The sequence below is a fragment of the Eleginops maclovinus genome, chromosome 9 (genome assembly GCF_036324505.1).
Source record: "Eleginops maclovinus isolate JMC-PN-2008 ecotype Puerto Natales chromosome 9, JC_Emac_rtc_rv5, whole genome shotgun sequence".
Classification (NCBI taxonomy): Eukaryota; Metazoa; Chordata; class Actinopteri; order Perciformes; family Eleginopidae; genus Eleginops; species Eleginops maclovinus.
This window is the reverse complement of record NC_086357.1, coordinates 2,331,322-2,403,410: the sequence shown is the minus strand read 5'-3', so window position 1 is coordinate 2,403,410 and position 72,089 is coordinate 2,331,322. Positions and strand designations below refer to the sequence as shown.

Genomic DNA, 72,089 nt, shown 5'->3' with positions numbered 1-72,089 from the left:
AGCTTCACCTAGCTTTTTCAAACCTAACCAAGTTAATTTCTTCCGGAGCTTCAAATTGAACAACATTTTCTGAAATAACTCACAACTATTTACCCAATACATTCCCCAGTGACTGCTACATTACCCAAGAAAGTTGCAATATTTTATCTTCCCTTCCGCTACTGGCCTCATCAACAATGCCTGGGACCCCCACTGACACTGACCCTCACCTACATCATAGACTGTATGCATTACATTAATGCAACACAATGTAAACAATATCTTGTTTTTCATCATAATACTGCACATCCCTGAATTCTGCATATTGAAAATGCACATATTTCATTCCAATCTGAATTTAATTTCTGCAGGTAGCCTATACCCATATTTCAATGTAAATATTTCTAGATTTGTAATGTTATTATAGTCATTGTAGCGTCCCCGACTGAATGATAGTTTAACTCTTGAACTGATGGTAACTGTTCACCCTTGCTTGCATACAAATTGTTTCCAACGTAAGAGCTATACAAGAAGAAATAAAATACAACAATCCCCCATATCCCTCAAAAACAAAAACAAAATCATACGATCATAGCTCCCATCGACAATACATCATGAAACATTAGCTCTTTCAACTGAACATACATATATATACACAATACTGCTCTGTAACTAAATCAGCGGAACACATCACTGTCGGCTAATAGGCTAATAGCAGTTTCGCTATTCAAAGCATGAACACAAAACTCCGCTAAAACCACGAAACAACAAAGCATAACATCACTCAACATATCAAATAGACTTGGAACAAACCTTGAGCCTTTATCAGCCAGGTGCTAAAAACCCAATTTAACGATTTATTAAATATTCATTGTAGCATTGTTCGTTGTCATTACACGTGTCACTTTCACGGTTTTCTTGTCCGATGGCTTCTGGTAGAAGTTCTTTCAAAATAAAAGTCCGGATCTTATACAACCAAAATAAAGGTTCAAAAATAAACTCCAAGGGTTATTTACAGTTATCTTATAATAGTTTTTTTTATTTTTATCACATTCCCAATTTTAGTTTTATTTGTTATAATTAAGTCAAATTCCACATATGTGTAAACGCACTTGGCAATAAACCTGTTTCTGATTCTGATTTCTGATTCTTATTGCGGAGCTGTGCCATCAAAGCACCAGCATGTCTTGCTTCTAACAGCCAGTGTCCCCACAGCGGCCTCTGTTTGCTGAACTTGGTCAGCTATGTCTCTATGGCAATAAAGTAGTACTGAATAAGAACAAAACACTGTGAAATGTATCCTTATAAAAGGACTGCGTTTATCCAGTCTGCTGGCCATAAACACAGATTCAAACAGAGCATTTTTTTATATGAGGATGCTATTTTTAATGCCCGAAACGTAACAAGTTTTGCAATACTGGCTAAGAGATGTCAATGACGCAGTTGGATCAAAGAAGAATGACAAATATTGCCAGATTACTCGAGTAAATGTAACATTATACTAAATAAACGTCCATCGAAAATGTCCCTTTTAGAAAATGGGCATTAGAATAAGACATGCTTTAAGTCGAGGGGCAAACTCACTTTCAAATTCTGTGCTAAATGAAGCATTTTCTATGTTTTCTGGGACAGTGATTTTTCTACAACAGCAGAAGGCTCGCTTTGGTGTCCTAATCTCATTCTGCCCACATCATGGCCATGTTTGTCCAAAAAAGCCTCTGCTTTGGAGCTGACCTGATTGGAAGGTAATAAAAATCTAAGTCGAACAAAGGAGAGGAATAAGCTACATTCAAGCACGCGCGCACGCGCGCGCGCGCACACACACACAGACACACACACACACACACACACACACACACACACACACAGAAAATAGCACCTTTATCATCCCTGTTTCATTTAGAGTTGATTGCTGTCGGATTATAATGCAATCACCACGCTGTGTGAGCCGTAACTATGGGAACTGGTTTTAACTGTTTATCTTGCCAGAGATCTTAATTTAAGTTTGAACACTCTGGATCACTTAGATGTGAGAGACACGGGAAATTGACAAAGAGGGGACAACAAAGGGAAGGGAGGGAACGGGAGCTGTGGAAGAAAATGGAAAAACAGACACTTTCTTGTTCTTTCTCTTGTATTTCATATGCAATTTAATTTGTCTCTCAGAGGGAAAATCAATTTATGATGACAATCCACGGGGCAGTAATGAAAGCAGCCCAGTTCCTTTGCCATGGGAAAGTTTCTGCAGGAGAATGCCACTAATCTCGGCGAAATGAATCATTCACACTTTATTTGGACATCTGTGTTAACCCACCCCCCCTCCCTCTACTCTCCTTCTCCCGACTTTCATTCATTTGTGACAGTTTTATTACAAGTTGTGCAGGTGGCTGGAGGCTCAGGAGCTAAAAAGAATGTGGCATGGAGATGGTCCAAACTCTGGAGGACTTGTTGAGTTTATAATGATGTTACCTCAGTGTGCTGTCACTATAGGACACTCCTGACTCAATAGGACAAACTGGACAAAACAAGTTCTTATGCTTTTACAGTATGGCCCCCACTACTCCACTCACCAAAGACGTTTGACTTTTAGGTGTGAACAAATCCAGATTAAAGGCTCTGGGCTACGACTTTATGTAAGCCTGGGCTAACTCCATCCTAAATACAGGAAATTGCACACGCTGCCACAATATCCACTGTGTAGTTTGGGACTCACAGCAAGCGGCTAAAACACCTTTTTGGCATTCCAAGTATTTCCACTAAACTTCCTCAAAAGGCCCTTTATTTTTCAATCTGTTAGAAAAGTTAAACAAGCATTTATTTGATTTGTCTTTTTCAAGACTAAGATACACTTTTATGGTGTAATTCTGACCCTGAAGCAACTCTAGTGATTTTTTTAAATTAATTTTTTTGTAGTTACAAAGGTTCAAATGAACGTGTGGAGTAGAAAAGTGATGGCTTGTTGGGGCCCATAATGTTGAACATAAAGGGTATGTTTTAGTGTCAGCAACAGGATACAAATATGCTCTATAAATCACCTGTTCTATGATCTTCTAAAACAGAAACTAAAAGGGAGAAATGTTTGGTTTCAGGATGGCGCCCCTAGTCTATTTCAACAGAATACTGTGAAGTGTCCGTGTACGTTGAGGAAGGCAGTGACACTGAGCCAGATACATGACATGACCTAACTTAGCTTTTAAGTCTCCTTCTCACATTCAAAACAGCTCAGCTTGTTGGTCGAGCTACAGCAGTTGGGTGAGAGGCTGCTGTTCTATTGTCTTCAATAACATGACCGAACACAACACGCCCCTCCACTAAGCTAAGATAGAATAGAATAAAATATATCTTTATTGTCATCATACAAAGTACAACAACATTTAATTGGCAACTCTCACTGCAATAATAAAAATAGACACAAATAAATAAATAAAAGTGGTAAAAGCAGAGGTAGTAGCATCACAATGCAACAAAAATAAAATTCAATCTCAAGGTGCATAATACTGATAGCACCTTCGATATTTCCCTACTCTTTTTGTTCCTTTAGCAATAACAGCTCATTTAAAAAAACAAATATATAGTAATGGATATGACTTATAGTGATTCAGTTACTCTTTACAGAGGCAGTTCTTGAAGTGTGTAATATAGGTTATGTGCATGTAAATGGTCTGCAAAGGCTAAATTCCCCCTCCCGCAACCCTGTGCCTGAGTCCATTGGACTCCTTTGTTTACTTAGTGAACATGGTGACATCACTTTGCAATACCCACGCTACTATTGGATAGCGCTCCAACACATTGTATGTGATAGGCTAAGGGGCGGGACATCTCTAATCATTCAACCAATCATAACAAACCGGCCAGCTAACCAATCAGAGCAGACTGGGCTCTGGTTTCAGACAGAGGGTGAAAAGAGGTGCTGCAGCACAGGCAGTATGAGAAAAATAAAGAGCTTTTGAACATTAAAGCATGGAGACATGTCCCAGGAGAGACTCTACACACTGATATACACCTGTAATGAGCATCATTAGTCCTCTTCAACTTCCAGGGGTTTGGTGAATCCTGCATATGGGAAATAGGTGAGTTCCCCTCAGTATATTTAACCATACATAAATCATAAATGTGATTAAAGGATTTTTTTTTTGTCTTTCTTTAGCCACTGTATAACCAGCTTTGACAAATAAGTTAAACGTTATTTCTGCATGCTGTATCTCATAGCATTGCCTGCTGCTGCTTTATTAAAACTCAACATTTGAGCCTGAATTGGATGTGATCATGGGTGTAAACTCAGAGCGCGTCTGTAATTCAGAACGTCCTGCTGCCTCTTGAGCCTGCTGCTGGGTGGGTCCCTTGAGCTCAAGTCTAAAGAATTTCTGAAAAATTAATTATCAACAACCATTTTAAGAAAAACTAGAAATGAAATATCTAAATGAAAGATACGAATGGCAAATCTTACATTTCTGTAAACAAAATGACTTTAAATTCCCTTCCGCTTGCCCGCTCCACTTCCTCTTACTGACGCACTGTATTTCACCAGAACACAGATTGACTGAATTGTAAGCTGAAGTGTGAAATGGAAATAATGGCGAGGTCAGTGATCAATAGGAAGTTAATTAATGAGGAGTATGCGATGTGGTGAAGTATGGATTTCCGAATGCTTATGATTGTGTTCCAATCATTGAAATGTCACCAGCATTACATTTGAATCCTCTACCTACCTTTAATTTACCTTCAGTTCATACCCTGATAAAGGAAAACCATTTTCATTTTCCCTTTAACTCCAGCCTGAAAATACATTTTTGAAGAAAATAAGGAACTTTAAACGTGATGATAACAGGTTGTATTTAGCCCATGATTGATCAATAAATCCCAACTGATGAAGACACATATTTTAAAATATGTGATTCAACTACTTAGATATCATTTTTAATTCCCCACATTTAAAAAGGTTTAATCCAGATGATAGAAGGGCCAGCAAGAGCTTCAGGTTTTGATAAATGCTTCAAAATATAAAATGAAGTGAGCCTCAGCAGTCATATCCAGAGCATGTGTTATTAAAGCTGTGTGTTTAAACAGCAGAGAGGAAGTTAATGAATTCCTTATGTGCTGTGTTTAAGATGTGCACACACCCAGCATAATGAGTATCCATTGTCATTGACCCATGCAGCAGTCACTCCGGGTGTATTTTTTGGTTATTGTATGAAGAGCATAGCTGCAGTATTGTTCATGCTTCCAAAGTTTGCGTGAGAAAAAGTTGTGCTGTGAAACGAGAACAAGGATAAAAAATTAAGTTCTGATTACAATTACGGGACGTGACACTTAGCTGATTTCAAATCAGCGAGGCCAAATTTCACAAAGCCTGTCAATGTGGCAGCAAGCTCGCCAGATCCCTCCCCAATCAAAAGTTTGCTCTATATAATTTTACGCAATCAGATTTCTCCACAGTCATCCAGTGCAATCAGGTAATCAGAGGGGAGCATTAACAAGACAAATGGGGTTTAAAAAGTGGGTGCACTCTGTTTGCAGGAACTTCCTATGGAGAAGCCCCCTCCCCTGTTTGATTACTCCTATCACCCTCATACAGCGCAACATCCCCGCTAAATAGCTTTCTGCCACAGTGCAGGCAGTATGCTCCGTCGTGATTGACTTTACATGTAAAACGCCACAGGTAAATTGTTACTCTTAAGGCTATTTACTGTATGTCAAGTGATTATGTGCTCCAACAGGTCCTCTGAATGACTCGTATTGGGTATGGCCTTTTGCACACCTTTCATTAAAGGTGAAATTCTCTGATCCAAATTGCCAGGGACTATTTATACCCGAATGCATTTTCACCCCATGTAGATGTAGCGTGTGTGTGACTGGCAGGCTTGGGGAATAATGGATTACATGTTGCGGGATAACGTAATCAGGCTAAAAGGATAACACTGTATTCCCTTACAGTTACATTAATAAAAGACCCAATCAGATGACATTATTAGCAGGGTTACAATGTAAGTAAAAACCTAAAAAGCGCATCTAGTGTTTGTTGTAAAGGATCAGATGTTCTCTCTCCTCTGTCAGCTGTTCTGATCTGTAGGCTAAAGGCGTATTTATGGTTCAAAGTCAACATAACGCAACGACCAAGCAGACGCGTGGAAACAGCCGTGAACATTTATTGTTCAGGGGGCGCATTCTTTTTTGTAAAGACTGACCAAGATTCTTTTGATGTCTATCGTTGTCGCTCGTTGTATTTGTTTAAACAGACGTTCTTCTGCTTGGTCCATTCTAGCTTTTTTTTTAATGGCGGTCTTTGTGGATTGTAGGAATTGAAAACCGCGGAAAAGCGAAATGACGTTTGTCGTTTTAGCGGACCAATCACAGCCCTTACGGCTGCGTCGCCACGACGCAAGGGTACAATTTTTGGGAGGTGCACGCAACGACGCAAGGAGGGCCCGCAACGATGCAACGGGTCCGTAAGGTACCTTGCGTTACGTCGATGTTGAACCATATATCGGCCTTTACACTTTCAGAGTGAATCTAGACGCCTACTGCCTGAATCTGCTTTATGGTTTCACTTTCTTTGGTTCATTTGTTCTGTTTATAATTCAGCAGATGAGCCTATGTGTTCATAAAATAGTGTGTATGAGCTAGAAGGCCGATATATGGTTCAACGTCAACGTAACGCAAGGTACCTTATGGACCCGTTGCATCGTTGAAGGCCCTCGCGTCGTTACTGGTTACTGATCACATATATATATATATATATATATATTATACAGGTCATAACCTAACCCATGCCAACCCTGGTGATTTGTGCCGACTGTCAGAGTCGGCACCAGAGCAGATCTACTGGAGGGGCATTGGGTCATTGGGGGGGGGGGGGGGGGACTGTTGGACTTAGACTGTTGTCGGTCTTCAAGACAAAACCGAGGTAATTGTTTTTGGAACAAAGGAGGAACGACAAAAAGTCAGTGCTGACCTTGAGTCAGCAATGTTCAAAACAACATCTAACACCAGAAACCTCGGTGTAGTCCTGGACTCTGACCTGAACTTCAACAGTCACATTAAAACAGTTACTAAGTCCGCCTACTATCACCTGAAGAACATCTCTAGAATTAAAGGACTAATGTCACAGCAGGACCTAGAAAAACCTGTCCATGCTTTTATCTTCAGTAGACTGGACTACTGTAAAGGTGTCTTTACAGGTCTCACTAAGAAATCCATTAGAAAGCTGCAGCTGATTCAGAACGCTGCGGCTCGAGGCCTCACTAACACTAAGAGAGTGGATCACATCACTCCAGTTCTGAAGTTTTTACACTGAGGGAGTGGATCACATCACTCCAGTTCTGAGGTCTTTACACAGAGAGTGGATCACATCACTCCAGTTCTGAGGTCTTTACACTGAGAGAGTGGATCACATCACTCCAGTTCTGAGGTCTTTACACTGAGAGAGTGGATCACATCACTCCAGTTCGGAGGTCTTTACACTGAGAGAGTGGATAACATCACTCCAGTTCGGAGGTCTTTACACTGAGAGAGTGGATCACATCACTCCAGTTCTGAAGTCTTTACACTAAGAGAGTGTATCACATCACTCCAGTTCTGAGGTCTTTACTCTGAGAGAGTGGATCACATCACTCCAGTTCTGAAGTCTTTACACTAAGAGAGTGTATCACATCACTCCAGTTCTGAGGTCTTTACACTGAGAGAGTGGATCACATCACTCCAGTTCTGAGGTCTTTACACTGAGAGAGTGGATAACATCACTCCAGTTCTGAGGTCTTTACACTGAGAGAGTGGATCACATCACTCCAGTTCTGAGGTCTTTACTCTGGCTTCCTGTCTGTCAGAGAACTGATTTCAAATTTCTGCTGCTGGTTTATAAAGCATTGAATGGTTTAGGCCCAAAATACATTTCTGATCTCCTGCTACATTCTGAATCATCCAGAACTCTCAGGTCTTCTGGGACAGGTCAGCTTTCTGTCCCCAGAATTAGAACTAAACAAGGAGAAGCAGCGTTCAGTTATTATGCTCCAAATATCTGGAACAAACTCCCAGAGCCCTGCAGGTACGCTGCAACTCATACTACTTTCAAATCCAGGCTGAAAACATTTCTGTTTGCCGCTGCTTTTAATTGAACTGTTCTGATCTAACAATGCACGGTAACTTTTATTCTGCACTGTGACTTTTATTCATGTTTTTTATACCTGTTGTGTTTATTTCATTATCTTTGCTCTTAAATGACTGTTTTTAAATGCCTTTTTATAATGTGTTTTTACTGCAATATTTTTTAACACTCTTAATGTCTTTCAAGTTTGTAAAGCACTTTGAATTGCCTTGTGTTGAAAGGTGATATATAAATAAACTTGCCTTGCCTTGCCTTCTTGTGTACTGCATAATTCTGAAATCATGTTAAAACAAGGATTGTTTTTTCCCCAAATCCATGAGTTCAGGTGTAAATTCCTTAAGGTCAAAGTAATTCATTAAAAGTAATTGTTATTTAGCTAGTTCTTACTTACTAAACCATATTGTATCTTTAAGATTAGATAATGCCTAAGATTCAATTTCACTTGTTTCGAATAAAAAAAAATACTTGATGTGACTCCTGATGTGTATATTAGTTGCCATTAAACATAGTATTAAAAAATAGCAAGTGAATGTTATAGTCCTTCAGATGGCTGTTATCAATTGTTTCAGGCGCGTCTATTTGAGCTGGTTTGAAGCTACTCTACCTCCCACTGGGCTTAGAAGGCCATTATCTTCTGTTGTTTAGCAGGAGGAAAAAAGGAAATCTGGTCGTATATTAAAAACAACGACAAAGTCCATGTTGGGAAGAGGTCGACTTGGATGTATTTCGCAAACAAACGTTAACTTTCACCAGTCAGGCTGCTGTTTGAAACCAAAAGCCAAGATTTTTATTATGTGTGACCTATGTACGTAAATGGACTCGCGTAGCGTACGTATCGTAGACGATGTAGATAGGGAACTTACTCTAATGCACATAACACAACTTAAAGGGGTCATATTGTGCTTATTGTCAGATTCAAATCAGTATGTAGTGTCTCTCCTGGGACATGTCTCCATGCTTTAATGTTCAAAAAGCTCGTTATTTTTCTCATACTGCCTGTGCTGCAGCACCTCTTTTCACCCTCTGTCTGAAACCAGAGCCCAGTCTGCTCTGATTGGTTAGCTGGCCGGCTCTGTTGTGATTGGTTGAACGCTAAGAGATGTCCCCCCCTTAGCGTACCATGGTCAATGTGTGAGCGCTAGCCAATAGAAGCGCCAGTGTTATGTGAGTTCACTATTTGCAGACCATTTATATTCACAAAATCATAACACATTACAGGAAAGGAAAAACCCGAACAAGCTAAATAGTTACAAGCACATAAGAACAAACATATCCAAATAACTTATGTTGTCTAAACCCTTATCACGTTATTTGTTTCAGTTCACAACTAGGACCTAAGTATGGGGATGTTTTACTTAGCTTTTTTGCCCTGTCTGAAGCATGATCACATTTGAGACAGTGAATATTATATGTTATTCTGTGAGCTTTAAAGGTGCTAGTGGATGTAATTTGTTGCTTTGGGACAAAGTGGGGCTAGCCTCTTCCCATTTGTCAAATTTCTGTTCAAAGGTAAGCTAACAGACAGCAGCTTAATATTTACTTTACATGATGGGTACAATCCTCTCCATTAACTCTGCACATGAAAGCAGATAAGCATATTTCCCATAATGAGTCCATCAACCAAAAAAATACATAAGTAATACAGCTGGCTTCATTCTATTGGACTGTGAGATATATTAAAGATCAAGTCATTCCCAGAAGTATAATTATAAACGACAACATATGGTTATATATTTATACTGTTCAACACCACATAGGAATTTGAGTTTTTTCTTCTCCCCAGTTATAATGATATATTTCTTGGTAATCTAACAGCTTGACCTCTTCACACAGTCCTTCGAGCAGACTTCCTTGGCTCTGCAATAATTAGTGAAGACGTTGTGAGGATGACAAAAGACAACAGGAAAATGAAATAGACCCTCTCTCTGGCCCTCAGGGTTTTTTTGCAGCAATTCTAATTAAGTCCATCCAGAAACAGAGGAGCTGGATTGGGGCAGTTTCTCATCAGGGTCCCTCCATGAGCCTCTTTTGTCATGAACACACAGCCAATTACAAAGCTTCACAATAGAGGACGTCTTAGACCCTCCACAAAGAACAGACACCATGGAGATCGTACAATATCCATGAGTGACTTGGAGTAAAAGCACCCTCACCCTGAGAAGTGAAACTTTTTTTTGGTAGACAAATTGCAGGTTCAATTCTCTGCTACACGTATCATAATATGTTTCCATGGGAACGCTACAGATCCAGCAATAGAGTGGTTTTCTGAATATGTGTGTCCCACTAATTAAAATGAAATATATTTCTGTGTAAAATAAATCTGATCAGCTCCCACTCTACGTCGAGACAAGCCAGAGATAACCTCACTTGTTTATCATCTTTGCATATTAGTGTTGGCGGATAATATGAGAGGCTGTGTAATCTCCGAGTTTGCCAGACCTTAGATTATGGAGCTGTCTCTCATTTTATTCATTGTGCACAGAGGGTAATTACCCAGGGATAAGTGTTCCTCTATCAGGGTCCAGTCGCAGCGCGTCGAATGCAATCTCCTCAGACACGGGTCCCGTCCCAGGCTATTTGGGCGCCACAGTGTGGGAAGAGGCTGCTGCAGGGTGGCGGCTGAGCTTTGTGGTTGCCTGCGTTCGGATGAGGCTTCCTGACAGTCACGGCCAGGTGGGCCAATCTTTCAATCAGACACCCTATTTACCATCGCAAAGCTCTACTGCCCTGCCTCATTTTAAGCTTGTGATGAAAAGCAGATAACAGTCTACATTCACCCTTCCACCTCTTTCCTCAGATGGAGGGAAAATATCCTCTGGGGGGCCCGTCTCGGACTATTATTTTTTGTGTCACATCAAAAGCAAATGTTCCGCTGAATGTGTAGGAAATCAAACAACGTGTCAGAGAGTGCAATTAGTCCCAGAGAGGTTTGTATTTTCTGTGTGATTTCTGATGAGGATAAGTGAGGCAAGATTAATGCTTCTAAGGAAAATCAATGTTTGGAGAAAAAACATCTTTTGTGTTGTGAATTTGTATCTGAAATGTGTTACACACGGACATAGATGTAAAGCACAAAAACAATATCTCCCTGTCTAAAGAAAAGAAGAAAAAGAGAAGTATGATTAGGATAATAACAAAAAGCTATGACTAAAAATAAAAAGGCAAAAATGTTAAATAACATTGTTCAAAATAGGTGAGCCAAATATCCATGTAATAGATACAGTATAAAGGCATTTCAGAGAATGTGCAAGAGGGAGGGGTAATGTCTGACTTAAAAATCATATTTTGGGCTATTTAAATTACAAGTAATTAACTGAATGATGCTAAATATGGACTTATCATTCATAATTTTGAGTATAAACCTATTTGTCTTTTTTTAATATGCATAACTGATGCTACCTTTTGCAGAATCAGAACATATGTCTAGCATTTTAGACCAGTCCTTTAGTTTGAGAATCACAGCATGAGTGGATTACATGGTTGGGAGTGGATTGACCAATCAGTCATTGTGATTCAGTGTGGCAGATGAGTCTTCTCCGAGCCAAGTCCAAAGAATCCTTTGTTTAAGCAAACGTCCTCAAAGATCCTTTGCTGCAGCTGTGATGATAGCGTTGTTATGTTGTCGAAGATGACACACAGCTGATTGTGTGAAGAACCAAAAACATATTAGCAAGTCGTAATGCAGACGAAAGCTCATTTGGACAGTTTATAATAACTCTCACCGCCAGAGGGGGAGACAAAGGTCCACATCTGTCTGTCTGTTTGTCTGTCTGTCTGTCTCTGTCAATCAGGCTAGCTAACGTTCGCTATCTATCTACCTAGTAAGGTTCGCCCAATTCGTGGCTGAGTAATTTTTGAACACCCTCTGGTTAGACATGCAGTGTGGCCCTGTGTCGACGGGTTAGGGCAAGGGAGTGAGAGTAATTATAAAAACATTGTTGACAACATTGTGTTTTTTTAACCCGGCGCTCTTAGAAAGCCAGCAGCTCCTCACAGCTCCAAACATCGCCGTATCTCAAATCTCACACAAACATTTTTTGGATAAAGTACATATTGGTTATCCACATATACTTTCAAAAATGAAAAACATTCAACGTAATAACATTTCCTTTAAAAGTTTAAAGTTTTTATGGCAAGTAAAGCTGGCGACACTGAGTAATAACAACTAAGATTCAACCGGAAGTGCAAAGACATTATACAGCATTGTGGAAGATCCCTCAGGTAGGGAAGCATAAGGTGAAAATGAGAAGCTGACCAGGGACTGCAGATGGAAACAGTTCTATAGCTAAATCTGGAAAAAATCATCTCTTCTCTGTTCAAGATTAAAGTAATTCTTTGTATGGTCCTTGTTTATAAAATACATACTTATAATGTGCTATTAGGTACAAATATATGGAAAGTTATAAAAATAATAAGGAGGAAACAGTCTGGGAACCTAAAAATAGACAGGGACACGTGTTTGTATTAACAGTATGGTTTAAAAAAGGACACTGTTAAGTAAAAAGTACTTTTATTGTGACCAGATATTCAAAGTCAAACGTTCAGTAGTATTATCAATAATGTTTACCATGACATCTTTTCTTACAGAAGAGAGATTTGCATATATATTTTAAATACTACAATCCCAGTTCAGTCTGAACTCATTTATTTAAAACCCAGCCCTGCTTGTAGGCCTACTCTAAACCTAGACTTTATGTCTCCCACGTCACAGTCCCAGGAGGAACTACGACACTTAATGAAAAGCATTGAGTACAAGCTTTTGATTATAGAAAATAAACATCTTACCTCAGCATACCACATGGAGCCACCTCGTAGGTCAAACAGCTTCTCCTCCAAAAACACTTCACGTGAAACTGCAGCACATACTTTCAGTGTCCCGTTTAACCCTTTACATGAACAACATTAACATGGTCAACATCCTTACGGGAAATATCAAGACATGTTGTCTCCGGTGTCCAAGTGTATGTAAGTCACTTTGAATCAAAGCTAAATGACATGTATCGTAATGTTTAGCATGTTGGAAAGTATCAAACTAAAGTATGTCATAAATACTGATTTTAAAAAGTAATAGTGTTGTAGTCAAGACCACTTTAACCAAGACTTGGTTAAGATAATGATAAAGACTTGAGTGTACCAAGACCAAGACTTTAAGAGGGCGAGACCAAGTGAAGACCAAGACAAGGCAGAGTGAGACCGAGTCAAGAACAAACCAAGGTAGGGCAGCACTATACAACACACTTACAATAAAATGTGGCAGATACCATACTCCATTTGGTCTCATATTGCTTAATTATTTAATATGCAAATATTTTATATAATTGTAAGTGAATTTATACGATCTCCATTCTATGCTCTGTCGCCCAAGTGAGGGAGCGGTGAGGAGCTAACGTTATGAACGATATTCAAGCTAACCTTGATGCATTACAAGCCATGAGCATGTTACAAGCATACAGAAATACAGCTATATGTGGCTTGTCTGGCACTGTTTATCCAACACTAAAAGGTACCTTAAAAATATTTTTTCATCATATGCCTTTTTCCCTCAATCTTCTAAATGTAACACATTACATTAGCTACATTAGATTCTCCAAATTAGGCTAGACTTTTGTATCAGTGAGTCATAGTTTGTACACCTTAGAGGTGGCTAAATGACGTTAGCAAGTAACTGACGCTAGTTCTGAGACATAACCTTAACAGCACGTAATTTTGGAAGTTATATATGTAGCGTTATGGCACTAAATATGGTTTATTTATATTTATCATTTTAGTTAATAATATTAGCCTAATATCTTTTTGTGAGGTGGAAGAGATTTCTGAAAAGTTTTTTTTAAATGGAACAGACCGAGCTAAAGTGAGACAGCTAGCAATAGCTAGCTTTGTCAGTGTGAATGCACTGTCACTTACCTCTCCTTGTGTTTTCTTTCCAAGTGCGGAAAAGTTGGACGTGGTCCCAGCTGTCTCTGTGAGGGTCACATTACAGTATTTACACACTGCCGAAGAGTATAATTATATTAAGTTCAACAATTGCGTTTCAAAGATAGTCCTTGAGTTTGTTGATGCAGCACCAACACACAGCACTACTTTGGATGCTAATGGCCTTTATATCATTTGTTTTCAAATGTGAATCAGGACACCACTTTCCAGTTACTCCCCATGCAGCTTCAGGGTTTTGACTCCGATGATCCCACGTGTCCCCGAGGTCAGACACAGCCAGGGAGACTGTCCCTGTAGCTGCTGATGTTTTACCTTTATCTATCATGGGGAAGCTTTTGCTGAGTGTGCATGTTTTTTTCCAGCTCTTGTAACCACAGACATCTAGATTTTGGCCTTTGAGCAGCATTAGAGAAACAAATTACAGCAAAAGTGGTTGTTTTTGGAGGTGGACCCATTACTCATTCAGACCTTCCCAGCTGGTGTAGTGAGTCCAACAGATACAAACCTCCTTCTACCACTTTTAGGCTACTGCTGTCTTGGTAAAAGTTCCCTTAACTCATGCAAAACCATATTTGTATGTTTCAAAATGTACTGAATAAGAGCAATAAGATAATAGTATTATTGTTTTCATTGCATCTTGTAGTAAATTATCCACCCAGCATGTTGCTATCTCCCCTGCTGATTCCATGAAGTCCAACCAGATCCTGACTAGCTTCGGTATCCCTCTTGCCAAAAACATACACTCCTTCTCACAGACAAGAGAGTAACAGCACCAAACCATTTCCTGGTGTCACATGTTTCAACTCTGCGAGGCTGAAAACAATTCTTTCTTTCATTATATTGAAACCTGAGCTGCCAGATAATCTCATAAATATGTGTTGTATTTCTTTTTCTGCCCTCACGCTGGTGGGGAGAAAGAGGCAGGCCTTTGTTTTGAGCTTCCTGGCTCACAGGAAGTGATTGCAGTGGGACAGTGAGGGACACTCATCTCTCGGGCAGAGGGGAATGCTGGAAGACGTATCCCTTTTTGATCAAGGCCTGCTGACGGATTCCCCGGAGAAAGGCAAATGGGGATCATACCGAGGCCTGATGACAAGAGGCCAATTTTGATGTCCCTTTTCTCTCATTGCGGTGCTTCTCTTTCAAGCCCAAATCTGAGGTTGAGCAGCCTGGGAAAATGGCCTTTATCCCACCTTCCTCATCAGAGCTGACAGGACAACTGAGAGCTAAATTGAATTTAGATGAATGTTGAGACTTAATTCTTGTGTCTAAATTCTAGTTGCAATGAAAAGGCTCCTGATTGCTTTAAAGATATACTCTTCACCAACAAAACATTAAAGGGGCCCTATTATTCTCATTTTCAGGTTGACATTAGTTTATTGTGTCGCTACTGGGACATGTCTCCATGCTTTAATGTTCCAAATGGTCTTTATTTTTCTCCTACTGCCTGTGCTGCAGCACCTCTTTTCACCCTCTGTCTGAAACCAGAGCCCAGTCTGCTCTGATTGGTTAGCTGGTCGGCTCTGTTGTTATCTATCAACCGCTTAGAGATATCGCTTCCCTTAGACTTTCACGTACAATGTATTTGAGCGCTAGCCAATAGTAGCGTGGATGTTATAAAATGATGTCACCATGTTCACTAAGTAAACAAAGGAGTCCCATCTAGTTTTATCAGTATTACACACATTGACATTGAATTTTATGTTGTTGCATTGTGATGCTACTACCTCTGCTTTTACAACTTTTATTTTTTTTTAAATTTGTGTTATATGTGTTTGAGGGCTAGCCAACAGAAGCGCAAGTGTTACATAGTGATGTCACTATGTTACACTCTGGAGGGAACACAGGGATTTTAGCCTTTACATACCATTTACATGCACAACCTGCAAGCCTATAGAACACACTACAGGGAAGGCAAAACCCCGAAAAGCTCAATAGAGCCTCTTTGATTTAGAGTATTTTAGCTGTGGTCTTTAGTCTTTATCACTGGGTTTGATTATCAGTGAAGATGGACACCCTGCCCACAAAAAGCAAATTGAAAATGAGAAAATTCGGGTCAAGAAATTCCATAAAAGAGGGGACAGAAAGCAGTGAAGTGAAAGCTGGCTGCATGCAAAAACAAGGGGCACGGATTTGTTTCATCCCAGATTGTTTAATTGAAAAATGTTGACCCATGTGAGAAACATTATATCCCTGCTACATCAGGCTCCATATTCAGCGTAACTATAACCTCAAAGGCCACATGCTCTCCAGTGTTTATAATGCATTAGTGGAACAAACTCCACACTGTACTCTCTTTACAGATCCCACCTGGCCATGTATTAGTTGCAGATGTGGCTCTCTAATTCATAATGAACTAATAATGGTTTTGTTAGTGCAGGATTGTTTTCCTTTCCACCCCTCGCACACACATAGATGGGAGATAATCTGTTCTGGAGGTGTGGTGGTGCAGGAGACAATATTGCGCCCTGCATGAACCACAGACTCAGGAATGTGCTTTTGCAAGATAGCAGGCTTTGAATTCTCCTAATGTGACTCCCTCATCCTGAATTGAATGGATTTATATCATTAAATAACAGCTTTTTTCTTTGGGGAGAAAGAATATAATTACTTATTGTTAAATGGGCAAAAAAATCCATGTGTGCGCTCTCCAACCTGCAGAGGAGAAACGGCAGAAGTTCAGCACCTTGTCTAATTGAATGTCTATTTGCGGCAAATGAAACCACATGACACAGAGCGGCAAATGAATGACTCCATGGTTTGATCATGCACTGATATGGAGGAGAGCTCAAGGACTAGACATACAGAAGAACAAAAGCAAGGATGTGAGGGTGACTAACTTCACATCAGATAATTATCAGCCTGAGCTAGCTTTAATGTCAGACAGGCTTGCAACATAAAAACATCCCTGAGTCATAGCGGCCTTTAATTAAAGTCATATTGTGTAAATTAAATGATTGCACTTTGATATTGAATTCAGTGCAGCATACTCATTTTATCTTAAAGAGGCCCTGGTATGGCCCCTTCCCTGTAGTGTGTTCTATAGGTTTTAGTGCATGTACCGGTAAATGGTCTGCAAAGGCTAAAATCCCTGTGTTCCCCCAGAGGGAGTGTCTCTCCCTTACACTCCCCCTCCTGCCTGAAGCGCCTCCATTGGGCTCTTTTGTTTACTTCCTTAACACTGTGACATCACTACCTAACACTCATGCTTATATTGTATATTGAGTTAAGCGTTTAACCAATCAGAGCAGACTGGACTTAAACCATACCATACTGCACATTCTATATTTATTCTATTTAATATTCCACACCTTTAACACTTATTGTACATAAAATATCCTGATTATATTTTGTTTTTGTTTATATTTTGTGTACACTTTTAGTCCAAAATGTATATCTTTTACTTTCTATGTTCATATCCTTCTGTTTTTATGTGCATGTTCAAAATAGAAATTAAATCTTGAAGCAAAAAAGTGTATGCTGGACTGGAGCGAGGAGTCAAAGCCAGCAAAAAGTGCAAGAGAATCTGCTTCAGCAAATAAATGATGCGGACATGAAGTATGTGACTTACATGACAAATATTGGCAGATTGAAAAAGTCCTCATCGTTCCACACAGATCTGATGTAGCTTTCCTCACATCAATAATGATACAAACTGTAATGTCTTTTTTCCCTTGGATGTTTAAATGTTTTTTTCACCATTTGAGCTTCAACTGGCACGCTCTTCTATCTCCCTCATCTTATCGTCATCTTGTGCAATATAGTAATGGTTTTTCAACTGGATATTTTTGCCTCCTATACAACCAGTGGCAGTCAATGGAAACTTGGAAAGGCTTATGCTCTTCTTTTGCCAACTCTCTCAAAATTTGGTGAAAATATGCAAAACGTTAAGATGGAAACATGGCTATTGACTTTACAACCCCAGAAAAAATGAAGAGACCACTCCAATTTGTTCTTAAATCTTTACCTCTACATGTATGTCAGCCATTCCAGTGTCTGTTGAATTCCAACACAGAGAAATGTTGTCAGTAGTAAAAATCTTTTAACTCAAAGACATACCTATACATAATAAAACAAGAGAAAATGATAATGCTGAAGTTTGTCTCTTAATTTTTTCCACGGCTGTATTTACAACTCAACATTGGTGGTGGTTTTTGAAACAGTGGGTTGTAGTTTCACACAAACACAGGTTTCTGGGTTAATGCAAGCTGAAGGGACAGTTGTAAATATTACATTTATTGTGGTTAACTGGCTAACTGCTGCTGACTTTGTCTTTTTTCATACTACGGCACGAGACTTCACAATAACTAAGGCCATGAGGGGTTGCCGCCTGACAATACCCGTACATATGGATCATAATAATCTGCTCGCACGGTTGACCTGTAGGTCTGTGAAGTTCCACTCGACTGACCTCCCTTGCACAGATTCAGTCGCTAAACCCTCAAACAAATCATCAACTCATGTCTATTTCATATCATGAAATACCTTCAACAAGTAAATCCCTCCTTCTGTACATGCTGCCAAATGTAAGATCAGCCTATAACTATAAATCTGCTTATGATTTTAAAACACCACAGACATTGGCATATTGAGCAGCTTATTTTTAGGATTTATCTGTATGGATTGGATTCTGGTCAAATCAAGACGTTAGGAAGCCAAAGGTTTTGAATTGATTAAGCTTCAACACAGAACACTCTCATGTGCTGGAGAGCTGTGCTCGACTCAGAAATAGTGAAATATTGGAAATCACTTCTCCTGTAGAGGTATCACTTAGAGCCAGGTGCTATAGAAACCTCTCAGATTGCCATTATTCCGCAGTGCACACTGAGCCTACAAGCACAGCGCTGTTCACACAGAATAAGTGCACTCTGACGAAGAGAGACCTTAATGTCCCGAGGAGAGTGTCATCCTGCTTTCAGTTAAAAGCTTGTTGATGACGTGCGAAGAACAAAGCTTCAACACGGGTGGCGAGAAGTATCAAATGAAAAAGTCTTCCTGCTCGAGATTTCACCTCGCTGCTTTGATATCTGACCTGTGAGGAAGGAGGGGATGAAGCTGCACGCTCGCTGTTATTGCAGTGTGTGTGTGTATAGTAGAGTCTCATTAGGGAATTTCATGCGATAGATTTTGCAGTACTGAAAACAGGGATGATAAAGAAAATGAAAGACGGAGGGAGCACAGGAGGAAATCCAGAGGAAGAGGGGACTGGGATATTGTAATTAGTTGCACCTGTTTCCTTTAACCCGGCTCCAGTTTCCCTCTACAAACGCATGCAGATTACCCATCAAAGCCCTCGTCGCTGCCTCTGCTCAATGGATCCTTTGTTGCCAGTTGTCTGGGAGGCGGCCCACAAAAAGTCTGTAACACAAGCAGGCCGCACTTTTCTGGAACTTACAGTACAGGAAGGCCTGCGCCGGCCACAACAACACTGGGGAGTGTGTGTAGACACAGAGTCTGCATCACCACGCTCTGCATGTCAGACACTGACGGCACTTTGGTTCTGGATGTAACCACAACAATTTCAACACAAACCCGCCGGTTTAGCGGTAAGACGAACCGGCTCTGCAACACAAGCAACTCTTCATGAGAATACTATGATATAGAATATTGCACCCTCAAAGACACATTTCTCAAGAGTATACCTGAAAAAGATGTAATAAAAGTCTTTGCAACATAGTCAAAACATGCAAACTTGCTACATTATGTTTTAAACTCGACTGATCCGCTGTGGCTTTTGCTATGAAGCTCAAAAAATGTTAAACCCACATAAATTGTGGGGATTCAAAAGTTTCCAAACCTACCAAATATGTCAAGCTGAGAATCTATTTATATTTGATGGGACTGATGGAGCCATACAAAGTCTTTAGTTTGAATATTTCCCTCAGTGTAAACATCATTACTTCAATGAAGAGTTGGACCAGATGATGAGGATTAAGAATGATACTGTCGGACAGTCTTGCATTCTGAATATATAAATACATAATATAAAATGGGGAAAACTGCATGTTGAAGACACCGATGAATAAAACTAAAATAAGTTGTAAGAACAAATATAAAGTTCCTGTTTTTCCTCTATTACTTATCATTAAAGTTATTAAATGGATGACATTAAAACTTTAAAATAATGATCCCTTCATGTATCCCTTTCACTAACCTTTTCTAAAAGTGAAACACTTTTAGCTACAGGTTTTCTAGGTATTTTATGTGTTGAAGCAAAACGTCTTACTTCTACTGGGAAACTGTGTTGATCATTTGCTTATTTCCCTGAAATGCATACAGTATGTTTCCTATGACGGTGTCAAAAATGTAAAACTAATCATTTCAACATTTTACAGAGAGAATGAATTGTTATAACAAGATCTTTTACCATAATAAATAAAAAATATATTTTCATAGTATTACATCTTCTGACATGGCAGCAATACACTAGCTTTTACATTTTTAAGATCAATAAAGTTTTATATTTTGAACCCTGTAAAAATCACCGGCAGAGTACAGCAGTGGCTCAGTCAGTAGGGGCTTGGACTGGGAATCGTAGGGTCGCCGGTTCAAGTCCCCGAATAGACTTGAAATATGGAAAGTGGACTGCTACTTGGAGAGGTCCCAGTTCACCTCCTAGGCCCTGCTGTGGTGCCCTTGAGCAAGGCACCGGACACCTCCAATCCCCCCTCCCCATTGCTCCCCGGGCGCTGCACGATAGCTGCCCACTGCTCCTAGAACTAGGATGGGTTAAATGCAGAGAACCAATTTCACTGTGTGTGCTCTGCTGTGTGCATGCATGTGACTAATAAAGAGGGTTTCATCCTCCGATTCTATCTATCTATCTATCTGATGATCTGCTGATAATGACGCTGACAGCTGCTGCAGAAACAGAATCTCAGTCCTACGCACTGAGCTCTATGACTGATGGCCTCCTTAATCCATATCATGTATGGATTGCCCATGTTTCAATTTGTAGTTTATCTGGATCCAGCAGCGTTCCTATTCCCTCCATATGGTCAGCTCATAATTGAAAACACTTAGAGCGGTGACATTTTGGTCACCGTGTTCCTGATCCTGGAACAGCCAGTTCTCTGCACAGCTGCTGCAGACTAATAGCATCCATTTGAAGAAAGTGTCCTTGATTAGGTTATTATCAAGATCATTTAGCGCTTCAATAAGAGAAGTACTGGGGGGAGTGACAGCAGTGTGGCGGTACAGTGCTATTCTCCGTCATTCAATTGGACTCTGATAGGTTCACATGCTCACCTCACGGAACGCATCTGACAATGAGGCTGCCGTGGAGGCAGGGGGTAAAGGGGGGGAGAACGCTCTGCATTCAAGCGCTAATTAGAAAAATTAGATCTATGAAAGGCAGCAAGTGATCTAGGCCTTCAACCTACGTCTGTGTACCGCTGTAGCAGCACAAAGAGGAGGCAACAATAAGCACTGAGGACGAGGAGGGGGGGATAAATAATTTAATCCATTATCTACTCTGCAAAGCTCATCAGCACTGCTACACAATGGCCACGATTGAATTGCTGATTGCATTTCTCTCCTACCCTCCAGGAGAAAATGCCCATGCTCCACTCTGCGCCTGCCAGCACCACCAAGAGCAAAGAAAGATGGAGAGAGAGTCTCCCACCAAGGTCAAACTACAATTCAGCAATCTAATTAAGAGTATCACACCGGTTCCTGAGCGGGGTCAGCCTCCCCGTTGTGCCTGCAGCCTCATATTGTCCATTATGTATTACATCATGTACTTCTACATGTAAATCATGGATGTGAGGCTGTGATCTCCACGTCCGTGTATCTAATTGATAAGAGTGTATCTATAAAAGGAGTCTGACCGGCAGGATGTATGCGCAGATTACTGCTCAGGTAAAGTGCTATCTGTGATTTACAGGGTGTACAAATACCTAGACTACAGAAATGGTTGCCAATGACTCCTAGAACAACACAAATGAGGGGAGTCCCAGCAACATGTGGTTTACGGGGACTTCTAACTGAAAGCAAACTACGTGGTTAGTTTTCAGAAAATCACAGTTTGGGAAAAGCTACATACATATAAGTGCATTACATAAGTTAACTTAGACACATAAGTTGGATAAAATTCCACTTCACAGACAGCAGCCTCCTTGGTAAAGCAATGTTTGTCATTCATCCATCACAAGCTCAAGGACGCTCTATAAGTCTCGGACTTGGTCGCTTGGTAGCCTACCACTTTACAATAAGACTACCCCTATAAAGGATCCATAAAGGGTTATAATTAGGTTATTAATTATTACTTTATCAATCATTGAGAACCATTTATAAACCAGTTCTATCATAGTTTTCATACATCAACACAGGCTCACTATTTGGCAAGATGACTAAGCCTTATATCGGCTACTTAGCTTACTTCTTCTTCTTCATCAGCCAGCATCCTTGGTATCTGTTGTTCACTGAGTTGATTCTCCCTCTATTTATCTCTTGGCTTATTAATGATTTATAAAGTGTTCACAACCTAATTAATAAATGAATTACAAACTATTCGTAAACCTTTTATAAGGGTAGTTTTATTGTAAAGTGGTACCGGTCGCTTTTTGCACAAGTAACTCCACCCACTAGAGGTCGTCGTGCCTACGGGTTGAAATAGTTGCTTGAGCTGAAAATCCATACTTTTCTTTGGGTGGCCTGGTGATTTGTGATGTCGCACTTTTTGCGGGTATGTCCAACACTTTGGTTTAAACTTTATAACAACTATTTGACGCCAAGATATTTTGTACACACACTCATGGTCCCCAGAGGAGGAAATATGAAAAGATTCCTCTAGCTCCCCCATAAGGTCACCATTATGTCTCTACAGCTTTTAAATGACTTTGAACCCACAGGTTAACTGTGGTTACCTTTTTTTTTTATCTTGTTGGACGGAATATTTGTTTGTTTGAAGAGGCTTTGTGGTTTCGCCATTTTTTATTTTTCAAATATCTTTTAGAGAAATGTAGCTCTTATATAAAATGTGAATATACTACATTGTGCCAAAGTAAATCCTCAACAAACTGCTAGCATGGCTAAGTTGAGTGTTGTCTAAAATGGCACATGTGAGCAACGATCAGCGCTGTAAGCTAGCTAGCATTTTAGTTATTTTTTGTTCGCAGTACTGACAGCTTAATGAACCAAATAAACATTGTGATGGCAACAACAGACTAGTGGAACTCAATAAAAAACAAACCATGCGTTACTTACATTTGTATTGTGCTGTGTTCACTGGACCGCAACCGCTAATGAAAACCTTCCCTTACGCTACGTAGCCCTGATGGCGGCCATTAAGGGGAGAAGATCCAACGTTCCAAACTTCCCTTTTAACAGTCATGAGCACACATAGTGCACTGCATTTTCCATACTTGTCAGAGTGAATGCATCAATAAGAACAGAGGAACACACAGCGGGACAGAGCAGTACTCCTGCTTAACTTAACTTTTCACATCATCAAATGTCCATGTGTAACAGGGCAATAATCCATTAATGGATGAATCTGGCAATGCTTTATGAGGATGATTGCTTCAATAACCCCCCCCCCCACCCCACACACACACACACACACACACACACACACACACACACACACACACACACACACACACACACACACATCAACTGCAATCCATCATGTGCATCAGGCTCCAGTGAAAAAGGAATATCAGGATCACTTACTTGGCCCAGTGCCTCTGACATGCTGGCTTAATTCTACCTTCCATTTCAGTGTGGCGCATTTACATAAAACACAGAGAAGTAGTACACATAATGGTCCCCTTTGGCTAAGCGCTTTAAGGTCCTGTACACAGTCCCAGTGAGGGGCAGTCAAGCTGCCTCTGCTCTGCTCTGTTAGTTTTATGGAGCAGTATTGAAACCACTTTGAGGTCAGCTAGCTGCAGAAACTGTGCTGGGTCTCCTATGGTCTGCTGAGAAAGGGTCCAAAACGGATCCAGAGGGCCATTTCTAGCATTCCAGCCAACTTTCATTGACAAAAAGAGGTCATTACTCTGTGCACAGCTTCAGCAATAACAGGATCAAACGCTCCGTCAGGGAGGTAAGGGAGAGATTTTACTTGCGTTCGGCCTGCTGCTGCCAATGTTCAAGCCCTTTTTCAAAGGTGCTTCTACAGGAAGAGGATTACTGAAAAAGAAAAGCCCAAAATGTGCCTTTTCTCAACATCCTGCTATATGTGTACTCCATTTGCACAAAGTGAATTAATTTGAGTGCTGTCATTATGCAAGTACAGCACAAATTGTCCAACACCAAGTGAAACTATTTATAGCTATCACAAGGCCCGAGAGCCAAGTGTGCCTAATGGTGTCATTTGTAATGTTAATGGTAATGCACTATTAGTTTGTTCCATTTGGCTTTGCACAGGTGCATTAATGGGGGCTTGGTGAACCGTTTCACTCCATCCAAGTTCCTATGTGGAGCCTTTCTGAAGGACCACGGCTCCCTCTGGTGGCTCACAGCAGAACAGCGAGGCACAAACCACTTCAAACACGAGCCAGAGTCAAGTTTAGGAGAGAGGCATGTTTATGTTGCTGAGAGGAAAAGACAAAGACTTTGTGGCATGGAGAAAATTCAAGTGGTCTTATTGTGTCGGAAAAGACCTAGAGTCCTTAAAAAATGGAAGTGCGGCAACGCAACAACAAACAGTTCCCACAAATGTCAAACAACAACAAACAGTTCCCACAAATGTCAAACAACAACAAAGCAGGACAGATTTTTGAAAAATCGTGTTCCTAATTAACCTTCAAGCTCATCAGCCACAATCAATATAGAGTGCAGCCTTTTTTTCTAAGTGAGATGAAGTAATTATCAGACTGTATTCATCTCGTTAATGAAACTATGTTCCAATATGCCTGCAGCTAAACTGTTAATTGAGTTCTATTTTCTGAGACGGGCGGCCTCTCCTTGTGTCCATGGCCACAAAGCGTCAAATGTGGGTTGGGGCCTTTGTGCTGGTCTCTTTGTAGACACAGGAACAGGCTGTGGACTGGTGGAGCATGCGAGAGCTCCCCCCCCCCCACTCCCCCCAGACACTCTCCCTCCCTCCTGTCTGTTCTCCCATCAGAGAGTGGGTAATACCGCTGACTTCAGCAGATCATCTCGTCCCAGTCTGTTATTTCACGGTTTCAGTGGTTAAGTACTCCCTGTTGAGTAAGATATAGCGAGGCAATTATTCTGTAATTATGGAGCCAAAAGACGAGGAGTTCTGGGCCTGTAAGTCACTGCGAGACCCAGAGAGTAAAAACAGTTCTGATGTCCACATATTGAATTTAATTAAATGTATTAGGTCAACAGATTTGACATGACTGTATTAGGGTTAGTTAAAAGCAATTATTAAGTTGGAATAAAAAATATTAGGTTCAACTTAATAGTATTGCTTTAAACTAGCCTGATACAGTTATGGGAAATTGGTTGACGCAATACATTTAATTAAAGTCAACATTTCAGGTTTTTTTTTGTGTGGGAGGCATCAGTGCCCCTGTGTGGTGCTGTATGACATCACATATTGTCCTGATATAATCAACTTTAAAATAATAAAAGGTAATTAATACTTAATTCAGCCTCCACTGAAACATAAATCAAAAAACTCACTGTCTAATATTAACAGACAATGAAACCTCATCCCAGGGAGTTCTTCTCCACTATGTATTTTCTGAAAGGACATATTTTAACAGACACCTTACATTACAGTGTATTTATCATATAGTCGATAGGCAGAAAATTGTTCTCTTTTAATACTTTTTCAATTTTTCTGATAAATGTACATTTTCCCTGTTCTAAGTTCCACTGAAGGCAGATCCTACCATTATCACACAGTGATATTTACATTACGTTTGTCAGGAGCATTACGGAAGAACTGCAGGACCACTTTTCATGAATCTTGGTGGAAATGTGGACCAAGAGAGAACACATTCACATTTTAGAGTGACTCAATATCACGGGGCAGATACATGCATTATTCATAGAAACAACCTTGGTCCTCGCTATTCAAGTGTTCTCTAGTTGTTATCATTTTAAACTTAATACCTTTGGGTTGAAGATGTTGGTCAGACAAAACCTGCAGTTTGAAGAAGTCATCTTCACCGTCTGGGCAACAGCGCTACGCCTTCACACACTCCAAACACTGATTGACGGGGGAATATAATCATGAGAAACACTTTGTCCCAGCCCCATCTTCGAGTCAGAAAACCATGGACATTTAACTGGTTTATCACGGAGTTCCATTATGGGAAATGTAGGATCCAGAGCATAGCCTACTTTACATACATCTCAAGATATTTTATTGTAACAAGATCAGAAGCCCTCCATGGATGAGAGAGTGTTTTAAAATAACAAATACAGCCGCGGAAAAAATTGAGACCACTCCAAATGTTTCTGAAATCTTTATCTCTACATGTATTACAGCCATTCCAGTGTCAGTTGAATTCCAACACAGAGGAAAAATTGCCAGTACTTAATAGGATACAATAAAAAAAAGCATTTAACTAAAAAGACGTACCTATGTAAAATAAAACAAGAGAAACTGATAATGCTGAAGTGGTCTCTTATTTTTTTCTGGGGCTGTATGTTAAAGTGAGTAAGTACCACCTGCTGAACCAGTGGTGTAATGTGTTGAAGTTTATTTATTCAAGTACTGTACTTAAGTACGATTATGGTGTACTTGTACTTTACTTCAGTATTTTTCAACTTTGGAAGCCAAAATTGTACTTTTTACTCCATTACATACTACAAAACTAGTGACTAGTTACTTTACTGAAAGTTGCACATTTACCGGCTGTTATGAACACACCAATGCATCAACAATAATAATCCAGTAATATAATATACATAATTCTGAGTTGTACGCACAATTAGTACTTTTGGTACTTTATGTACATTTTGATTACTTAAGAACGATTTTAAATGCATGACTTTTACTGAGTATTTTTACACTGTAGTAGTTCTAATTCTTCTTCCATCTCTGTGATTAACAGAAAAGATGGAAGGTTTCCGTGTGATAAACCTTTAAAGGAATCCAAACATATTTCCATTATGACTGAATTAGTTTCATGTAAATGTGTCGTGCTGAAACGTAGATCATCAGGACAGCTTCTATAACTGATCACTATCAGGTCCTGCCATACCCGGGTTTGGAGTTGGAAAAGTGATTAGCGCTGAGCAGACATCTGAACATGGACTCACTGGAACAGAAGCTCCAACATCAGTTGCTATAGAACTGCACTATGGGTAAGGAATCATTGTAATGCTTGATCATCTTCATGTAGGGTTTATTTGTGCTGTTATGACTTTAATAATCTGCTACATTCAACTACCACATTTGTATTCATGTTAACCTTTGCAAACACCATGCATTAATGCAGAAAACTCATTTTTAGCTTTGATTAACAAAACTACCACAAGTGACAGTTTTTTAGAAACCCAACAAAAAAAGGATTATTTTCTATGTTCCGAATGCTGCAGAAAAATAGTTTTCTATAGTCTCAGATAAGTTTTGTTTTTGAACACATAATACTACAGCAAAAGTTGAGTAATACTGTAATTTGAAAGAAGGCAAAAACCTTTCCCTTCTAAAATTCCGGTAAAAAATAAAAAAATAAAGACAAATTAAAAACTCATTGCTAAAGACAGCCAAACAAATAAAACATGTTACTTCCTACTCCGTATCATCATGAGCCACCAAATACACATTGGATCACAATGTGTTAAAAGCAAACAGCAGGAACAAAAGAGTCAGGATTGTGCGGTTCAGTTTATGTTTAGATTGTAAATGGAATGTGACACGTTAAGGAACTGCGGTTCATATGAATTCACAACAAAAGAGAAAACATGATTGGGGATTTCATAGAAAATTATTGTAAAAAAACATTGTAATAAAGGCACTATCAGCTTGACCCCTACCCTGTAAACCCTGCACTCAAATCATCCTAAGGCTGTCTCCTCATCATGACCCGTCTCCTGCTCCTCATAGAGACATCACTACCTGTGATGAAAGACTGATATGATGTGTTCAACATATTGAGAACACCTCAGAGGAATAAAGAGAACTACTCGTCACGCACCAAAGGATGCAATGGTCCATCTTATTCTGCACCATTTGGTCCAAGAACATGTTTCCTGCATGTTAATATATACAACAGCAGCTGGGGTTCTTTTATTAATTACGGTTTTAAGAACCTGAGTACCAGGATGTTATATCCAGATCTAAATTCTTTCTCAAAGCAGTCAGAAAAGGTTTTAAACTAGTTGAGGGTTGCTGCTTTTATCTTGACGCTCCACTTTAAAAACCCAACAGAACTTGAGTGTTTGGGTTTTGAGATGATCAGATCCAGTGATTTTTTCACTGCCCTTGATTTAAACTCTTTCACACTGTTTATATCTACGTTCTCTCAAACTGCAGCAATAAAAAACTGGATTCCTCATTGAGAGTCCACAGAAAGAGAGTTTCAGAACAGGGTCAGAATCTGAGCATCCACCAGTATCATGTGACAGTGTAAAAGACTTTGGGGGTACTGGAAAGTCCCCGTGTGCCCCCCCCCCCATCTATCTCTGGCTCCTAGCTGACTTTGGGGTAGATCTTCTCGTAGAAGAAGCTCTGAGCGAGGACAAACAGCTCTCCGTCTTTCTCCCTGACGGCGTGAGCGCGCGCAAACTGAAACTGTTCCAGTGCAAACTCGTAAAACTCGTTTTCCATCTTCCAGATGTCCGACTGCTGCAGCTTGGCGATTGTCTCCTTGCTGGGGTGCTTCTTTTCAGTGGTCTTTCGCAGATGGGACTTCTTGCCTGGGGGAACAGGAAGAGGAATGATGTAAGATAAAGTATTCTTACTAAGCCAGATTAAGCTGAAGCACGACTTCTCAAACGTCTCACTCCTTTCCAGATTGCCGAGGGTTTGCGCCTGTGGTTCAGCAGCATGAGCCAACACTGCTCGTCCACTGGCGTCTACTCTACCGTCTCCGAGTAACTCACTGTCTGACGGTCACGCAAGCATGAGAATACTTTCTACTTTCACTGGAGGAACATTTTGAATGCAGGACTTTTACTGTGACAGAGTATTCCTACACTCTGGTACTTCTACTTTTACTCAAGTACAAGATCTGAGTACTTCTACTATTCCTCAAGTACAAGATCTGAGTACTTCTACTTTTGCTCAAGTACAAGATCGGAGTACTTCTACTTTTGCTCAAGTACAAGACCTGAGTAGTTCTACTTTACTCAAGTACAAGATCTGAGTACTTCTACTTTTACTCAAGTACACGATACGAGTACTCTGCGCACCTGACGTAACGTTACTTGGAATTGGGTCAACAGAGATACGAGTTATGGCAGTCGCAAACTGTGCATTTCTCCGTCTTTATATGATGCTGTTTGGACAGACTACTCATGTTACGGCGATTACAATCGAGCATTGTCCACGTCGAATGTCATTTTCGAATGCTCTGTTCTCTCCCCCCTCGAGCCCCAACCCAACAGAGGAGAGAGAGATAAGCAGAAATAATGAGATTGCAAAACGGAGTTGGTTGGATAAAATGTGCAAGATAACGTTTATGTAGCAATACTAAATATTAAATATATAGTATATTGAACATTAAATATACTTGTATATCTTTTTTTTTTCTCCAACACCGACAGGCAATACCGATCACGTCGGAGCTTATCGATACCACGGTCTCTAAAAATGTAGTCCCGGGGCCCGGGTGTGCTGTTCTTTTAAACGAGCAAGGATAGGGAAGTATGGTTGAAAACCGTAAGCCTGGTTTATCATGTGTGCGTTTGTAAGTGTGTGTTATACACTGCCCGGCCAAAAAAAAGATGAGCATATAGGTAAGAGCTTCCCATTGGATAATTACTGCATGGGTGATTATGTTTCAGCTGGCAACAAGTTATTGAACCCTAACTGATGCAGGGAGTAGCTTCTCATTTGTTAAACAGTCATGTCGAAAGACATATCCTGTGGTCGCAGAAAAGATTCAGAAGGGTCAAATTATTGGCATGCATCAAGCAGAGAAAACATCTAAGGAGATTGCTGAAACTACTAAAATGGGGTTAAGAACTGTCCAACGCATTATTAAAAACTGGAAGGACAGTGGGGAAACATCATCTTCCAGGAAGGAATGTGGTCGGAAAAGATCTTCAATGATCGTGATCGGCGATCACTTAAACGTTTGGTGAAATCAAATGGTAGAAAAAACAACAGTAGAACTCACGGCTATGTTTAATAGTGAAAGTAAGAGCATTTCCACACGCACAATGCCAAGGGAACTCAAGGGATTGGTACTAAATAGCTGTGTAGCCGTAAGTAAACCACTTGTCAGTGAGGCTAATCGGAAAAAAACGGCTTCTTTTTGATTGGACTCTGGAGCAATGAAAGAAGGTCATGTGGTCTGATGAGTCCAGATTTACCCTGTTCTAGAGTGATGGGTGCATCAGGGTAAGAAGAGAGGCGTCTGAAGTGATGCATCCATTATGCCTAGTGCCTACTATACAAGCCTGTGGGGCAGTGCTATGATCTGGGGTTGCTGCAGTTGGTCTGCTCTAGGTTCAGCAACGTGCCCAAAGAATGAGGTCAGCTGACTACCTGAATATACTGAATGACCAGGTTATTCCATCAATGGATTTTTTCCCCCTGATGGCACAGGCATGTTCCAAGATGACAATGCCAGGATCCATCGGGCTCAGATTGTGAAAGAGTGGTTCAGGGAGCATGAGACATCATTTTCACACATGGATTGGCCCCCACAGAGTCCAGACCTGAACCCGATTGAGAATGTTTGGGATGTGCTGGAGAAGACTTTGCACAGTGGTCTGAATCTCCCGTCATCAATACAAGATCTTGGTGAAAAATGAATGCAAGACAGAATTAAATGTGGTGACATTGTAGAAGCTTGTGGAAACGATGCCACAGCGAATGCGTGCTGTAATCAAAGCTAAAGGCGGTCCAACGAATATTAGAGTGTGTGGCCTTTTTTTTTGGCCAGGCAGTGTATAAGTGTGTTATATAAGTGTGTGGTCGCGTTCTTGTCACTTTGCAATCTGAACACGACTGCTTGTTAAAAGGTTCTTCTCTTCTCTATACTCTCCACAAACTGTTTTTGCTCAGATTAATATGACCCAGCCTCCAACGTTACTCTCTTATGCACGGTTGGTTCAAACAGGTTTTCGGCACCGATAAACGGCACCGCCGTGCTGGAAACAGGAAAAACGGTTCGCAATCAGGCACCATCTCTGAACTAGCCCTGGTACCTCTTCAGGAGTACACCAAACTGAACAGTTCGTCTTGGGGTTCATGAGGACTTTTGTACCGAAAGATAATAGAAATGACCCCAAGGCGTTTCTGAGGTATGGCATTCAGGAGAATGTTGCAAACCTAAAGTCATTATGACCTCTGAGCAACAAAAGCAATTACACATTTCTGCCAAATTTGAAAAGTTTCCCTCAAGGCGTTTCTGCAATATCACGAAGGATGTACAGATCTGAAAACCCTGCCTGCAGCCGAGGCTTTGACCATCGTGGAGGCGACAAAATGTTGGATAAGCAAGGCATGTGTGTGTGTGTGTGTGTGTGTGTGTGTGTGTGTGTGTGTGTATGAGAGAGAGAGGTGTTGCTACCCGTTCTGTAGAGCTCCGTGGCTCCCTTGAAGAAGCGAGGCAGCGTTGCCTCCAGGATCATGATGAAGTCCTCCAGCTCCTCAGTGACCCCCACCAGCAGGTACTCATTCACCAGGTTGTACTTGGCCTGTTCCAGGGCCCATCTGCTGCCGGCATCCCTGCAACACAGAAGAGAAATACTGTGATGTCTGTTTCTAGATGTGTGGTCTACATTTAAATCACAATCTGGTGTTGATTCATTCACTGAATCAGATATAGTGGAATGCAGAGGCTCAGCGTGTCTATTTACATCCAGTTAAAGCAGCTATACCTGCGTTTTATAACAGGGTTTCTAATGGCGATGAGAAACAAAGTGACGGGAGTTGCTCATTCTAAGAACTCTAAAGAGAACTATACTCTTGCAATGTTAGAGGGATCTTTAACTTGGATCCGCAGCTTATACGAGCTTTATAATAACTTTCCACTCATAGTTTATTTTTTCTTTGGCCAACAGCTGTTTTAACTCACTGTCCCAGCAGCCGCAGTTAGAGACGTACTGGGAAGATAGTGAAGCACAGAGGTACTTCCCCACACCATAGATAGAATGACTAAGAAGAGTGAATACGGACCGCTACAAATGAGTGGTAATGCTGTACCTGCATCAGCTGTGAATGTACAGAGGTAGGAGCCTCTCACCTAAACACTTGCAGCTTGTTAAGAAACACCTTGGCTTGCAATTTGAAAATTGAAAACAATCTGCTGTGATTAAACTACGCCTGAGGCTCCCTGCACTGCTTCAGGAAGATGATGGTCCTGTCCCTCACCAGCACTCTGAATGATGTCCGCAGAAGAAGGGGATCTGCAGCCACAGCTTCTCAGGAGCACAGTCCGACCCGCCCGATGACACACACTCATCAAAGGTCTGAGAAAACAACACATACACATTCCATCAATGATTCTGTCTAACAAAAGGTCATGGAACACACGTTTATTTGAGTTATGGAGCGGGCAGATCTCTGTGAGGGGGATGGGTTTAAACAAAACAATGTGACGCTGAGTCCTTTGACATCCTGACATCCTTTTATGGTAGCCTGTGGACTGGCATCACTAATAAACATCCTAAATGTAGTTTATTTGATTTGATTTATATTGAACGTGTAAAACAACAATACAAAACATTATAATAATAATAATGAAATAATAATTATGATACTGTACAAACTTAAGCAGTATCAAATTGATAAACAAAAAAATATGATTAACTTACAAATTATATATAAACAATCCGTGTATCATTCGTTCATTTGTTTTTCCGATTTCAAAACCAAAACCAGAAATGGGATTACGGTTCGTTTTCTCGTTTTTCCGATTTCAAAACCAAAACCAGAAATCGGATTACGGTTCGTTTTCTCGTTTTTCCGATTTCAAAACCAAAACCAGAAATCGGATTACGGTTCGTTTTCTCGTTTTTCGTTTTCTCGTTTTTTCGATTATGCACCCCCAAAAATGGAAAATGAAACAATCGGATAACAAATGAACGAATGATACACGGATTCTTGCGCAGGGCTGGCAGGGCTCGTTTGGTTGTCAGGGAAACCAAACAATCGCGAGCCACAGGGTAAAAGATCATCGGTGCCTACTGTATGAAGCAGCTTGTAACATGGGGGTTTTGAGCATTTGATCTAAATAAATACGTCCAGGCCCGTCGCGTTCAGGTAGGCATGGTAGGCAATTGCCTAGGGCCCCCGAGTAGGAGGAGGCCCCCCAAAGACGACAGGTTAAGATTTTTTTTTTTTTTTTTTTTTTTTTTTTCAAAATTCAAAGAAAAGTCTGATACAAATGCAACATGAATCAAACAACATGCATACCAATAAGACAGGTCATGTATTCAACAGCAATGACGATTTTAAATAGCTTCATAATAATAAGCAGTCATCTGTATATGAAGGGCTCTGCTGCGACTGCGAGGGCAGCAACAGCGCCTCCCTAGAGCATGCGATGTCCGAAAAGCGCAACGACACATTGTAGTCGAAATACCCCAGCTCGAGGGGGCCCCCCTTTCCCATGCATTAGCGCGACAGCGTCAAGTGCAAGTGAAAAGTGAAAAATTAAAATGAAGCGAAATTATCTCTCCGGCAATCAAAAAAAGAAGAAGAAAAGGGAAGAGGAGCAGAAAAGAAAACAAGACACCGGTAAGTAGAATATACACAATCAACATGAAAATTGTGCCAGGCAGGGTATACCATATTTTGCTAGAGTAGCGAGGTTGTAACGACGACTAGCTAGGAACCAGTGGTTTGGCATGCTAGCATGCTAACCAAACTTAAACTGCTACCTTTGACTTCACTATAAGTTCATAACGTTATCAGCTGGCCAAATTGATCAACGATTAATTCCTCTTAATATCCTAAATAAACTTCACATATGTTTTCAGTCGTTAGAGCCTTGAGACAACCAGTGAAATAGTTATTCCTGTAGTAGCTAGCTATTTAATAGGAGATTAACATGGGAGTTTACAATAATTTTGCTAGAATACCATTGGGTTGATTTACTTACTTTATTTACATTTTAACGGTTAACATCCCGGCGCAGATCAGCCACATGAAGAAAACAGCCACTTTAGTGTCAATTAATCCTTTTCTAAACCTATTCTGCTGTTTGTTGTTGTTGGTCTCCATGATAGCTGTAAATACCACTGGACCACCGTTAAAAACTGTACCGATAGCTTTGAGCTTTTTCTATGGGACACAGACAGTACACAGACACACACAGACAGTGCCGCCGCTCCCATAACGCGCATTACGCGCTGTGCGTAGGGCACCAAGTGTCGAGGGGGCACCACCAAAAATAGCCTAATGAAAAATCGTCATAATAATTATAAGGCCGAAATTATTTCAGTAGACTATAGAAATATGAGGCACTTTTTAGGCATACTACTCAAAGGTACCGATGGTGCCCCCCTCTCCCCTCCCCCCTCCCCTCCCCACTCACACAAACACAAACGAAAACACAATCTGCACAATCTGCGTCCCAAGCGCCCTGTGGGTGCCCTTGCTGTCAGTGGTCTTTTGGATTACTCGACATTTTTGGAAATGAAAAGGCAACAGGAGTCAGGAGCAGAAAAAAGAAAAAAGAGGAAACAGCGAGATGATGCCCGTGCATCACTTGCAGGTAAGTGTCCACGTTTAATCTTTCTTAAATACGGGAAATATGTGCAGCTAGTGTAAAGCTTAGCCTATGCATACACCTTGAACTAGCTGACGTTATTGCTAATGTTAGCAAACTCAAATATGTGTTATAACTTAGGCGCAAGCTAAATTGAGATTTTGCTGTTAAAAATTATAACTGCATTTTGCAAGTAACTGATGCCAGTTAGCCGTTACTTTACTTTAGATATTGAATAGTAGACAGTTTATGGTTTATTTTGACGTGACGGTGGCCAATACTTTCTCAGTAACAGTTAGCAGTCATTGCACTAGGTAGGCTAACAATTCTGGCTTCAGACCATTTATCACTGTGTGGCGTGAAATTAATAGTGTTTAGCCAGGCATTTAGAAAAGTTTACATAGCATTTGAGAAAGTATATTTTATTTTGGAGTTTGCACTTTCAAATGTCAAAAGTTTGTTGTTTTGCTGTGTGTTTGCTGCTGCTATTGTTTTATATGTTTGGTAATAAAAAAGTTAAACTTTTCCGCGAATGTTTTTTTATTGGGGGGGGGGGGGGGGGGGGGAGGGCATCATGAAGGAATTATGCTTAGGGCACCAAAATGGCTAGCAGCGGCACTGCACACAGACACACCACGGGTGCGGGGATGGCGCTGTTGCCACTCACAGAATTGATTTCAGGAAAACAGCTCGTCTTAGTGACTGTATTTCTGTTTTCAAACCAGTGAAAACGGGATTATTGTAAGATTTTATTATTATTTTTTTTTTTACTTTTTTTTGGTGAAGCAGTGCTTCACCTGTAGTCGTATAGAAACCGCCACTAAACCGCCTAGTAGGAACTGTGTGTAATGCTTTTAATATCTATTTCACCACAATTATCAGACTGTAAAATGATAGGATTTCAAAAGCATTTGAAAAATAACCAAGCTAATCATACAGTACTTATTCTTTCTCCAAGGGGCATTGCTGAAATTTCTTCATCCCGCTCTACCAAGTGTTGTCTCTGGTGCTACTGAAGGTAACGTTCTTTTCTACCTATTATTAGTGCCTTCTATCAACACACTTGATGTTATCAAAATGACTTTACATTTTTCTAATTCAAGTCATAGTTGTGTGTATTCATTCCACTTGCCCACAGAGTCTTCTGGACATTTCAAATATGTGGGACATTCACTAATGTTAATGAATAACTGAGTTGTTGAGATCAATGCATGCAAAATGTGCAATATAAATAAAAAGAATATTATTTATGTATTTATTTATTTTTGCACCAGGGCCATCAACATCGTCTTCGTCACATGTTTATGAGGAGGAGCAAGTGGAAGACAACATTGCGGCGTCCACACCACTTCCCAGCAGTGGTTCAACAGAAGGTGCATTAAGCCGCACAATTTCAACTTATCACCTATCATAGTGACCCAAAGTTATAGCAGCATGTGCTGTGAAAGTGTATTAAAATGACCATTTGCTATAAAGCGTTACACAAGTAGATCACCATACCTTAAGCATTTAGTTGTCGTACTTCACACATGAAACTGTGCCATGAATTAATTTGTAATTACATATTTTTCAGCAGTGCCATCAACTCCATCACGACTTGAGGAGGAGCAAGTGGAAGCATCCACACCACTTCCCAGCAGTGGTTCAACAGAAGGTGCATTAAGCCGCACAATTTCAACTTATCACCTAACACCCATGTGCTATGAAAGTGTATTAAAATGACCCTTTCTTTTTAAAGCATTATACAAGTAGATCACCATTCCCTAGTTGCTGTACTTACCACATGGCAATTGTGCTATAAATTAATTTGCAACTATATGTTTTCAACAGTGCCATCAACTCCATCTCCACTTCATGAGGAGGACAAAGAGGAAGATGACATTGACATGGCAGAGACCACCCCACCATCCAGAACTGGGGTACCTGTAGGTATTGCAAGCACCACATTAAGTGATGACCCAGGATGTTGGCCCAGTGTCCTAACAAGCAGTATGCGCTGTGAAATAGTCAAAAAAGGACCTGTGCAAATCATGGACATTGAATTCCCGCAAAACTTAGACAATCCTCCTCGAAGATTCACCAAGGACAGTTACAAAAGAACCATGAAAAATGGTGAGAATATACATCGATCGTGGCTGGTGTATTCCATCCACACAGATGGAGTGTTCTGTTTCCCTTGTACTGTTTTCGGGAAGCGTGAGCGTGACAATGCCTTAACGACCTGTGGCTACGGTGGATGGAAGAACCTTTCCTATCGCCTAAAAAAACACGAGTGCACAAAGGTGCACTGTGACAATGTGAAAAAGTGGCACGACCTTCAGAGGAGACTGCAAACCAGTACACTGATTGATCAAAGACAGATGGAGTTGATGCAACTTGAAGTTGAACACTGGAAAGGCGTGATTCGGAGAGTGATTGCCATAGTTTCCCATCTGGCAGAACGCAACCAGGCTTTGAGAGGAACTACCAGTACCGTGTATGATCGCCACAATGGGAATTTTCTGGCTCAAGTGGAACTCCTAGCACAGTTTGATCCGGTAATGAATGAACACATCAGACGAATACAATGCAAAGAGACAAAGGTGCATTACCTGAGTGGAGTCATTCAGAACGAAATCATTCAGCTGGTCGGAGACAAAATCCTACAGGAGATTGCAAGAAGAGTGCACAAAGCAAAATACTTCTCCGTGATCATGGATTGCACTCCTGACATCAGCCACAAGGAACAACTTTCTGTTGTTCTCAGGATTGTCAACTGTGAAACACCTGTTTCTATTGCTGAGCATTTTTTGGGATTTGTACATGTTGAAGACACAACTGGTAAAGGGCTCAGTGAAATCCTGCTTGACCAGTTGGAGAAGCACAACCTCAGCATTTCAGATTGCCGTGGGCAGTCATACGACAATGGCAGCAATATGATGGGCCACAAACAGGGTGTGCAGGCAAGAATTTTAGAGCTGAACAACAAGGCGCTATGCATCCCATGCAGCAGTCACACACTAAATCTGGTTGTGTCAGATGCTGCCAAGTCTTCAGTGTTGTCCATGTCTTTTTTTGGTATGCTGCAACGACTGTACAACCTTTTCAGTTCCTCTGTGCACCGCTGGGCAATTTTGAAGCAGCATGTGAAGCAGCTCACCCTTAAGCCACTTTCAGGGACGAGATGGGAGGCCCGAATTGACAGTGTGAAGGTAGTGCGGTACCATCTACCTGAAATACTAGACGGACTGTCAGCACTGGAGACATATGCTACAGAGAAGGGGGACTCAGAGACCATGTCCTCAGCAAAAAGCTTACATGGTGAGCTTAAAACATGGTCCTTTCTTCTGTGCACAATAACCTGGTACAACGTTTTGTATCAGGTTAACCATATGAGCAAGCTCCTCCAGAGCCCGGATGTTTCAATGCAAACACTGAAAAAAGAAACCGAGGGAGTGACAGAGTACCTAGAAGATTTCAGGGAAAATGGACTCGCATCAAGCCAAACGGATGCAATGGAGATTGCAGAAGATCTCGAAATTGAGAGGAAATTGCCTGAGAAAAGGCAACGTAAAAAGAAAAGGCAGTTCCTTTACGAGAGTACAGATGAAACCCAATCGACCCCAGAAGAGGCCTTCAGAAGGGACTTCTTCCTGCCTTTGGTTGACACTGCCATCACCAGCCTAAAAGACAGATTTTCCAGACTGGAGGGGGTGTATGCCCTGTACGACTTCCTGTTCAGCATTGATATCATGAGGGCCACAATCAAGACTGGGAAATTGCATGAGAGATGCAGGAAAGTGGAACAAACCCTCCATGATATTGATGCAGACGACTTGGCATTGGAGATCAACTCTGCTGTCCACACCTTTCCAGATGAAGTATCCAGGTGCCCATTTAAAATGCTGGACTACATATACAGTGAGAAGCTGTTGGACCTGTACAGCAATTTAAGCATTGCACTGCGCCTACTTCTGACCCTTCCTGTCTCGGTTGCCTCCGGAGAGAGGAGCTTTTCATCTCTGAAGCGCATAAAGAATTACATGAGGTCAACTATGAGCCAAGAGAGGCTCTCTGGACTGGCACTCATGTCAATTGAGAGTGACGTCCGCAGGTCTTTGGACTTGGAGGGGATTGTGTCTGCATTTGCTGAGGCCAAGGGCCGCAAGCAGCAGTTTCAGTAGGAAATAAAAAAAATAATAAAGGCTACTTTTCAGTGTATGTTTGACCTCTTTTGTGATTAAAACGCACAGAATTGCGGAAATTTTTTTTTTAAAGGCCCCCAACAACTTCTTTGCCTAGGGCCCCCAAAATCCTAGAAACGGGCCTGAATACGTCATATGTTTAATCCTTACTTTAGCAATCTCCATCGTAGCCTATTCGCGTAGGTCTGTCATTGTTATGTGCATTGTTGTTGTTGGCTGATATCAGGCTAGCTTACTATGAAAAACCCATGAAAGTCCATATAGGCATACAAGAGTAGACCTAGGAAATCACCTTATCACCACTGTTGGGCAAGTTACTCAAAAACTGTAAAGCAGCCTACTGATCAGGCCTACCCAATAGGCATAGGCCTACTGTCTTTTCAACCCTTACACTACCATAGGCCTATTACTATTTAAAATGTAGGCCTAAGGCATTACTTTTGCATTACTTAAGTAACTTTAACAGACTAAAAAAATTGCAGGTTCAGGAATAGCTTTCTGACCCACCACACTGAACACCATTAAAATCCAGGTTACAGTAAAACGTATTGTAACTTAAGTTACTAGCATTGTAACTAGTATATATTACAGTTCCCCCCTCTGCAATGCCTTACATTAGTTACAGGAAATAAATAAATAATGCATTACAGTAATTAAATACTTTTGTAATGCTTTATTCCCAACACTGCTTATCACGTGGGTGATATCAACAAAATACAACAATACGATAAGATAGATAAATAAACTTTATTGTCCGTTAAGAAAGCTTTCTGCTGAGGAGTTCTTGTAGTTGGTGGTAGTAGATTGAATCTCCTGTCTGGTGGGAGTTGATGAAGGGGATGAGAGGGTCCTCTATCATAAATCTTAATTCTTATGGTAGTCAGCGTAGAGAAGCTTAAGCAGGAGTGATGTCATAGACTGCAGAGAAAAATGTTGAGGAATAAAGATGAAGTCTTGGAGAACTGTGGCCTATCCAATGGAACTTGAAGGACACTGTCCGGTGGGATAACAAAGTAAGACTCTTCGGAAACAGACGCAAGAGAAGCAGATCCCAAATCAGGAACATCACATTGCTGTGGAAGAAGACAGAAAAAAAACCAGGTATGAGTATATGGGTGGTTGACGTGAACTCAAATCCAAAGTGAAAAAAATAATAATTCGAAAATATATGTCCAATGACATATAATTATATTCCCTTATATGTGAATAATTCAAAACTGAATGTGTCCATTTCTAATTCTTCATATATTTTGCATATTATTCACTTTTTGGTGTGGTAGTCCTAAAATGTGTCCACCGGTGCAACGACATAAAGAATGCCGTTATTTAATTCAGAGAATGTTGGACAGGTAAGATAGATAAGCACAAGGCATATTAGTTTGTCCCAATTATATTTCCACATCAAACATACCCCCAACAAATTCAGAATTATGTTATTTATATACTATAAGATGTACACATAGAGACTTAACCCAAATGTCTGGGTTACATTCATTATAATTTGTATAAAACTCAAGGAATCTTCATTTCATCCTTAAAGCTGCATAGTGATGATATCATTGTTATACTATCCAACACTTTTTACATACATTTTTCATTAAAATACCTTTTCCCCTCACAATTCAATTTGTCGCACCACAGGACATTTTGTTGCACCGTTGGACAACAGAATACTAGTATGCCTATGTTGTGTACAGTCAAATTTATTATTTCACCCACTTTCACCCCCACAGATGACAGGTACCCTGTCATAAATTTACGTCCGTACGTTGGACCGGTCTATGGACAGTAAATAAACACACAACTAAACAAACAAACAAATACCCTAATAATAAAGTCATAAAGGATTACAAGTGTGTAGCCTAGCCTACATTCAATTATTAGGCCGAGGCTAGGCTATTTCGGCTACGGTTTAGCCCAGACGGCAAAATATGTTTGGCCCGATCTATTTCCTATCTGGGGCTCATCTGGCCCTGAATCGTTTTCGGTATTCATAAGGCTATGGCAATAATATTCAAACAAATGCCTAGTTCTAGATCTAGGCTTACTCACCTTTTGAATAGATGTCAGGACAGCTTCTTCCAGCTCTTGGTCTGTGATGTGCCCCTTCCGTCTCAGCCCAACGTCGCCACAGAATCTCCTCACCGACATCTCCGAGGACCCCTTAATTCCCATACTCTTCAATGTCTCAGACATTTCGGCGTGAGTTTTCCCCGACAGAAAGAGTTGATTTATCATCTCGTAGTGAGACTCCAAATTAGCCATGTTTCCTTACAGATCAGTTGTGGCATGAGTCAGTTGTTGGCTCGCGATCGGTTTCCCTGACAACTAACATTCCCAGGATTTGTTATCCGAATGTTTCATTTTCCATTTTCCGTTTGGGGGTGCATAATCGAAAAAACGAGAAAACGAAAAACGAGAAAACGAACCGTAATCCGATTTCTGGTTTTGGTTTTGAAATCGGAAAAACGAGAAAACGAACCGTTATCCGATTTCTGGTTTTGGTATTGAAATCGGAAAAACGAGAAAACGAACCGTTATCCGATTTCTGGTTTTGGTTTTGAAATCGGAAAAACAAATGAACGAATGATACACGGATTATAAACAAATGATCTACCCGATTACACATCTGTTCATTTAAAGATGCAGCATGTGTATAACCAAGTCATTTGTCATGACAGATATTTTTTGTAAACTGCCAACCCGTGGGTGAAATCGCTAACATCCACAGGGTATAAACAATAACTCCGGTATTTATTTACATTTAAAATGTGTCAGTTTCAAATTCCATCACACAATATATATTTACTTTTCAAAATACTGTATTGAATTATATTAATTCAGCTGCATGAAGAGATGCAAATAATCAGATATTATCCCAAGTGACTAACTCGAGGTAAACTTGCTTTCTGGACTGAAGAGCTATATATAAGTAAACACCTTTTTGTCTCCTTGTTTCCTCCGCCGAAGCCCGGGTCTGTAGTTGTCTCCAAAGCGCAGGAAGTAGTAATAGGACACCAGGCGCTCGATGGGGTCCCGCACCACGTTTATGTACATGGGCTTACCTTTCACTCCATATCTAAAGGAAAATAAAGGGGTTAACGCTACAATTGAACAGAAACTTCAGGATTTCAAGCCTAAAAGACATCTCATCATGAAGCTGCCGCCCAATTTATTCTGCTTATTGCACTGAAGAAAGGCTTTTCCATTAGCAACGCTACCTCTCTCTCCTGCACCATTAGGACAATTACCTGGGATCACTGCAAGGATAGTGTCAGGGGAGATAAGGACAACAATGCTATTAATCAACACTAAAGCACACGTTAGCAACCAATGCATGACCTCCTTTTATCTGCTCTGCTAACAGTTTGTAACTAATCTGGATATTAATGCTATTACAGGAAAAGAAGGGCTTTACTTGGAGAAGTCCAGATAAGCTACATGGCCGTGGTAGAAGCCCGGCTTCATCTGTCTCCAGGAGGTGACGTTTCTGACGAAGCGCACCTGGACACAAAGATAATGGGGAATAATTACAGAGCGGCAGGGAGGAAAGCTAATAAAAAAAGAACAGCAAGGAGCACAGAGCACAGACACGGGGACATTTCACATGGAAATCACAGAAGTCGTTCTTTAGCAGATGATCTTAAAAAGGTACGCAAACAGCTGACTATTTAGCAGGGTCATTGTGGCAGCCGGGTGTAGTTAAAGCGTCCAGTGGCTCAGCCGGAGACCAGACAGCTGATCAGAATCAGGTAGTAAGTCACTGAATAAAAGCATAGTCGTAACCTGGTTCTGGTCTCTTGCAGTAGGCTGGGTCCTGGAGGAGGGAACACCAGCCTGGAAAAACCCTACCTGGTGAGCATTAGCTGGCCTCCTGTACATATAGTGGAGCGTTTCATATTGCTTTTTATGTTTTCGTTTGGGACTGAATAAACCGTTTTTGCACGACCTACCTCATCTCCTCCCGTCTTTCCCCTGGGTGAGCAGAGTATACACAGTCACATTATTTAGATGTCTTTAAGGATAAAGTCAATGTTTAAAAACAACATATAGTGGACAGTGCCGGGTTCCTGAAGTTAAAAAGGGCTGCTCAGCCCTATGTATGCCCTAATGCAGGCAATTAGTCTGCTAATCGTCTCATGATTATCTGAATGTGGCCAAGACTAGAGAGATGGTCATTGACTTCAGGGAGAAGAGGACGTCTTCACTGCCCCTGTGCATTCTGGGTGAGGATGTGGCTGTGGTGGGGGACTACAAGTATCTTGGAGTGCACCTCCACAATGGACTGAACTGGAGGGCCACTGACGCTGTGTACAAGAAGGGGATGAGTCGACTCAGAGGAAGCTGAGATCCTTCAATGTGTGCAGCCAAATGTTGGAGATGTTTTACCAGTCTGTTGTTGCTAGTGCACTCTTCTTTGCTGAGGTTTGCTGGGGGGGGCAGCATCAGAGCCGGTGACACCAGCAGAATCAATAAACTGATCAGGAAAGCTGGCTCAGTCATCGGCATAAAACTGGACCCTTTTGAAACCCCACCCACCCTCTCCACCTGCAGCTGGACAGACAGCGGAGCTCCTTCTCCAACAGACTGCTCCAGCTCCGCTGTCACAAGGACAGGTACAGGAGAACATTCCTGCCCACTGCAATAACTCTGTACAATAATCACCCTCTGGCTGCAGACAACTCACTGCTCTGTAGCCTCTCTGTAAACTGGACTTAACATGCACTCCTTCACACTTAACATTGTACATTTACAGTATACTGATTGACATTATTGCCTTTTTGTACATTTGTATATTTCATTTTCATTTCTTATTTTTTAGTTCTAATTAATTGTTATTTGATTTGCTTCTTTTGTATTTCGCTGCTGCAACAGAAAAAAAAATCCCAGTTTGGGATAAATAAAGTACTTCTGATCTTATCTGATAAATTATGATTTATATATAAAAAAAAATCGTAATCACATTTTTTTTTTCCTAAAATGATTTCAGTTTCAAATGCTGATAAAGAACGTTGTTATAACAGCATGGTACGTTGTGCTTGACATGAAATATAAAATAAAACTGTAACAATTAACCATGAAATATACATGAAATTGTACGTAGTATGTAGAAAGAGCATGAGTCACAGCCACCGCACATCCGCCCGTCAGCGGTACAAACAGCAGAAGCTCCAATAAGGATTCTTAATGTGTGTGAACAAGCAACGAGGACACACACTGAGCATTGAGTTCTAGTTCCTGTAATTCATATATCTGAATATAACAACCCAATAAATACTAAACTGGATACAGCGACACATATGCTCGTCGGCAAGAATCCCTCCCCACATTACACCCTGATCCTGAAATGAAACTTGAACTGATCGTTTCCTGAGCTCAGAATGATTGTATATTACAGGTTTATATATGTTGATACAAAGCTAGGCTGCTGCCTGATTCGCTGCTGCTGTTGTCACCTTTTGGGGCTCGTCCCTTACATGCTCAGAAGGATTGCACACTTTGGATATCCTGCCCGACAAAATAACTCAAGGACCAGGCACAGCTCTGAATGAAGTCTGAGGAGGTTTCCGGCTAACGCCTCATAGCACATGCAGCGTGTAGATGGACCTGTTTTTTTTCTCTCTCCACTAATCGGATAATAAAAAATTAGCCGACGACTAACGATTAGTCGACTAATCGGGGGCAGCCCTACAAATGACAGAACCTAAATTAGATTCAACTCAAAGCATCTTTAATCTGGATGATTACGGCAAAACAGTACGTGGAAAATGTTCAGAGACAAATACAAGGAGAACAAGACAGGGACATGTGACTCCCTTGGTCAATAGAGTAATATTAAGAAATATTAAGATCAGCGCACTAACCCACTGAGCCACAGCTATAAAAATGGCTCCATGTATTAGTTACTTTCGACATAGGCCCAGTTTCAGAGAGTAGATCAAACACGCTGAGCAGCTTCTGGCTAAGCTGAATGCTTTCACTGGATACACATGTGAGCGTAACAGTTCTGAAATGAGTCTCGGAGGTGGCAGCAGACTGTTTCTATTTTATCATGTGCAGAGGAAACACACTGTTTGTGAGATTGGGGGGCAGCCTGTTGTGAGGAGATGGAAAGACAGGATATTACCCTGGCACTAACAGCCAAAAATAACCTCAGCATAGCTTTAAGGCATTCACAGCAGAGTCCTGACTGACAGTAATAGGAAAGCAGCCGGCGTACCAGAGCTGATGTCCTGCACATGTGTGGAGAACTTTAAGTCTATGTAGAAAAGAAAGGCACTAACTACTAACTAACCTCAACATTCTCCTGTTACAGAAGTACTGCTGCTTCTTACTTATTTTCCCTGAATGTGTACTTATGTAAATTGTAATCATTTACATTTTTTATTTTATTTGAAAGAGCATGCCTTTTTATCTAAAAGTGTGTTTTTTTTAATTATTTCTCGTCTATCTCCTAGGACCTGGCGTACACATACGTGGACATCACATTTTTGGTCATATGACCACAGTCGTTAATTCTGCTGAACTGTCGCCTCATGGCCAAGTATGTGGACACTTAAACTGCCATCTGGTTGTGTCAGAAGAGTACAAAACACTACGGTAAGAATTAAAAATGGCGGCAAACACAAGGGATAATTCAAGTGGCAGCTCCAAACACAAACCTCGACAAGGTAAGAAGTCCTATCATATTTCAAGGCTTTTTCTGATTTAGATATTTATCAAAGCATTGTACGTTTGTCATGACATGCAAATTTGACAAAAAATGTGTGAAAATAACAATTTGGTATGCTGCTAAACATGATGTACACGTATGTGTACATTGGGACTTAGGTTGGTCAAAAATGCTAATATGTTAGCAAAAATGTGCACGAGTAAAATAGCTTATAGCTAACTCTGGTGCAGCTAAAAAGCTGTACATTGTCCCAATGAAATAAATAACAATTAAATAACTAAATACATACATAAATACATAAATTAGTTGGGTTAAAAATGTTAATATGCTAGTAAAAATGTGCCTTGCTATAGCTAATAGCTAGAGTTGTTTATAGCTATCTCTGGTGCAGTTGAAAAGCTGTCCCAGTGAAATAAATAACAAAGAAATACATACATATATAAATGACATTGGTTTGTATTTGATTTTTTCATGTTTTTATTTCCAGAGCGTTTTTCTGTGCAAACAGCATTGGAGCAATTTTGGCTAAATGATGGAGACAACTCAGATTTGGAAGACTTGTCTGACAACGATGATCCCATCCTGGATGCCAATTACCAACCCCGAACACAGGAGCGAAGCAGCAGTGAGGATGAGGATGACAGTAGTGATGATGAGGACCCCATTCCTCAGCCCACTGAGCACAGCAGAGGACGTAAACGTCTCCGTGGTGCAAATAATGGTTAGCCAAGACCCAGTGGATATTTGTTTATTTTAGGCAGGGCCTAAGGGCTAGGTGAAGGATAGGAAGCAAAATGCTTATTTACAACACTTGTTGACAGGTTCAGGGACAGGGACAGATACAGGTTCATCCCTGCAAGTCTCAGAATCGACCTGAATGCGCATCTATTGATGAGCAGATGATTCCTTTCACAGGAGCCTGTCCATGCAGACAATATCTGCCAATGAAGCCAAACCCAGTTGGCATCAAGAACTTCGTTTGTGCTACAGCAGATGGCATTGTGCTGGACTTTGATCTGTATCAAGGTACAGGTGCACTGCTTGAGCAGGTCGAAGAAGAGGTGGGCCTGGGGTTGGGGGGCTTAGTCTTGGCTCGTCTGTGTCAAACTCTGCATCGTGGCACAAAAGTGTATTGTGACCGGTTCTTCACAAGCATCCGAGGTGTGGAACAAATGATGAAGAAGGAGATGTACATTACTGGTACAATAATGAAGAACAGACTCGCTGGCGCGAAGGAGAAGCTACCCTCTGACAAAACCATGAAAAACACAGGAAGAGGTACCTCATCAGAACTTTCCACTGAAGACGGAAAGTTGTGTGTAGTGAAGTGGTATGACAACAAACCAGTATTGATGATGTCTGTTGTTCATGGCACAGAGCCTGAAGACACCTGCCAGCGCTGGGACAAGAAATTGAAACAGTATGTGACTGTCTCGCGACCAAGCATTGTCCGTGAGTACAACCTCAAGATGGGTGGAGTGGATTTGATCGATAGAATGATTAGCTACTATCGCATGAGCGCCCGTACTAAGAAGTGGACGATGCGGATGCTAATGCACTTCACAGATCTGGCTTTAGGTAACAGCTGGCTACTCTACCGCAAAGACCTCGCAATATGTGCTGCACCAAAGAAGAGCATCATGCAGTTCCTTGAGTTCCGTACAGAAATTGCTACGACCCTCTTGGCCCAGCATCACGGTCAAGGAATCCATGCAGACCTCTCTGAACAGTCAGAGGAAGAAGACAACTCAAATCAAGGGAACAAACGTCCTGTGACGGCAGTGCCCCATGTCTCGGTCCGCAGGAGGGCGAATGCCCATCTCCCAGAGATGATCAGCCTGAAGAACGCGGCGCGCTGCAGGGTAGCAGGCTGCACTGGAAGAACCCGAGTGCGTTGTGTGACCTGCAAAGTGTTCTTGTGCTTGCAAGGCGATCGCAACTGTTACACAGCCTTTCACACATAGACACACATACACTGCAGCACAACACACACACACACACACACACACACACACACACACACACTGCTGCAATGCAAAATTTCACATAACACATACTGTAACTGTGACTCTCCAAAGGGGGCAAAAATGTTTTGTTTTTCTTCATTTTGTTGTGTTTTTTCACAATGATGTTCAAAACACAAACAATAGTTGAAAGTTGAAAAAACTGCTGTGTTCAAGGTTGAAATAAAATAGTTTTTCACTCTATTACAAAAAGGTGACTTTAATGTGTTTTATGGAAATTCAGACCGAGTGTCCACATATGTGGACATCATTTTTCTCTAAAAGTACATCATGTCAAAAGATGATACTTAGTTTTTATACTTATCAGGTTCCAATAAGCCCAAATAGCAAAAAGAAATAAAAAATGCATATCAAAAAACAGCTCGGGTCTTAGGAGGATACTGCTGAAATAATGTGTATTTTCACTTCTAGGGAGGAACAAAGAAATTCTGATTCTGATAACGCTCAAATTCTTAATAGTAATAATAATAATAATAGATAACATTTTTATAGCATCTTTCAAGGGACCCAAGGCAGCTTTACATGGTGTAATAGATAGATAGAATTACTTTATTGATCCCAATTTGGGATTTTTTTTTGTTGCAGCAGCATAAAAACAATGATCCTATGGTAAGGACAGACAAAAAACAAACTAGTTTGGCAAACAATTGAGTAAAAAAAACTAAACAGCAGTGAGAGTGGAAGCAGGGGGACAGTGATGGGTTAAGGGTCAAAGCTCATGGTAAACAGGTGAGCTTTTAATGATGACTTGAAGATGTCCAGGCAAGCAGTAATGCAGATCTCGGCAGGATGAGGGTTCCAGAAAGTGGGGGCTGCAAATCAAATGTTTATTTATTTTTTTGTATTATTGATTGTATTTAAATCCAGTATGTCTGAACAGTTTTTGTGTTCTACTAGTTGTAGAATTTAGCTCCACAGGTTGCTGTATAGGGTTAAGTCTTCTTGTGTGATTAAGTATTCGGGAGGGGGCCGCATTTGATCTACATGCCTGGAGTTTGTCACATTTGTTTAAAAGCTACATTTACGGCCTGTCCATACGCTTCCGTTGGACGCTTCAATGGAGACGCTTCCAATTCACTTTGAATGGGTTGACGTCAAGGTGTGGTTCTCTTGTTACGCTTTGCGTGCGTTGCTCGCGTGAAAGTTGGAAAAAGTTGAACTTTTCGAGCGTCGACGGAAGAGCCAGCTAATCAAATCCCGTTTATGCAAATATGCCAGTACACGCGCTAGCCAATCAAACCGCGTGTATGTCAATATGCTGGGACAGCCATAGCGCGGGTCATTTCGCCATTTTCCAAAGAATGGAGCCTCCTCTGATACATTCACCCTATTCACCCCGAAGGCTGGCATCACTAAACTGGAATAGGGTGCAGTGCCAAATGTGTTTGCATGAGTTCTTCAAAGCCAGAGAGGAGGATGGTTGTGAGAACTGCAAGGTAGTATTTAGTTCATGATGCATTTATTAACTGTGTGGTGAAATGATTTCCAGTAATGTTTCCACGGACCGCGATGATCAACATGGTCGAATGTGTTGAGGTCAGTAAAACGTGTCATTGTTTACATGCATTCCAAATTGCACTTTTACTCCTCTCTCATGCTATTTATTCAGTTCTTTCTTGATCTTTCCCTCTTTCACCTTGCACAGAAAAAAATGAACAGCAAAATGCTAAAGTTTTGCAGTAGTATTTCTATGTATGTGACAAATAAAAACCCTTGTAATAGACCTAATGTGGCCATCAATGTTTCTCTTATACTTCCAGTGAACAGATGCCCCCGCCGCACCCAGACCATGACTATGCTCTACTGCCTCCCCCAGTCGAATATCAACTTGAGGAAGCCCGAAGAAAAATCAGTGAGCAAGAAATGTTGATAACATCTAAAAAAAAAGAAAACAGTTTGTGGTTTCCAATTTTATAGGCGATGATAAGGCAGTATCCTTTTATACAGGGTTCCCACACTTCCCAACTTTTAAAGCTGTGTTTATGGCCCTGCAACCTACTGCAGACACTATGGTGGGATGGAGTCAGGCGCAGCGCCTAAAACACACAGGTGGAGAGGTCCTTCGGCAAGGCACTTCTAAATTGTCCCTTATGGACCAGTTTTTCCTCTTTCTCTGTAGATTGAGGCAGGGATTTCCTGAGCAGGACCTTGCAACACGTTAATACATTTCACAGTCAACAGCAAATTTGGCCTTCAAGAACAACTGTGAAAGAGCTCATGCCTGCTTGTTTTCAAAACACTTACCCGGACACTAGAGTTATATTCGACTGTACAGAAATTCATGTACAGAAACATAGCTCAGCGATTTACTCACACTACAAAAGTAACACCACATTTAAGGCCCTAATTGGCATTTCACCCTCAGGCGAAGTGACTTTTGTCAGTGATTTATATACAGGTTCAATATCTGACAAAGAGATGACAAAAAAATCAGGTATCCTGTCTTTGCTTGAGGAGGGAGATATGGTCATGGCCGATAAAGGCTTTCTCATCGAGGACCTTCTCTATGAAAAAAATGTCTCCCTTGTGATCCCTCCTTTTTTAGGCCCAAGTGGACATTTCAGTGCAGATGAAGTTCAACAGACACAAGCAATAGCAAGACTTCGGATTCATGTGGAACGCGCTATTAGACGGATTAAAGAGTACCATATTTTTGATAAAGTCTTACCCATGACACTGGTGGGCTCTGTTAACCAACTATGAGCCATTTTAACACATTTCCAAGGTCCTCTCTTTTGAAATTGTAATGTTAGTGTAAATATCTACTTATCTTTATGAATCTATACAAAACCTTAACCTTTATTATTGTTCATCTTTACGAATCCATACAAAACTTTCACTGTTAATATTGTTTATTTCTTTATGAATCTAGACAATACGTGAACTTCCATTGTTTGTTTTTGCCTATTTAAAATGTGAACTAAAATGTGTTTTCTTCTACATACTTGAACTGACATGGTTATGTTTACAAACCCATACAAAGCTCTTAAAACACTGATAAAACTTGTAAAGAATAAGTACAATTTTATTACACATGGATGATGTCCTTTGTAATTTATAACTTCGTATACAGAAACCAGAACTGGTCAGAACATCAAAAGACAGGCTACTCAAAAACATTGATGGGCACACTGGTCTAGGTTTGTAAAGGTAACTTTGTACATAAACGTTGTCAAAATGGCCTGCTTGTATACTGTACGTATGGAAAAGGAACCAGAACAGGTTGAAATTTGAAATTACACTAGGAACAAATCATTCAAAAACATTAACAAAAGAGATCTATATACATAAACAGATTATCGGTGATTATATGATTTTGTTACACATAGCAGGCAGAAAGTGAGTGAAATAGAACGTGTCCAATTTACACTTCATGTTCTCCCACTCCTTTGGGTGGAAGTGCGCCCGCTCCAAGTGATGGTCATTTCTGCACTTGACAAAAAAGTCACACCACTCTAACCCAGTGATGCCCATCAGCCCCATCACTTGGAAGTAGTATTCATGTGTGATCTTCAGGATAAGAGTACCATCAGCCTTGCAGCGCAAGTACTTACACTCTCTCATGCTGTCTTTGTTGGGGCACTTGATCTCCAGGAGGCCGTGCGTTGGTGAGGCACTGGGGTCAATAACCTTTCGGTCAGGTGAGGCACCTAGGTGTGGGGCGTGGGGGTTGATGACAAAACCACATGGGAAGAGCTCAAAACCAATGAGAGCTTGATACTCAGCCGCAGCAACAGGCTCCAGCTCCAGGCTCCAGCTCCAGGCCTCTCTTCATCGCCTTCGTCTGCACTACCTTCTTTTTGAGGTTCTCTGCTAATACAGTGAAGTCAGCCACTCTCGAACAAATCCTCTTAAAGAAAGAGGAAGTAAGACGCTTGGCTCTGACTTTATGCCAGGTGTTGCTGTGGCTCTGTCCCCTGGTCTCGATCTCGAGGTGTAATGCGACATCATAAGTGACGGCCAGGCAGTGTTGTAGTCAAGTCACTATGCCTTGAGTCCAAGTCCAGCTTCAAGTCTCCAGTGTTCAAGTCCGAGTCAAGTCCAAGTCATTAAAAACATTTCTAAGTTGAGTCCGAGTCGAGTCCACTACTCATCCAAGTCAAGTCCGAGTCGAGTCCCTATTGATCAAGTCCGGGGGAGGGGGGGGGACACACACACGATAGCAGAGCGAACAGGTACAGGAGGCGTAGAGCGAGGAGATCACTGTCCACTAGTTAATCGATTGCGGATTGTGTCGTGCTCGCGGATGGATAAAAACAACAATAAAAACTAAATGGGTTGCGAAATACACTTGGGCGGCCGTTGATATACCTGGGCGAACCGCCCAAGTAAAGTCTATGTGTGGGAAACCCTGTGTTATACACTTCAAAAAAACATAACTGTGGTCCCGCAGCTCATAGGCGTGTCCTTTTGGCGAGCTCTATGAACTTTCATATGCATTGAAAGGGCGAATAGGAGCGCTTGACACACACATCATTCACAAAGATGTATGCGTCAAGCTTTATTATTGGCCCCCTAGCACCGGCTGTGAATCACAATTGCTCTTAATTGCGCTAAGGTTTCGGCGGAGGTTGTCAGCAAAGGCAATTGCTGGAAGTGGGAGTGGCACAGGACGGTACCGAATCGACATCACCCCTTCAGAAAGGCGTTGCCTCTTTTGCAGGGGTGCGTTGGTCACTGGTGGTTTGAGCTTTGTAACAGTCACAGAGCTCACCATTGTTGGACTGACACCCAGGGCCCTCGATGGAACGTGCCAGGCTTGAGGCAGCGACGTCTTGCTAGTTGTCGGGGGAACAGACTTGTAACCCATCTTGAGGAAGTGTGCCAAATTATAGAGCAGCCGATGACATGGTTGTACTGTCCCAACCCAGCTTTGTCCAGCAGTGGCTCAGTCAGTAGGGGCTTGGACTGGGAATCGTAGGGTCGCCGGTTCAAGTCCCTGAACAGACTTGAAATATGGAAAGTGGACTGCTACTTGGAGAGGGCCCAGTTCACCTCCTAGGCCCTGCTGTGGTGCCCTTGAGCAAGGCACCGGACACCTCCAACCCCCCCTCCCCATTGCTCCCCGGGCGCTGCACGGTAGCTGCCCACTGCTCCTAGTACTAGGATGGGTTAAATGCAGAGGACCAATTTCATTGTGTGTGCTCTGCTGTGTGCATGTATGTGACTAATAAAGAGGGTTTCATCCTCCGATTCTATACTTTGCAGTTGCACCTGGTCTCCCTAATGTATTGCTGCTCCAGTGACAGCTCCACCTGAAAAGATAATCAAACTTTAGACCAGGGGTCTCAAACTCGCGGCCCGCGGGCCCACTGCGGCCCTCAAGACGATAGTTTGCGGCCCCCACCTCAATATGAAAGTTTAATGTTAATGCGGCCCGCGAGTTTGATACGAATGGCACTTTTCAGTGTTGTGTGCAGAGCTGAACGAACCTACCAATCACGGTGGGGTATATTGCTCTCGGGGGCGGGACATCGGCCGCGGGCTCAGAAGCGGAGGCGGCCGCGGAAATTGCTGCTCAGCGGGACAGAAAAAGAAGCGGAAAAGACGTATCGGCTAAACACTGAAACTTCAACGTGACAGTGACACCAAGTGGAAATATATTTTACACAGCCCCAAACATGTCTTTTTCTAAGCCTGCAGTGAAGAGAAAGGTTGGTGATGAGCACAGACAATTTCAGGAAAAGTGGGAAGTGCAATATTTCTTTGTTGAACACAGGGGCATCCCGACGTGTCTTATTTGCACAGAGAAAGTTGCAGTGCACAAAGAATACAATTTGAAACGTCATTACACAACTAGACATGCTGAGGAGTATGCAAAATACCAGGGAGACTGAGGCAACAAGATTTCTTTAAGAAAGCAACCAAAGAGAATGATGCAGCAGTCGAAGCTAGCTACGTGGTTAGTGAGATGATTGCTAAAGCAGGAAAGCCATTCACAGAAGGTGAATTTGTCAAAAAGTGTATATTACAGGCTGCAAGTATTGTCTGACCAGAAAATAAAGGTCAGTTTAGCAACATCAGCCTTTCTGCCAACACCGTGGCAGAGCGCATTTCTGACCTGTCAAGTGACATTTATGATCAACGGTGTGAGAAAGCAAAATGTTTCAGTGTATACTCAGTCGCTCTTGATGAGACCACAGACATCACGGACACTGCCCAGCTCGCAATCTATGTCCGTGGTGTTGATGACAATTTTGAAGTCATAGAGGGGTTGCTCACAGTGATTCCAATGCATGGCCAGACCACCACTCAGGAGATATTTCACCAGCTGTGTGATGCCATTGAGAATGCCGGTTTGCCATGGAAGAGGTTTGTTGGAATAACAACCGATGGAGCGCCATCAATGACAGGGAGGAAAAATGGACTGGTGGAGGAGGCCATTGCTCTGCACTGCATTATCCATCAGCAGGCTCTTTGCAGCAAATGCCTGAAGTTTGACAATGTGATGTCTTTCGTTGTGAAATGCATCAACTAAATCAGATCCAGGGGCTTAAAGCACAGAAGGTCCCGTGCTTTTTTAGAGGAAATGGAGTCAGAATATGGGGATGTGCTCTACTTCACCGAGGTACGTTGGCTCAGCAGGGGAAACATGTTGAAGAGATTTATTGAGTTGAGAGCGGAAGTGAAAGCCTTCATGGAGAAAGATGGGTTTGCTGTTCCTGTGCTAAGTGATCCCAAATGGCTCATGGACTTAGCTTTTTTTGTTGATATCACACATGAGCTTAATGTACTGAACAAGAAGTTACAAGGCCAGGGGCAACTTGTTAGTGCTGCCTATGACAACGTGAGAGCATTCTGTACAAAACTTATGTTATGGAAAGCCCAGCTTTCTCAGACAAACCTTTGCCATTTTCCAGCATGCAAGGAACTCATGGATGCAGGCACACCATTCAGTGGTGAGGAGTATGTGGATGTCATTTTGAAGCTACAGGAGGAATTTGATCACAGATTTGCAGACTTCAAGACGCACAGAGCCACATTTCAAATTTTTGCGGACTCCTTCTCCTTTGATGTGCAAGATGCCCCTCCTGTGCTTCAAATGGAGCTCATTGACCTGCAGTGCAACTCTGAACTCAAAGCCAAGTTCAGGGAGGTGAGTGGAAAAGCAGACATTTTTTGAGAGAATTGCTTCCCTGAGCTTTCACGAATGTTCAAGCGGACCATATGTCTTTTTGGGAGCACATGCTTGTGCGAAAAGCTCTTCTCTACGTTGAACTTCAATAAGTCCAAGTACAGGTCCAGACTTACTGATGAGCATCTTCAAGCCCTACTGAGGGTCTCAACTGCTTCATCCCTGCTTAAGCCAAATGTGGCTCGGCTATGTGAGAGGAAGCGCTGCCAGATCTCTAGCAGCAAGAAGTGGGCAGAAGAAGCCATGTTCAGAACAGTTTATGTTCAATGTTCCATTCATGTTCAGAAAGTGAAATGTTAAAGAACTGTTAATACAGATATTTGAATCTGAATAATAATAATTACATTTCTCTAGTCAGCAACTATATGTGGTTTCTTCAGTCTTCTATATCTGCTGTATTATTATTATTATTATTATTATTATTATTATTTTCATTTTATTTATTTATTACTGATTGATTGTTTTTTTCTTATGAATTTGTTAATTAATTTTTTCATCTTATTTTGTGTTAAAAAATAAAGACATTTGATAACATTGGAATGTTTTTTAGTACTTTTCTTGAGGGAAACCTGATGCGGCCCAGCCTCACCCAGATTCTACCTCTAACGGCCCCCGGGTAAATTGAGTTTGAGACCCCTGCTTTAGACACTTGACACTTCAGAGTTGCTCTTAACAAATACATTACATATACATACATTGAGTGCTCAGTGAGTTAGGTACATCTGGCATTTCAATGTTCTCCCATATAAATATTACATCTACATGCTGGTAGTGGTAGGTTGTTTAGTTATGATACTTGCAAACACAACTTGAAAGATACCTAAAATCTTGAACACTCATTGTACAAAAAAGTCAGGGTTGTGGAATAGATCATATTAAGAGTGAACAGAATGGATTTTGGAGGTAGCTACTTGTATTATTTTAAGTAATGACATTCCATTGTATGTTGTATGTTCATCGTTTGTGGTACGTCAATTGTAAACACAAGCTAATTACATTTTGAAGAACGTTCCTCGACCCTGAATACACTGTTCTTAGCTTACCTTATCACTTATACTGTCACTATACTATTATTATCAACAAGCAACAGCAACATGCACCAGCCCTGTCTTGCTTTGGTAATTTGAAGTAAGATAATATTTTTGTAGATATCAACGAGGCGTATGTGACATCACATAAATTACAGGTAACATGTTAATGACATAAAATCCACATGTTATTTTCAGTCAGACAGGGAAAGGTACATTGTGGATATAAACTCATAATGAACATTTAGCAAGCTGGTGTTAGCTGTGGCACTGCTCTGCAAACTGAGCAGTTTGACCACTTAGCACTGATACCTGTATGTTGTAAGGTGCCTAATTTTTCCGCATCCAGGGAAAAGACCTAGCCCTCACAAAAATGTGAGTTGGGCACCCATTGACTGTCGGTTAAAGACATTTTAAGTGTTAAATGAAATGTAACATAGCGTAGACAGTCAACATCTTGATATCACAGCTAAGCTAACTATCCTAGCACAACAAGCTAGCAGAGAAGGTGGTAAGTTTGCATCCTTACCTTCCACGTCGTGGATATAACCTTCGATCAAGTTACTGTATCCCTTCAGTAACACAGCCCAGGGGATGTTGCTGTCTGTAGTGGCCCACTGCTCCACATTTTGGATGGTTATTTCAGGCAGACCTGAAAGATTGGTCGTTCACACTGCTTTGGCACTCTCCATTGCTGCATTGACCGTATGCGTCTGAGTCGAACTTCCGGGTTTGTGTACCCCTCAACGTTGTTCGAGTTTTCAAAATGGCCGCCAGGTGAATAAGGCGAATTGCATACACAGTAGCCACCCTCGCTACCAAATCGGCATCCATTTTAGCAATAGTAGAGCTCCAGAAAGCGGGCTTTTTTGCTTTGTGTGTCCGGGTGATGGGTGTTCGCGTTAATCCCAAGCGCCAGATACGCCCACCGGCACACGTCAACTTAACAGAACCGTGTGTCTACTGCGTTAGACTGCAGACAGTAACTTCCTACAAATGATTTAAAATGTGTCAAAAGGCTACAGCTTCCACAAGAGCTGGAATAGTGCCTGTCTTACTGCACGGTCTGTAATCTACCAGTGAAAACTCAAGGTTCACTTAATGATGAAAAACATTTCCAGCCTTCAAAAGACATGGGTCTGTGTGCTAACCATGTGACATTTATTACATGTGTTCCATTGATAGTGTTAGAAATAATCAATATATTAGAGCGGAACTTTAAAAGATAATTCACTGTTTTTGGACGGATCATATTTGTCCATTTCCGGTAGTATTACAGGATGTTGTTTTTAGCCTCAGATAGCATAAAGCTAATATTGTTTTGTATATATGAGTAGAGGGAGAAGGACCAGTGGAGTTGCATACTAAACACACTGCCTCTACCTCTCACTCATTGATGCTGCAATGATACAGTTGCCTGTTTAATAACTGATAAACCTCCTAAGAATTGCATAATAGACTATCGTAGATGACAGCTCCAGGACTTCGCTAACAAGATGGCGACGGTGACGTCATAAGAGGACCCGCCCCCGACGACGTCAGCCTATAGAGGAGGATCCAGCCCCCCGCTACCAACCAATGAGAGGACGACAGCGGGGCGCGTCTGATTTTGAAGTTGTTTTTTTGTATGGTCGGAAAGGGGTGGTTCTATAAAACATGTTAGGATTGTGAAATCGAGCTCTTTTTTAGTTCCGGACCGCCAGACAGTAACTATTGATGAGCTCCACTCAGTCAGTGGCCTGTGGACGCGTGTCCGGGCTATTGAGCCACAGCTGTGAAACTTTTGTAAAACCTACTACTGCATCCTTTTATTAAACACTCCTTTTATAACTTTTAAGGGAGTTTTGCTTTCTTTATTTTAAACCGACTCCTGGGCTTCAAATAAACGAACATTTCTTACAATAGACATTTGTAGAAAAAAAACCAATTAAACTACAATCCACTAATAAAATCTCACAGAGCAGGGCTCAAAGCCTCTGAGTGTTTACAACCAGGGCAACAATGGACTATTTTAGATCAAAAAGCCCACAAGCCTGTCATAAACGGAGCGTCTGTTAAAGGACTCTTCCGGAGAAGTGTAAGAAGGGAAAAGTAGAGGCAGTCAAAGTGAAGTAGTTTAAATGCTATGATTAATTCTGACTAGGGCAGTACACAAGGTTTAGAGCTTTAAATAGACATTCAAATGCTAGACAGTTGTTTTTTTTGTGTGTATTCATTCTTTTCAAGGCCAGTACTGGTGCACAGTACATATATAAATGCTATTAGTTTTATACTATTTGTAGAATTAGATGCATAATGGTTGTTGCGTAGGATTGTTCCAAAGATTTCCAAAAACTCCAGAGGGTTGTAAAGTAAAAAAAATTTTTTAACAAAGAAAGGTGTAATAATATCCAAAATTAATCTGCATCAATTTATATTTTTGGGCAATTAGCCTTCACGTTCTGAATGTGATCTGGTGGATTTACTTCCTCTCACCTGGTCCTGGATGGACAGGACAGGGTTGTTTTTGGTGGTGTTGATGTGCAGCACGTGGAAGCGGTTCTTCCCACACAGGTCGTAGGCGATGTTGGTGAAGGAGGTGCTCGCCGTCTTGGGCACTCTGTTGTAGATGATGACCATGTCGTCTTTTTCTGCCAGTGGGGGGGATTCTCGCCCCATGTCTTCACTGTGTCGCTGCTCCACTTCTGCCAACTGGTGTCTGGCGATGGTCCTTTCTGTACAGGGAGGTCACACAAACAGACATTTAGTAGTCCATACCAGGGCTGGGCAATATATCCAATATACTCATATACTACTATAGGCATCATAAATAGCCCTTTATGTCTTCATTTTATAACTTCATACTGGTGTGATACATACTGGATTTCAAAATATCGCGATATAGCCTAAACATATTGCAATATTATTCTTAGGCTATATCCTAGTCCATCCTGTACCAGTAACATTAAAATGTCTACAATTCACAACCATGGTAAAACCCTTATTTATTACTGTTTGCATACTGGTTCATGATGTCATCATTTCCTTCGGAATAACTATTTTAATTGCTTTGAAAACCTCTTCCTCAAACTACTGTGATTAATGTGTTTCTGTGCAGCTGTGGCTCATGGGTGTCTACCAAAGTGGTCAGCGGTTTGATCCTTATATCAAAGTGTCCATGCGCAAGATACTTAATCCCAAATTGTTCTTATAGGCATATCTACAGTATGCAAGTGTTCATAGGTCGCTTTGGATAGTGTCACCTACATTACTTTAATGTACATTTATCGCCAAACTAAACTTCACAGGGTTTAATTTGAAACCATCATGATTGATTACGTTGTTATTTACATTTGCCCAATAGTAATTACTGAACTGAGTTTGAAGGCACCACAATTGAACTCTATGGAGCCCCTTTACCAGCTAACGTTAGCCAACCCAGTACAATAATAGTAATGCCAAAATAATCCTCCAAAATAATACGTTTACTGTATCCTAAACAGGCCGTCAAAATATGATATTCAAAATGAATGATTATAATCTTTAAAAAGGACCAATATTACGTTCACATTTTCTGGCAAGTGTTTCTAACCTGGATCAATATGATTGGATTTATATGAGCCAAACGACAGTTGATGCCTATCGTTATATTCATTTAGCGGCACACACAGCAGATCACAACAACTAAATAAAGAGGTATCTGTTGTGTGAATCAACAAACAGTTGTAGAATTGAGTCTTAATTAAGAAAAGCATCAAAGCCCTTCAAATACAATAACATGGAAACAAGTAATTAAGCTTTCAATGATCATATTGACAGGAAGCATAATTAAAAGAGTGTTCCCCCCCTGTCTCCACGGCAATGTTAATTGAAGACAATTACAGGAATGGTCTTGTGAGTGTCTGTTGGGTCAGCTGTGTGTCTAGCCCTTCACTGTTGGATAGAGGAGCCTCCTGTATGTCTGTTGTGATGCATTCACAGGCAGATTTGATAGCCCTGTGATTTTGTACTTCTTGAAGACATTATACAGTATTAGTCTAGCTACCAGTGGTGTGAACAAGGAAATATTGAATACACCCGAGTCTTATGTCACAGCATAATGTGTGTAATAAGCATTACATTGCATTATAGCTGATGTGGACAACAGTTTAAAAAAATGACTCAGCTAATTTTGGAAGTTATTGAGGAAGCTGAATCCATTTCACACATTTTCAGGATCAATAAAGCCAGTTTTAACCAGAAAAAGGGCCATATTTGTACTCCCTGTGGGCTATATGGGAACCATACAATAAAAACATTTAGAAAAAATATTTGTATTCGTTAAGTCTTCACACCCATTTGCTCTCTAAATGATGTGTTCTATAAAGCTGTGTTGCGTATTGAACTGTGTTTCAAGACGACATCATTTCATTTAATTGAATGGTTTGATTGTAGATTAAATGTTTAGTTTAAAATGTATGGCAGAATGTGGCTTTTCAAACTGTTTCTTTCTCAAATACCTGCAAAGCATTTAAGAAAAAACGAATTATGACTTGTAGAATTAAGTTTTATTGTAAGTAGGCTGGCTATATAAAGTAAGTATATGCAAATAAGTCATTTTAGTTTGTTTGCTTTAAACACGTATTTCTTTTGGTGTGAACTTTGCTTTCAACCAATTTTCTAAATGTATCTCAACTCTTTGGACAATGACATTTAGGTCTGGACAGCACTTTTAGATTTGGGAAATGTTTTCGTCACAGTAGCATGTAAATAAGGCACTGCACGTAATGTGAAAATGAAAGAGTATAAAATAAACAAACAGAAAACAGACACTTCTCAAAATAGAAATGTAAAAGAACTTAAAGTTATTAACAGTGAAATAAATATAGATATGAAGACTATCTATAAAATATTCACTATGAAGGGCCAATTACAGCAAACAAAATGTAAAGTAGGATATTATTAACATTAAGTGTGTCAGGAATAGCATATTTAATTATACATAAAAGTATACAGTTTGAAGACACTATACAGATGGATGAAGAACATAATAATATGGTAAGAAAGTAAACTATCTTCTTTGTTTTGGACTTACCGAGTCTGGCTCTTGACTCCTCCAGTTTCTGGATCTGGTTCTCTATGAGCAGCATCGCCACTGCGAATGCCAACACAGCCAGCAGCTGGAGCTTAGACGGCATCATGATCCTTGAAAGCCCCATCAAACCACCAGAAGAACCATACCGCAGAAACGAGTAAACAGTGAGAGTCTCAGATCCACTGCTAACGGCCAAGTACTTGTTATGCTACAAAACAACGTTGCTAATCCAAGCTCATTTACTTAGCAGTTAGCTCCATTAGTTGATACACGACAGCCATCCCACGGGAATAATCAGCCAAACAAACTAACTAACATTAGCTAGCTTCCCTGCTAACGTTAACTGTCATGATAAAGCCACGCAAAGAGCATGTTTACAAAAAACAAAAAACAAGACGGTAGTTTCACCTAATTCTCTACTTCGTGTTTGTCCTGGTTTCTTTTAACTTCGCGGACAGTATGCCGAGTTTACGAGGCTCCATTTAACTGCGGCTCCATTGGAGTGAAGTGCAGCCGTGTACTGTGCGGTGGAGACAGGGCTTGTTGCAGCAAGTAGCATCACTGTAGGCTCAAAGCAATGCTCTTACAGCGAGAGGCTGGCTTCTTCTTCTCTGTGTTAACTGGAGCTCACACACCAATGTTGGATGGGCTTACTGCCACCTATTGGAGCGTGTACAACGACAGTAAATGTTTAAAAATTGAAGGCAATAAAACACACACAATTTGAAACATAGCTGTTAACCATGGTGTACACACCTTCTATAATCCCAGAAATATTGCTTTGTTAGCAGTGTGTGATTTTGCATTTTTATTTCTGGCTTACTGCAGTATTTTAAGCTCCATTCCTCCCCTGTTTCATTAATCGTATCTCACATATCCATCTCTATATTTATTAATATGCTGTTCACTATTCCAGTAGACCACAGACAAACATTTGAAGGTGTCTTTCCAAAACATACATTTTGGTGTGAAACATTCCCCCAACATTTAATAATTATGGAATTATTCACGTACTGTGGACAGAATCAGAAAACTTTTATTAGTCCTACAGCAGGAAATTGAACCCTTGTTACAGCAAAAGTGGCATAGCAGATACAAAAAAAAAAAAAGACATGCAATAACACAGAATAAGCTTACATATTAGTAGCCTATATAAAAGAAAAGCACACGTGAAAAAATGTTGAGCAGCAACTTCGTCGTCCTCCTTAGAGACGAGGCTGACGATGGCAGAGTCGTCAGAGAACCTCTGAAGGTGGCAGGTCACAGTGTTATGGGTGAGGTGCCCTCCTACTGCAGATGATGGTGTGTGGCAGTCCCTGGTCCTCACGTACTGTGGACGGTTAGTTTGAGGGTTGGTTTAATATTTGTGTAATTTCGAAACTCAAATATCAATTAGATTTTTCAAAGGCAACTTAGACAGAAGGATATAGGCTATAGGTAAATATTTTTGAAACTTGTTTACAATAGAAGCAACAAAAAATAAAAGATTTAATAACCTGCGGTTCCAAAACAAGTTAGACTGGACTTAAAACAATTGAGATTCTTTTTTAACAAATATGACATCATTAGATCACCAGCCTCTTGAATTCTGAAAATCTAATTCTGTTTTTGCAAAGTATGATTTGTATTTAAGGTCCTATACAAATGAACCGCACTCCTCGTCATGCTCTTAACTCGGACTACTATGTCCCTCTGCCTTTGTAAATGCTTTTTCATTTACAACCATTAAACATTGGGCTTTTACAGACGTTTATTTTTTTCGCATGTTGCAAAAAACAGATTTTAAGCAAGCAGTCATGTCAACGTTATTTCACAAGGCATAAGTTCAGGTTTTTCAGATGTTATCAATTGTAATTTAGGGTTGTAACTTGTGTTGTATGAATGTACTGGCATTTATGTTGATGTGTGTTTGTAGATGTGTCTGTGTGTCTAAGGGTGATACATGTCATTATACCCACATAGGAACTACAGTTTAGCTAGAAATTAGTTCAATCGGGCAGGAAACATCTGACTTGAGATTTCAGTATTTTGTTCATGGCCCAAGTTAAATAAATACTTCAATCAAACATTTAGGTGGTTCTTGGTAGTTTAGTGTCAGAGCAGAAACACTGAGGAGAACAGCAGGAACTCTGTGCTGTCTGCTCATTACTGAGGAAGGAAGTGTGCTGAGATATTAGCTATATTAAGAAATTGAGGATGTATCAGTTCACCATTTCTCTTTATTCAGTTATTTTGATTCGGATAGCTTCTGCTTTATGAACCCAGCTAGGTCAAACAATGCAAAATGTAAGCTGATGGAACAGAATCACCATAGAGAGGCGAGGACGCTTGTTCACTCAAAGCATTCTTCCCACACCTTGTTTAGCACGGACAATTTAAGCCTTATCTGAGGCCATGGATCATTTGCAAGTCTGCCAAACACACATTCACACACACAATATAAATGAAAAAAAATGCAAAGTGTAAATAAATCAGAAATACAAGGCATTCTGTCAGTCCAATTTAAAGTGGGATTTGACTCTGGCAGAAGTAAGAATTAATATTTTCTGAATTATTTGGGGGGCTTTTTTTTGCCTTTAATCAGATAGGACAGTGGAGAGTGACAGGAAAGTGGGAGAGAGATTCGGGGTGGGATCCGGAAAGTACCACGGGTCGGGAATCGAACCCGGGTCGCCGGTGTACGGGGAAGGTGCCCCAGCCAGTCGCACCACTGCCAGGGCCAAGATTTTCCATTTTGACCTTTTAGAATATTTTACTTTTCCGGGCCATTAAGACAATTTCAACAAATATAACAAAATATGTTTCTGAAATACCTGACTCTCCCTACCTTTAATGTGTATATAGTTCCCGATAAGATGAATGTGGCTGTGCTTAGCGTGTCCTCTCTTCCTCTGCTGCTCTGTGTCTCTCTGTCTGAAGCACCTCAGCTGAGCTGCAGACATGTTCCCTCTACAACATTTCCTAACTGTCCTCTATAATCCACTTTAAGGTCCCTGTACTTCCACCACCTGACCCTTTGCTATCGGAGAAACTGTAAGATCTGCAGACAATTATTGGCACAACAGGATCATTTTGACCCAACTGCTAATATCAGGGGATTTTTGATCTATCAAAGAGTAAATAAGAGCTCATTTGTAAGTTACAGGTCTACCAAACTGTTTTCATAGTTTGAAATCATCGTCTTTGGTTCAATTGTATTATTTTGGGCTAATTTGTGTGGTTGGGATTGTCAGATGGCTCCTGAATGCAGGCAAGTGAATTATACCCAAAAAGCTATCTTTATTTATTGTATTGAGACGGCTGCACCATTATCAAGAGTGGGTGATCTCTTAAAGGAAGAGAAGTTAAAAGGAGAACGGGTTCTGTCTAGCATGCTCCTCTCACAACTCACTGAAACACCCTCATACAGCTCTGAAAATAATTAAGAGACCACTCCAAATTGTTCTTAAATCTTTAAATCTTTATGTACTGTTTATACAGTAAAGGTCCCCCTTCACTAACAGAGCAGTGATGCATCTCTGCCAGGAGAGGGGGCCAGAGTTCCAGGAATGAGGGATCATTAGCTGGATCACATGGTCCCACTTCACCAAACACCGTATGGCAACATAATAAGAAGTTCCCCTTAGCTCTTATAATAAATGTATGTTAAACTGTGTAGCCAAAATACAGACACTGAGATCCTCAAGGACAAAAAGTCCCCATTGAAACTACTACATTAAATCATGCCTTGTATTATCAAAGTTATTCAACCCTACAAGAGTCCTTGTAGTTTTTTCTTCTGTTTTTTAAGTACTAAATCAAGCATTTTCTCATGTCCCCTCTATGTGGGGAAATACATGCTTTTTCCCTGGTAATGTACACACAAAATGCAGTTGTTGCAAGTTATTTTATACTGTATACCCAAAACTGTGCAAAAAAGTCCCCCTATCATAAAAAAGTGGCATCGTGAATGAGAATCCTGAAAAGAAAATGTGGTCTCAGTCAAGGCTATAGTGACCTAGAAGTGAAAAATATATGTAAGCCTTATACATTTTAATATGAAAACAATGTGTGACATAAGAGACACATTAACACAGTTTAGGTATAAGAAATATTACACATGCATAGCTTGAAGAGATTTAAACTGATTGAAACCTTTTGTTGACTGAATTTCAGACTGGACTTTATGAGGACTGTTTTTTATTGATCCATCAGTTGAACACTAATGCAGATAGTGATCTCTTTATCAGAGCTTTCGTTATGTGCCATGCAGTAGAAAAAGTGTTCTTCAATCATTCTCCGTCGGCCTTCACCTAACTCAGTCCATGAGCCCCACTGGAGGCATGAACATGTTCCCTGCAGGCCGGGCCTCCTCTCACATGGAGAGACTAAGTAGAAAAGGAGCTTAAACAAAGGTTTGTCACATTGTCTTAATGCAGAGCCATTACTCTGCTTCACTTTAATTAGAACAATAGACGACTCACTCTCAGAGTGATTAAATGTTACCACCTACTTAATACTTTCATTAAGTGCATTATCCAGAAATGTGATTTCATGCAAATCATCTAAACCATTTTCTGCCCGTTCCCTGGGAAATAAGACATCCCAGAGGAGTCCCACAGCTGCCTGGATATTAAAGAGCAGGCCACATACAACATATACAGCGCCCAGCGTCTGGTCAATGAACAGCGCCTGCATCAAACACAGTTTATCAGAGGAGAGGCATTTACTTTATTCAATTACCCTGAAAACACCAACAATTACTTTGCTGCAGGCCTGTAGATAGCAGGTAAGCAGCATGGATAAACTGATGACATGTATTTTTCTATTGATAACACTAATAGGATAAACAACAACACAATAATCAATATTTGTTCAGATTTTGATGCTGTTGAATGACTTTAATAATTAGAAGTGGATGTCATTTTATTTTCTCCTACCTTTTTTTCTTGTGTGAAAGAAATGTTTTCCACTTATTTTAAATTAGCGTTATATCGTTTCTGTTTAAATTATTTAATTTGCTACTAGAACAATCATTGTAAATATGTTTTGCTTATATATTATCATCTGCTCTGATTGGTTAGCTGGCCAATCTGTTGTGAATGTTCAACCGCTTAGAGTGGTCTCGCCCCCTAGCCTATCACATACAATGTGTTGGTGCGCTAGCCAATAGAAGGGCAATTCTACATAGTGATGTCACTATGGAAGAAAACAAAGGAGTCCTATAAACGCGTTTCAGACGGGGGTTGGGGGGGGGGGGTTAGTGTGGAATAAAAACTCCCTCTGGAGGGAACACAAGGATTTTAGCCTTTGAAGACCATTTACATGCACTAAAACCTTTTGAACACACTACAGGAAAACCCCAAAAAGCAGAATAGGGCCTCTTAAAGGTCTTTTTATGTATTGTATTTTTTTACATATATGTTTGAATCTATTTATTTTATTATTATTTTGTTTTATTGAATTTTATATTGTGGATAAATTTTTTATTGCACAAAAAAAGAATCACATTTAGATTTTTATTATTAGACACACAAATATGCAAATACAAATCACAAACCAGAATTACATTTTTAGGACACTGTTGAAAAAAACATAATAAAAAACACATCTCAAATGTTAAGCCAGATTAAAGAAGAGAAATCTAAACAGAAACAGCACGACAGAGCAGCAGAACGTGAAGGAAAGGTATATCTATGAGAGGGTAAGATTTTACACGTAGTCAAATCTCTGGTTGGACCTCCCATCCACGCTGTGAGCCTTGTACGAGTCGTTGAAGGCTGGACGGGGTCTGGTGTCAGACTTGTAGATCGTGTGGTGAGAGGCCGCTTTGTAGGCCATCCCATCATACCTGAAGAACATCGGAAAAACAAACTCCTTTAAATAAAGACAAACAGGAAGTGTAGCTGCAGCAGTGAATTCTGACATCATTTGACCCGTCCTCATCAGTCTCTATCCCGTGTTGGGATATTAAAATAGAAACAATTGGATTAAAAACATATGTAGAAGAAAGGTGTGACCAGGACAAGAATATGGATGTCTGTGTATTGTTTTAGAAGCAGCCTCGTAAGCATTTGTAACTCTGGTTTAAATATGCAGAGAAAAACACACACACACACACACACACACACACACACACACACACACACACACACACACACACACACACACACACACAAACACACACACACACACACACACACACACACACACACACACACACACACACACACACACACACACACACACACACACACACACACACACACACACACACTAGGTGAGTGCATTTACATTTTGCTGAGTTGTGTCCTTAACTTTGAAAGGAACAGGGATTTTTTTTACTGCCCCACACCACAACAGAACTTATCCAGAGGTGCTTTACATTGTTGTTCAGCTTTGTCAGGAGCCAGGACTTCATTTAACAGCAGTCAACCTTCAATCTGCGCTGGTTCTGCTGACTGGACACTTCTGAAGGAACTCTGCTGTGTTTAGCAGATTACTCCTCACTGTCGCTTTACAGAGGACTTGTGACAAAGTTTCCCTCACTGGTCGTGTTAATGATCAGAAAAGGTCATAGATAACGAAACGTACCGTTGGGTTGCCTCTGAAGACATTCCACGGCAGGCCAGACACAACATGATGCCTCCGATGAACAGGACAGCCCCGCCGATCCAGCCCACGAAAAGAGCAGGGCCAAAAGTGTACCTGTAGGAAGACATGGTTAGTAAAACCTGACAAAACAGACTGGTTTCACCAAGTACTGTAAGAATAACACACTAATTCCAGTAGTCATTTCAGTAAGTTTTTGTAAGTAATTTGATATTTAATTCAATGTAGTCGTTCCAGAGTGTATAAACACTGTGTCGCAATGTAGAGACCGCCCCTCAAAATGTACATTAAAGACAAAAAGTGCTTTACTGACTACTGATTTAACTGACTACTTAAAGTTACCAAAGTTAAAAAATATAGTCTCTGACTCGTAGTGGAGTACAAGTATAAAGTAGCAGAATGGGAACATTCTTATATATTACATTTGTATCTTAGGACAGCATTTAAATCAATATCCACCAATGGTTATCACTTAGATGTGTTTAGCTTTTTGTAAGTCATTTCACGGTGCAACAATATTAAGTACTTAAGTAAAGTTGTAATTGAAACCTAAACCTTGGGAGTGGATCACATCGGTCCAGTTCTGAGGTCTTTACACTTGCTTCCTGTCTGTCAGAGAATTGATTTTAAAGTACTGCTGCTGGTTTTTAAAGCATTACATGGTTTAGGCCCAAAATACATTTCAGATCTCCTGCTAAATTATCAACCATCCAGGAGTCTCAGGTCTTCTGGGACAGGTCTGCTCTCTGTCCCAAGAGTCAGAACATACATTGAGAAGCATCATTTAGCTTGTATGCCACCAGTATCTGGAATAAACTCCCAGAATCCTGTAGGTCTTCTACAACTCTTACTATTTTTAAATCAAGACTGAAAACGTATCTTTTTGCCGCTGCTTTTGATTGAGCTGTTCATATGTCACACTGCAGTGTGGCTTTTAATCATGTATTTTATACCTGTTGTGTTTATCTTATTATCTTTGCTTTTTAATGTCTGTTTTTAAATGCCATAATATAATGTGTTTCTGCTGCATTTGCTTCTCAATGTTTTTTATTTTATTTTGTAAAGCACTTTGGATTGCCTTGTGTGAAAGGTGCTATATAAATAAACTTGCCTTGCCTTGCCTATACCATGAAATTTTCCTAAGCCTAACCAATTAGATATGTTTGAATTCACGTGTCTGTTTACATTAACTTACAAACGTTACCCAATTTATGTAATAAAAAAAAATGACATGCTATTGAGAATTCTATCCATGAAGTTGAACAAAGCATTGTAGCAGATAAAAAAGCATTGTTATTTATTTTTACCTTGGAGTCAGAGTTCCTGTAAGTCCACCAACACCCCCCCCCTCCATACATGCTGTAGCCGCCATCGGCATATGTCGTGAACCGGAAACTTTGCACGATCAAGTTAGCGAAGGCCGACACCCCAGCAATGCCACACACACCTGAAAATGAAGAGCAAACGATGGGATGAATGCAGAATGGTTCCACTGGGAGAACAGGAGTATTCATCTGTGTGACCATTACCGCACCTGCGAGAATGATCATGATCCCAGCCGTCAGAGTCATTGTGGCTTTGATACTGTCCTCCATGTTCCCCATTTTCAAGCACTTCAGGGCAAATATGGCGATGACGACGCCGATGGCTCCAAGAACGATTCCAACAATCATCAGGGCCCGCACGGCCTGGAGCAGAGCTGAAAGCCAGAGTACAACACTCAGAACAATTTCAACACAGTATTAACTCTTAGAATAAATATGCAAGATGTCAATGTAGGGCGTTACTTGAAATGAATGTGCTTCAGCTCTGCTTTATTTCAGAGGAAAATATTTTTACTTCATTAAATCTATTTGGAAGTTATAATTAGAAAGAAAGAAAGATGAACCTTTATTAATTATTAATTTATTAATTAGTTTGCAGGTATAAGATGTTTTCACGCAAATAAAGTTGGATCAATAAATGAATAAAGATGCATTTTACCCCAGAAAATGCCGAACAGGATATAACGTTAAAATAGCTAGTATTGACCAGCTACACCTGAAAATGCTTTTACGCATTTGTCTATCAAAATCGATAAAACTTTAAATAAAATATAAAATAACACAGCACTTCTCATCCTTTTAAAGCACTGAACAATCAAACGTTTCCTGAAGCTGAAGTATATCAAGACTATACTTTAAAAGACACTCAAAACTCATTTTTAGAAAAGTAAAAAAGAATGAAAGTAAAATGCTGTTGCTTTTTTTCCAGCAATGGTAATATTAAAATTAAAACTCTATATCAATCAAGACACCATGTATTAAAACGATTTGACCCAAAATGCCATCTTTCAATCCTCTGAGATATTGTACCTGTATTATTCCAGCCTTAAGCCTTTAAGACCTTATGTACAATGTGCTCTACACTACATTCAGCTGTTAAGCACAGAGTGTTGGAAATGTACTTTACATTGTGTGACACTCCGCTAAAGCTTGTGCTTGCTCAGCTAAGCTTTAGATGTCTCATCAAATTTCCATTTGATTCCAGAGAAACACCATCTTTTCTGCAGTCCGCTGCATTTTCATGCAGCAGGGAAATGTAGAAAATCTGCCCTAAAACCTCCCGAATATTCTAAAGTACCTTCCCAGGGTCCTTTGAAAATATCCTCCTTAATCCAACATGTGGAGCAATGTTTGGTGCATGTCTTTTTCTCTCTGAGTGTAATTCTCTTACCTGGCAGTCCTAGTATGGTAAAATAAGGCCTGCACTGTGTGGTACCGTATGCTGTCCCCACACACGTGTTCCATAAGCCGGAGTATGTGTAAATGTTGGTTACAACTGTAAAAGATCGATCCTGCAGGCCCCACATGTCCATTGCTGTTGCAGCTGATATTAAGAATTGCCCGAGCCCGGACAACATGAATCCTATTAACTGAATCATCGAGGTCGCCATTTTAGATGTCCCGCTCAAACAGAGTAGCCAGCGATGTCACAGAGTCATGAAATGGCAGCGCCTGAGCGGCTGCTTATCTTTATGTATGATTCAACAAGGAACCATTCTTATCAGATGTTTACCCAATTTTCAGGAGTCTTTGTCTGAGTTTCAGGAAACAGAAGCAAAGACAATTTCCTCCCCTTAGAAACAAAAGGTGCGGTTTGACCTTTCATTAGCATTCTCCCATCATTTTAAGAGAAAACTGAACTGACAATGTTACATCTGCCAAGGAAGTCGTGTTTTAAGTTTGGTTTGTTTGTCTGTTCTAGCACACTGTTAAACTGCTAGCCTGGTTTTCTGACAGCTTGGTCCAAGGATGCACAGAGCATGGAAGAGCAGAATGGAAATGTACATTTACTCGAGTTCTGTACTTAAGTACAATTTTGAGGTACATGTACTTAGCCTGAGTTTTTCATGTAATCTTATGTTATACTTTACATGTAGTACTTTATGTATACTCATTTACAATTTGGAAGCCAATATTGTACTTTGTAAATTTCGTTTATTTAGCTTCACATTATTAGCTCATACAAAATACGTACCAATTTATGAACAAAGATTGAAATATAATTATATTTAGCAGCAGTGTACCAAGGTTTCCGAATTAGCTCCACCAATTCAACAAAAGTCATAATCTAGTCATTTAATATACATACATTGTTTATGAAATGAGCCATACATATAACAAGTCAGTTTCATTTTGGTACAATTTCATTAGAATAATTGTTGTACTTTTACAAACATTTTGAATGCAGGACTTTCACTTGCATCAAAGTATTTTTATAATTTAGTTTAGTTACCTTTACCTTATCCCACACTGCTCAGGGAAAGGATCTTGGCGTAGGCCCATCTAGTTAAATATACCATTACTCTCATTGTATTTCATTTTTTACCAATAACAAATTGAAATTGAACTTACTTTTTTTCCCCTCCCCTCCCCTAATTCGTATCCAATATACTATTATAAAGTTGATATGTGTGATTGGACATAATGCAGCCACAGTGACCTGTTTGTTTTATAATCTGTAGGTGTGGTTATAGTTGATTTTTGGCATTCTAAAAAACATACTTTTTTTTGGGTGACCTTATAAAGTACTTACTTGTGCTGCTTTTGACAAAATGAAAGAGTACCTGGCAATCCCAGAATGGTGAAATATGGTCGGCACTCTGTGAATCCGGAGCTCTGCCGGACACAGGAATTCCACAAGCCCGAGTATGAGAAGACGGCCGTCACAATGTTGTCGTAGAGGTCTTCGGTCGCCCACTGGTCCATCCCTGTCGCTGCTATTATCCCCGCCAACCCTAACAGACTCAGGATGAAGCCCATGACCTGACAGAGAGTTGCTGCCATGGTTCTTCTGCTGGTGGAGGGAAAATGAAACACTCAAAATTCAAAAGCTAAAGGCCTGTCCTCAGCGCTGTGGCTGTGTGTTTGAATATGATATTGGCAGGTGTAGAGTCAAGAAGGACTTCACCAATGACCCTGCGTGTTTACACACGGCCCAGTCATGTACAGAAGGAGCTGGGTGGAGTGTATTAGTGAAATATGATTAATATGGGTTCCTAAATTTGATTGGTAAAGAGTCAACATGTTGTGGTTCTGTATAAAGTCACTTTAATGTTTTTAAATGAAAATAGTGTTTGAGAAAAA

At 40.6% G+C, this 72,089-nt stretch overlaps 4 protein-coding genes and 1 long non-coding RNA gene across 8 annotated transcripts; 2 read left to right on the top strand and 3 right to left on the bottom strand.

Moving 5' to 3' along the window:
- Nucleotides 1-27,274: 27,274 nt before the first annotated feature.
- Nucleotides 27,275-61,459, bottom strand: hs2st1b (heparan sulfate 2-O-sulfotransferase 1b). Its single transcript, XM_063891396.1, has 8 exons — nt 61,280-61,459; nt 60,871-61,002; nt 58,293-58,531; nt 42,376-42,461; nt 41,898-42,036; nt 32,433-32,530; nt 31,630-31,787; nt 27,275-28,804 (listed from the first exon to the last, which is right to left on the bottom strand). Exons 2-8 carry the CDS (start codon nt 60,992-60,994, stop codon nt 28,578-28,580), a joined length of 1,071 nt encoding a protein of 356 aa, XP_063747466.1. The 5' UTR covers nt 60,995-61,002; nt 61,280-61,459; the 3' UTR covers nt 27,275-28,577.
- Nucleotides 35,406-39,081, top strand: LOC134869122 (zinc finger MYM-type protein 1-like). 4 transcript variants are annotated; one of them, XM_063890562.1, is made up of 4 exons: nt 35,406-35,791; nt 36,048-36,146; nt 36,350-36,427; nt 36,604-39,081. In XM_063890562.1, the coding sequence occupies exon 4, from the start codon at nt 36,660-36,662 to the stop codon at nt 38,934-38,936; it is 2,277 nt and encodes a 758-aa protein (XP_063746632.1). In that variant the 5' UTR covers nt 35,406-35,791; nt 36,048-36,146; nt 36,350-36,427; nt 36,604-36,659; the 3' UTR covers nt 38,937-39,081. The 4 variants fall into 4 exon arrangements, with proteins under 4 accessions (XP_063746632.1, XP_063746631.1, XP_063746630.1 ...); XM_063890561.1 differs by having other exon boundaries at nt 36,347-36,427; XM_063890560.1 differs by having other exon boundaries at nt 35,406-36,146.
- On the bottom strand, nt 39,691-41,616 carry LOC134869123 (uncharacterized). The gene is made up of 2 exons (XR_010166385.1): nt 41,010-41,616; nt 39,691-40,030 (listed from the first exon to the last, which is right to left on the bottom strand). It is a non-coding gene; the product is annotated as an uncharacterized LOC134869123 (long non-coding RNA).
- On the top strand, nt 45,421-47,873 carry LOC134869613 (piggyBac transposable element-derived protein 3-like). The gene is made up of 3 exons (XM_063891395.1): nt 45,421-45,628; nt 46,118-46,351; nt 46,546-47,873. The coding sequence occupies exons 1-3, from the start codon at nt 45,571-45,573 to the stop codon at nt 47,592-47,594; spliced, it is 1,341 nt and encodes a 446-aa protein (XP_063747465.1). The 5' UTR covers nt 45,421-45,570; the 3' UTR covers nt 47,595-47,873.
- A 4,895-nt stretch (nt 61,460-66,354) lies between the features above and the next one.
- Nucleotides 66,355-71,932, bottom strand: LOC134869208 (claudin-18-like). Its single transcript, XM_063890678.1, is given in 6 exon segments — nt 66,355-66,700; nt 67,444-67,557; nt 68,769-68,807; nt 68,809-68,908; nt 68,996-69,160; nt 71,570-71,932. Coding segments are annotated over 6 exon segments (777 nt in total). The 5' UTR covers nt 71,790-71,932; the 3' UTR covers nt 66,355-66,561.
- Between the last annotated feature and the right edge of the window lie 157 nt (nt 71,933-72,089).

Coding starts and splice junctions, on each gene's coding strand:
- LOC134869122 (XM_063890559.1), top strand. CDS start 36,023: ATGTATTTATTTATTTTTGCACCAGGGCCATCAACATCGTCTTCGTCA. Junction 36,147..36,346: donor CAGCAGTGGTTCAACAGAAG/GTGCATTAAGCC, acceptor CATATTTTTCAG/CAGTGCCATCAACTCCATCA. Junction 36,428..36,603: donor CAGCAGTGGTTCAACAGAAG/GTGCATTAAGCC, acceptor TGTTTTCAACAG/TGCCATCAACTCCATCTCCA.
- hs2st1b (XM_063891396.1), bottom strand. CDS start 60,994: ATGGGGCTTTCAAGGATCATGATGCCGTCTAAGCTCCAGCTGCTGGCT. Junction 42,462..58,292: donor TCCTGTCCATCCAGGACCAG/GTGAGAGGAAGT, acceptor CTTTGTGTCCAG/GTGCGCTTCGTCAGAAACGT. Junction 32,531..41,897: donor GGAAACAAGGAGACAAAAAG/GTGTTTACTTAT, acceptor TTGTTTTCTCAG/ACCTTTGATGAGTGTGTGTC.
- LOC134869613 (XM_063891395.1), top strand. CDS start 45,571: ATGGCGGCAAACACAAGGGATAATTCAAGTGGCAGCTCCAAACACAAA. Junction 45,629..46,117: donor CAAACACAAACCTCGACAAG/GTAAGAAGTCCT, acceptor TTTTATTTCCAG/AGCGTTTTTCTGTGCAAACA. Junction 46,352..46,545: donor TCTCCGTGGTGCAAATAATG/GTTAGCCAAGAC, acceptor TTCCTTTCACAG/GAGCCTGTCCATGCAGACAA.